This window comes from Ascaphus truei, chromosome 2 (genome assembly GCF_040206685.1).
Source record: "Ascaphus truei isolate aAscTru1 chromosome 2, aAscTru1.hap1, whole genome shotgun sequence".
Classification (NCBI taxonomy): Eukaryota; Metazoa; Chordata; class Amphibia; order Anura; family Ascaphidae; genus Ascaphus; species Ascaphus truei.
In genome coordinates, this window is record NC_134484.1 from 260,042,645 (window position 1) to 260,114,733 (window position 72,089).

At 44.0% G+C, this 72,089-nt stretch overlaps 1 long non-coding RNA gene across 1 annotated transcript; it reads right to left on the reverse strand.

The window, feature by feature from the left end:
• Positions 1–28,056: 28,056 nt before the first annotated feature.
• LOC142488658 (uncharacterized) lies at positions 28,057–31,787 on the reverse strand. The gene is made up of 3 exons (XR_012799564.1): positions 31,622–31,787; positions 28,376–28,552; positions 28,057–28,288 (listed from the first exon to the last, which is right to left on the reverse strand). It is a non-coding gene; the product is annotated as an uncharacterized LOC142488658 (long non-coding RNA).
• Positions 31,788–72,089: the final 40,302 nt, after the last annotated feature.

Sequence of the window (72,089 nt, forward strand, 5' to 3'; positions counted from 1 at the left end):
GCACAACGCCAAATAGTGAAGCAAGTAATGCTATATATTAGTAATTACAGGGTAATAAATCTGCGTACATCAAAACAGTGGAATAGGTGCATTTAGTGTGTTTCACACAAGTTACCACTCAGCAACTATTGTCAGAAGAGTCTGCAGCTTGCTTCTCTCAGCGGGGGCACTACGTTGGTTCAGGAGCAGGATTAATGTCCAAAACCCCTCATCCCGCAGTACATCGCTCAAAAGGGGATTTCCCTTTACAGCAACCACGCTCCGTTGCAGGTATTGGTGCTTGGTGGGACCGCTCGCGCTTCCAAGCCGTCTGGTGCAGCTCGTGTGGCTCAGCGAGCAGATCCACTGTACGGGGGTAAGACCTCAGCTCTGCAAGGGTACACTCGGCGTGCCACGTTGTCGCTCCGTCACGGGATACTGCATGATGACGTCACAGTCTCCGCAGCAGCGAGGGAACCGGCAGGGAGGCAGTCAAAGTCTCTCAAAGTCTCTCAAAGTCTCTCATATGCCCAAAATTACCACCGGGAGTAACACTAACAGGGTGAAGCCAAAGGAGGCAATGGCAATATTAAGGCACTAGATAAAAATCATCCAACATGTTTCGTAGAATAAACTACTTCTTCAGGGAATAATTTAGCCATTACCCAGAGGTACTTAAGACCTCTGGGTAATGGCTAAATTATTCCCTGAAGAAGTAGTTTATTCTACAAAACATGTTGGATGATTTTTATCTAGTGCCTTAATACACTGGCGACACACTTTATTCGAGCTCGGCTAGTCCCACGAATTCGGGTATACCCGGGTGTATTGAGGTTTGTGACTGTTTTCAGCCCGAGTGCATTGAGGTATTTTCCAGGCAGGGATTGAAGCATTTTATTCCCGCTGGCTGCAATACTGCACAGTATATATTGTGACATAGTCCAAAGATGTTAGGCAGCTTTCTGCCCCATTTTAGAGCAGAAAGTGCAGGAATAGTTACAAATGATCCGTTCCACAGCTTCCCATTACCTCAGGCAGCTGGATGGAAAATCCAGACCACAGATTACAATGGCTCTAGTTCTCCCTCACCTGCTCTTCTAATCACATGCACAGGTATTTAGAGCAGAGAGGTTTTGCATTTCTCTCTCTCTCCTTGGAGCCTGGGGGCTGGGGGTGTCGATACTCTCCTGCATCCAGTATCGAGGTTGACGGCCTCTCCACGTATGACAGTACCAGAGGATTTGCCTGGACACCACGAACAGATAAGACAAAACAAATGGTTACTGCTGTTGCTAAAAGACTGTGCTGTATCTTGTGTCCCTAAATGAGAGAGCATTGTTTTAAGCTGGGGAACCAGTTTAGTTGGCCAGCAGCTGTTAGAGAGACTGATTCTGATGTGTAGTTAGATCCCTGAAAGGGATAGGATTTGCTTATATGATTTTGGTTTTATTTCTTGAAATAACAGTGTGGGAAATATTGTAACACTGAAATGTGTGAACTGCTGAATGAAAGTATCTGAGTACCTCTAACCTACACATGTTAAAGCTGCAGTACCTTACTTGGATGAAAATAAAGCAGGCAGAAGCCTGAGTTAAGCAGCATAATACTTTGCATGATCCTGTTTGTTGTATAATTAACCCTAGAAGACTGTGTCGGGAAGAACCCAGACAGACGTCAGCACTACAAAAGAGGGGCGTTTGTCACAATATATATATATACTGCATTACAATTCATGAATTTATGCCATCTGGTTGACACGCGAAGCATTGCAGCCTATTAAATCCTAATCATTATCATTTAACAGATCAGCCGCTCGTCAGCAAGGCATGAACCCAGGCTGGGAAGGCAAACGCAACGGGGCTTGTCAGAGGTGAGGAGCGGCGCATTCCAGGTATCTGCCAGGTACATACTGGGTATTTGCTCGAATAAAGTGTGTCGGTGCAGTATTGCCATTGCCTCCTTTGGCTTCACCCTGTTAGTGTTACTCCCGGTGGTAATTTTGGGCATACTGCATGAGAGACTTTGAGAGACTTTGAGAGACTTTGACTGCCTCCCTGCCGGTTTCCTTGCTGCTGCGGAGACTGTGACGTCATCACGCAGTATCCCGTGACGGAGCGACAACATGGCACGCCGAGTGTACCCTTGCAGAGCTGATGTCTTACCCCCGTACAGTGGATCTGCTCACTGGAAGCATGAGCGGTCCCACCAAGCTCCAATACCTGCAACGGAGCATGGTTGCTGTAAAGGGAAATCCCCTTGGGAGCGATGTACTGCAGGATGAGGGGTTTTGGACATTAATCCTGCTCCTGAACCAACGTAGCGCCCCCGCTGAGAGAAGCAAGCTGCAGACTCTTCTGACAACAGTTGCTGAGTGGTAACTTGTGTGAAACACACTAAATGCACCTATTCCACTGTTTTGATGTACGCAGATTTATTACCCTGTAATTACTAATATATAGCATTACTTGCTTCACTATTTGGCATTGTGTGCTGTTTCTTTTGTTTCCATTTCTTACAGGGGTGATCTCCCTACGGGGAGAGGGGATCCCACTCCATTGGGAGGGCGTACCTATCAAAGGGACAGCAAATCAATATGTGCGGCTGAGACAGCTGGCTGTGAAGGGCAGCTTGCCCATCCGAGATCAATAAAGATGCCTTGTTCAAAGATACCCCAACTGTGTGAGTGTGAAGTTACTGCACCGACACACTTTATTCGAGCAAATACCCAGTATGTACCTGGCAGATACCTGGAATGCGCCGCTCCTCACCTCTGACAAGCCCCGTTGCGTTTGCCTTCCCAGCCTGGGTTCATGCCTGGCTGATGGGCGGCTGATCTGTTAAATGATAATGATTAGGATTTAATAGGCTGCAATGCTTCGCGTGTCTACCAGATGGCATAAATTCATGAATTGTAATGCAGTATATATATATATATACTGTGCAGTATTGCAGCCAGCGGGAATAAAATGCTTCAATCCCTGCCTGGAAAATACCTCAATGCACTCGGGCAGAAAACAGTCACAAACCTCAATACACCCGGGTATACCCGAATTCGTGGGACTAGCCGAGCTCGAATAAAGTGTGTCGCCAGTGTACTCTCCAGTGGATGGCACCATCAAGAAGGAGTTCTTCATCAGGACCATCTCCCTGCAGACACATAGACCCTGATGAGGTGGAGGCGCTGCACGTGATATAGGTAGGACTCGCACACACTACCTCAGCTGCCTGTCTGGAGTGACAATCCCCGAATACCATCATGCGGGAGACTCAGGAGTCCTGTTGCCTACAGGTGCACCACCAGACACGACCATGTAATGGGGGCTGGTTAGACCACACGGGCCAATATGAGATTGGGTGGGTCAGACCAGAGGGAATACCCGTTACAGTTGGAGCCACTGCTGAGATACCTGTCAACAGGACAGGCTTTTGCTAGGCACACTGGGAAACAGGGAGAGTGTCTGCTGCCACTTTGTGCTGCGTGGGAAGGAGCCAGGGGTAGTCAGGGGAGCTGCTGGAGCTGCAGGCCGCACGGATGCCCTTGGATTCTGCAAGGTGTTAGTAGGGCTGGAGCCAAGCTATAGCTGTCCTAGTCCCTTGAGGCAGTGCTAGTGGTAGGACGCCTAAAGGGATAAACTGGTAACTTTATGCAGGAATCCTGGAGAGGGTCTGCGCTAGACTAGCCGACAGAAGGTAGACGCCCATAGAACTGCATGGAAGAGCCAGAGTACTCTAGTCCATTCCAGTCCACTTACCGAAGGGAGTACAGACTGGGAGGAAGGAGATACAGCAGACACAGAGAGATTGAGCCTAGCCTGAGGTAGTGCAAACACGGGTCAGATCTACATTAGGTACACAAGGTGGTGCACAAGGCATTTGTATTGTATCGGTGTGGCAGCTACCCTGCAGAGAGGAGCTCCATGTACAATAACCCAATATATTGTGGCCGAATGGCGACCGCAAGAATGGAGGATCCGCGCGGTGCGGAAGGTCCAATATAGCGGACGGAGACCGAAGGAGAGAGCGCACATGGCATGTGTGCGGGAGAAGAGCAGGCTACAGAGGAGACTGTTGTGAGCCTGCTGGAAGAACAAGCTACAGAAGAGAATTTTGTGAGCCTGTTGTGGAGTGGTGCGAAAGCTGTGATTGCAACGTGTTGGTCCTGCCTAGGACCTTGGGGTAGTAACCCTGAGGACAGTGAAGAGGACATTGTCGTGAGTTATGAGGAACATAATGGACTGGATTGTTATTCAACGTACAAACAGTTAAAAGCTACCTCATTCGATAACCAGATTGACATTTCAAAATAAGATGTCGGTTCCCGCTTCCCTGGGAGACCACGTGGGCCAGTTGCAGAAAATATTGCAAATTATCAACTTGCAGAGAGTTGGCCAGTGGTGGCGCCAACGGGAAAACTCCACCCTGATGGGGAGGATGGCGCGAAAGCTGGAGCCGCGCCCACATGGACTATGACTAACTCAGCCCTTGGGCTGGGTCATCAGACTAAATTAAGGGACCTCCCTCCAATTTCCGCCAGGGGGAGTGGTTTCCGGTTGTGGCGGATGCGGATGGAGTTAGCTGGAGGAGGGGTTGGCAAACCAGCCCCTGCACTTCAGTTGCGAGGAGCTAGCGAGCTGAATAGACCACTAGTGAGAGTGCCTCCTCTAGTAACTATGGCCTGCAAATCCGAAGAACGGTCACCGATATCTACCCATCCCTACTCGGCCCCAGGAGGCTTCCTGATACTACGAGTGGTGGGTATAGAGACAGTGGCATGCCTGTGCCTGCAGTGTCGACTGCCGGGCGGTGCTGTGAGCTCTACGGCGTGATGCGCACAATGTGGCCTGCAGTACCTGTGGCCAATGCCGACATTCGTGCCGGTGCAGGCAGTAGAGGCCGCGGGGGATATAGCCATGCTGCCCGTGGAACTCCCCGGTGCGCTCTGGAGGGAGCCTACTGATCCCGGAGAAAGGGGATCGGGCACGACTATCAAACCCGAGCCAGACGAGAAAACCGACCACCGACGCGGTGATAAAAGGGGGGCTCACCGTCGATCACCGAGCGGAATGCCTCGCCCTAATGCGAAGTTGGAGTCCTCGGACGGGGAAACAGTCAGACCTACTGCATTGACGGCCCGACCACCGGTGAACCACAGCAGCAGTATGATTAAGCAAGTGCCACTCACCTCTGTCGGAAGTGAGCGGAGCAGAGTGTCGCCCGTGCAGCGGCAGCCCGAGAGGCGAAGTCCCACGGCCGTGGTGACCAGTGGTTCCGATGGCGGCAGATCCACCCCAACGCCACGGAATGGTAAGCAAAGTCCCTGCTATTACCAGGTTCCGAGGGTGGCAACGGCGGAGGAGGGACGGTGTAAGGCCCAAGCAGTGCCACAGCGGATTAAGGCATTGACGGATGTCGTGGTGGAGGAAGAGGTTTCGCTTGGGGACTCAACCCAAGATGGCGGCGAGACACGTGCATGTCAGGACGTCGTTTCCGGTGGGCAGAGCGGAACTCATTGGGAGATGACGGCACCTCTTCGTTCGAGCAGTGTCAGCCAATCGCCTAGGTTGAAAAGGAGCGGGCGATCGACGCGGAAGCTGCAGAGCAGTGAGACCAAAGAAGCGGAGAGCCCATGCGGTGGCACCGGACCAGGTAGCGGTGAAGAGCGGGTCGTAGCCCTGCGGATACCAACTGTTCGGCCCCATGCCCAACCCCCGGCCCTAGTTAGACCCAAGGCCCAAGATAAAGCCCCAGCCACCTTTACTTTTGGTTCCACTTCGAGCTTAGGGATGTCAGGAGGTTCCCGGGTCACTTCAGATGAATGGACTGAAGGGGGCTTGGACTGTGGTACATCCGATGATGGTACGGTGGGGGGAAGGTATTCGCAACAAGTGTCCGCGTCTAGTGACGGCCTCAGTGTCGTAAGTGTCACCCTGGAGAGTAGGCCCAAGAGGGTAGGATCTCAGTCCCGGTCTACTGGGACATCCTCCTGGGGGGAGCTAGAAGAGGGGGAGTCAGTGGAGTCCACTCCAGAGGAGGTTAAGGAGACCCGGTGGTGGGCCCCCTTATTTGAGGGATATGAAGCCTGGCTAGATAGGACCCGGTTCATCTTGGAGCGAGATGGGGTGGTAGACTATTGGTGGGCCAAGGGAGAATTTACAGAGGAGGATCGGTTGAAAGCCATGCAGGACCGGTGGTACAATATTAGTCGAGGGCTAATAGAGCCATTGGGTCCCAGTAAACTTAAGGATCCGGCAGAACCGGAAGAACCCCTGTCATGGGTGCTGCCAGGGAGAGCGGGTAACACCAAATTGATTCGGACCAGCCGCGCAGAAAGGGCCATTGTAGCAAAGTACAAAAGCTCACATGGATTAGAGTACCCCTATGTCCCCGAACCCCTCATGCAGGAGATAGAGGATCAGAGGGATGGGTGGCTAAGAGACACCATAGAAATGTATATGGTGAATAAAGTGGGTTCGATTACTGGTCGCAAAGCAGAAGAGAGGATCTCTCAGCTAATGCGAGTGTGGAGCGTCGGGCGCGGTATATACATGCACAAGGCTGTATATAGACCTGAGAGTGGCTTGCCAAAGAGTACAGTATCACTGTAACCGACATAGCAGGGAGGGAGGTGAAGAAACCCGATCATTGGCACTATTATTAGGTAGACAGAATAGTGAGGTCTGTTTCTAAGATAAGCGCCCCCTGCTGGTCAGTAAGCGCTACACTGTTAATAATTATGAAAACAGTAATGTTGTTTTGATTAATTATGTGTTCCATTTTACAGTGCTTCCAGGAAAAAGGTACACCAAATTTATGTCCCAGCCGGGGCGGTGGGGATTCACCAGGGGGAGATTGTAGCCATGCATGTAAAATGGTCTGCAGTTGTCTCCCCTGCTGGCAGTAAACCTGGTAAGTTACAGGGATGCCAGCAGCAATCATGGAGGTTTACCCTCACACCCTGGTGAGGTGCCCTATGTATGGGTGGGAGTGGCTACATTCTCTGAGTCCACAGTTAGTGACATCAGAGCTGTGACCGTTCCTGAAGTATATAAGGCACAGCACTGCCCAAAGTTAGAGGGTTGTTATTGCTGAGTTGTTGGAGTGCATTGGGAAGGAAGGATCCACTAGTGCAGTAACTAGTGGTCCATTTCTACATCAGACTTTATAAGAGCCACACTGTGTCCAGGGACATGGAACAGGGGTGATCTCCCTACGGGGAGAGGGGATCCCACTCCATTGGGAGAGCGTACCTATCAAAGGGACAGCAAATCAATATGTGCGGCTGAGACAGCTGGCTGTGATGGGCAGCTTGCCCATCCGAGATCAATAAAGATGCCCTGTTCAAAGATACCCCCACTGTGTGAGTGTGAAGTTACTCTCCAGTGGATTGCACCATTAAGAAGGTGTTCTTCATCAGGACCATCTCCCTGTGGACGCATAGACCCTGATGAGGTTGAGGTGCTGCACGTGATATAGGTAGGACTCGCACACACTACCTCAGCTGCCTTTCTGGATTGACAATCCCCGAATACCATCATGCGGGAGACTCAGGAGTCCTGTTGCCTACAGGTGCACCACCAGACACGACCATGTAATGGGGGCTGGTTAGACCACACGGGCCAATATGAGATTGGGTGGTCAGACCAGAGGGAATACCCGTTACATACATATTCTACTCAAAACTCTCAAATTGCACAACACATTAAGGGCCATATTTTCTAAGTGGTAAGTGGTGCTATTACATAATGCACCTTCCAGTGCTGAAAGAAACCTTAAGAGAGTTTATTTACTAAAGTCTCCTAACTGAAAAAAAGTGGACAAACCAGAACAAAAAACAGCCTCCTATTTATCAAATAAAGGATTCTCATTGAAAGCAATGGTATTTTTTATTTATCATTGATAATTCTGCACTGATTTTATCCAAGTTTAGCAGCCATTAGACTTCAGTAAATATCTTGGTAAATTCCCTTTTGGGCACAGGTGTCTCACCACATGTTGTCTAAAGGTAGGTTGCGAGAGGTATATAGTACTTGGGACTCTTGTAAAATAACTATGAGTAACTAAAATAAGAAAAAATTCTCTCTCCCTCTCCTTCTCCCCCTTATATATTGGATTTCAGAGAGTTAAGGTACTTTTTAGACTTTTATGCATTCTGTTTTGGAAGTTTATGCATCAATAAATGTGCGTTACACTATTTTAGATTTAATACTTTACTAACCTTGCCCTTTTGTTGTTCAGGCTCCATCTACTTGTTACAGTGAAGGCAGGCACAATTAAAGTGACAGTACCTAACTAGCATGCAAAATCATATGCAAACTACAAGGTGATTTGTTTGCATATGAAATACCAATAAGAAGAATGTTCTTTAAAATCTTAAGTAGGAGGCCGACTTCTTAGTATGTACTGTATACTACTCACCATATGAATACCATTTCAGCATAAATTCCAAAGATTAGACATGCAAATGTATTCTAGTCTGACCTTGATTCTATTAGATGAGTGTGAGAAAATGTCCATGTTTGTTAAACTGCTATCTGAAATTATCTTTTTCTGACACAAGTAAAGCAACAAATATATAGTGAAGATGGAGTATGAAATATTACTGTGTGTCAGGTCCCACAGCATTACCATATAATATTACTTTCTTCTTTTTCAATTTGTCTGAAAAGTAATCCAACTAGGTAAAAGTCCTAGGGGCATATTCTAGGGACTGCGCGTTTTGCAAATATGTGTGTGGAAAGAGCCCTTTCTGATCAGATTTGCAGGTATTGGTATTCTGTAAGCCCTTCTCGCATGTCCAAACCAGGCTTTTTTTATGAGCCGTTTCATTCCGGCTCTGCAAATCTGACCAGAATGACCAAAAAGGCTAAAACACACATTTTTTTTACCAATTAGCTGAAATCCTAGTATCTTTGTTAAAGGCAAAGGCTAAAGTGCTTCAAGCAACTCACATTTTTCTTCTCACCTCCTTGAGGTACAGATGCAGCGACTGTTATTCGAACATATCATGGAGCCGTTTTCGTGTGCTCTGCTGTACTCCCCACGGCCAATCACGCGATTGATTTGTTTGAATTTCATGGATTCCGATTTCTTTGGGTGCAATTCTTAGCATTTCCGTGGCAGAAATGAATGAATTGTAATGTGTACAGTATAGCACTGTGTCAATTTGCAGGTGTTTAAAAACAAGACCACTAAAATGCCATTTTCAGCACTTGATAAAACACAAGCCAACACGCGGTAATGATGCGCCATGACCTGGGTATTCCGAGGTATACAACATGAGATATGTTAGAATAACGGCCTCTGCATCTGTAGGAAGATTGGTAGTGTGTGTTTCATTGAGAGCCTGATACTGTAGGTTTTGGAGGAAGGGAGAGAGAGAGAAACATGCTGAAAGCTCTACTGATTTAGCATAAATTTGAGCTCTACTACTCACCCTTTTAGCCCCCGTACCCTGGTTTACCTATAAAAGCAGACCACTTCCACTTCTTGGTTGTCTGTTCAATGAGCCTTGTACACAAATAGGATCACACCATAGATACCTGGGAGATAAGTTACAGTAGGGGTTCTCAGCATCTGGTTTAGTTCAATAATGCCCAAAATAACAGAGGCTGTGAGTTTGGATCCTGTTAGGCCTCAAACAAGTACCCCCTTCATCACAATAGGTCTTACACTTATCAGTATTGGTCTTATGGAAATATTTTATGAGGAATGTGGTGAGACTCATTAAAATATACTTTGTATATCTCATTAGAATATCTCCCAGGAAAATTCAGATGTGCTCCTTTTTTTTTAGCACAGGTGTCCTTCCCACCGAATAAGCAAAACCCCTATTTTAGACTCTGGAGGGATCCGCTTAAAAAGTAAGTACAATCCAGGTGGATTGGCTGTTTAATCATGCAGTTTGTCACTTTTTATAGACCAAGTTTAAATGATGCAATCTGTAATATATAAAATATGACTGGTTGTCAAATTTTATTCAGTGACGTAGGACCATGTCAAACCATGCGTTTTTTCAAGGACAAACTCGCAGCTACTAGCTACTAGAATATGCCCCATAGAGTCTTTACGGTGAGAATATACATACTTATGAATGTGTAATTCAATCCTGTTTTCAACGTAATGTATAAGAAACATTCTGTAATACATACAGGAATCTATGTATGTGTGCGTATATGTATACATAAATAAATATATAGGATAACAAACTACTGTACTGCAAAAAATATATATACTGTAAACAGAAATGCTCAGAAAAGTTCCTCTGGGAACCGAAATGTCAGTGTAAAACATTTTTTTGCAGTACAGGAGTACATATACATGCTTTGTTAACTTGAATTCTGCCCAGCAACATGAATAGATTTAGTATAGGAGCAACATATCTTTAGACTTATTTTATATTTAGTTATTAGTGCCTCAGAACCACATCTACATAGAGTCATGTGAAAAAGAAAGTACACCCTCTTTGAATTCCATGGTTTTACATATCAGGACATAACAACAATCATCTGTTCCTTAGCAGGTCTAAAAATTAGGTAAATACAGTGGCGGCCGATCTGAGTTTAAGTCGGCTAGATCCACGGCTCTCAGATTATCCCGGTTAGGTGCGTTTTTTTGTCGTTTTTGCCCGGAGTGAACTGCGTTATTTTCGCGCTCGTGATATTAGCATTTTATTCTCGCTGTCTGCAATACTGCAATGCCGTGTAAATACTCAGGGGGCGTTTGCAAGCTGTTGTCTTGGAAGTCTAATACCTTCGCGGTTCAACCTACGTCAGTACACAGTCTGTGTGTGCACGCGCAGTAATTGTAAATTTGCATATTTAAAGTATACATGCATTTGCAGTGCTGTGCTGCTGTACAGTATGTCTCATTTGAAAGTTGTTGAAACGCATAGGCGTGTACAGTACTGTAACAGTGTCACATTTCGCCATATACAGCGCTCTCCCCTTGCTCAGGATAATTAACTGCACTGCAGGGTATTTCAACTTCTTATCTTCTGTGCAATGCAGTACATCTCTCCCACACCATTCCTTTGACTGTGTCTGGTTTCAATCACATTCCTGCTTGACAGCAGGAATTTACTGCGCATGTGCCTGTAACTTCACCCACCACTGCTTGCTTGCCTGAGTGAGTGACCACAAATAAATTAAAAATTAAAAAAAAACTTTTATTGTAATTTTTTTTTCTCCACAAGCCTGCAAAAACCATATTACTGTATTACGATATTCAATCTGTGCTGTAGCTTTTGACTGCGACCCTTTGCGTTTGACTGCACATGGTTGATTTGTGTGCTTTTTACGTACTGTATTTGGGGGTGTATTATTATGATGAACTGCCTTTTGAAATTAAAGTATGTCTTTATGCAGCTGTACCCTGTAGCCCCCTCCCCCACGAATGCTAGCTCAAGGATTTGAAATTCCACAGAGTCGTTAATTTTCTGAATCTTGCCATTGTGTTCTTATTCCGTCCATAGCCAAGCTACAAAGCCTCACTGCGCCTGTGTGTAATCCTTTTAGAGATGGGAGCTTGCTGCTTACTGCGCATGAGTCACCCAACCCCCCCCTCTCCACAGTGTCGTTAATTTACTGAATCTTGCCATTGTGTTCTAAATCCGTCCATAGCCGAGCTACAAAGCCTCACTGTGCCTGCGTGTAATTCTCTTTGAGATGGGAGCTGCTTATGCGCATGAGTTACCCAACCCCCCCTCTCCAGAGTCGTTAATTTACTGAATCTTGCCATTGTGTTCTGAATCCGTCCATAGCCGAGCTACAAAGCCTCACTGCGCCTGAGTGTAATTCTCTTTGAGATGGGAATTTGGAGGCTTTTTTTATGGCAACGCTTTGGAAAATCCCTTCTTGAATTTGATTTGCACAGAGCATCACGTCTCTGTGCACCTGTGTGTAATCCTCTTTCGGATGGGAGCTAGTTGATTCCTGCTCATGCGCCTGTAACTTCACCCACCTCTGCTTGCTTGAGTGCCCCCCAAATGTTTTTAATTATGATTTTTTAACTGTTATTTTATCCACAAGCCTGCAAAAACCATCTTGAAATTACTATATTAAATCTGTGCTTTGCCTGCACATGGTTGATTTGTGTTCTTTTTATGTACTGTATTTGGGGGGTGTAGGGATCAAATTACAGTATTATGATGATCTGCCTTTTGAAATTACTGTACTCTACAGTACAGTATGTTATTTCTTTGTACTGCTGCAGAACTAATCATTCATCTCTCCCCCACGCACACACAAACTTTTATCGACAGACACCTCCACAGAGTCATTCATTTTCTGAAGTTAGTTAGTCATTGTGTTTTTAATCCGTCCCTAGCCGAGCGTCAATCGCCTCACTGCACCTGCGTGTACTCTAATCCTTTTAGAGATGGGAGCTTGCTGCTTACTGCGCATGAGTCAACCAACCCCCTCTCTCCACAGAGTCGTTAATTTTCTGAATATTGCCATTGTGTTCTTAATCCATCCATAGCCGAGCTACAAAGCCTTAGTGTGCCTGCGTGTAATCACCCCACCCCCCACCTCCCCCCAACCCTTTGAGGCTTTGTTTACGGTAACGCTTTGGAAAATCCCTTCTCGATTTTGAAATGTAAATCCGATTTGCACAGCATTGTGAGAATTGAGAGTTAAAAAAACCATTAAATGATTCATGTTGTTTTGTCATTCATTCTTATTCATTGGTGTACTGTAGGGGTGGGGGGGGGTCGAGGTTGTTGTCAATGATTATGACTAGCAGGAATGTGAATAAATATTTATTTTATTTTATCAGTAACCAAAAAATACAAATATAAAAATAATCATGAATAATACATAATGCAGTCTTTATTAAGTTCTTTTGGAGATTGAAATTGGATAAACATTTAGAAAACATTTGTAAACCATGGGGAAACATGAATAATGCACATTTAAAAGACTATTATTAAATACAGCACCGACATTGTTTATTGCACTAAATCACGACGGCACGCCGAGATCTAAACCAGCTGCCGCCAGTAACAACCGCGCGCCGCCGCGTTTCCCCCACGCACCCCCCCCTCCACTTCGCGCGCAATTTACCCCCCTTCCCGACCCCGTACCCGGCTCCTGCTCTGCCCCTCTGCTTCCCCGCACCCCCGCTTACCTTCATTTGATCTCCAGGGGTGTCGGGGAAGACGGGGAAGCCGGGCGCGCATGTTACTGTGACGTCACAGTGCGCCGCCACGCGCCGCGGCTACCCGCTTCCCAGACGCATGTAGCCGGCGGCTTTTGCTGCAATAAACAATGTCGCTACTGTAATATATATACTGTAATGTATAATATATATATATATATAGTAATATTATTTTCTCCGTCTTTATCTTGTTCCTCATTCTGTGTACAGTACAGTAGTTCATTGAGAGAGGAGAGGTTTTGTGTACATCATTACTGCTGTTTATATCCTGTACATTTTACTGTACAAACAGATTAGACTGGCACAACACCCCACCTCACCCCAGGCCACCCTTTTTTCCTGAAACGACAAGAAAACAAAAATTAGTGCAGTTATGTGCGTACTGTATTATGGCATTGTGTGATGTGTAGTACTACTGTAGATGGCTGGTGCTGCTTTCCCTAGAAAGAAAAAAAATGAGCAGTTATTAGGCAGTTACTGTACTACTGTCAAACTAGTCTATACTTGAACTACTCTATACTCTGACTACTGTTAAATACTATGTAACCAGATGGCTGGTGCTGCTCTCTCTGTAAATAAAAAACTGTACCTACTGTACCGTATACTCTGACTATTAGGAACGAAAAAATGTGTGCCATACTTACCTGTATCATACTGTACTTACAATACTAAAACACAGTACTACTTTCCTGATGCTTGCCCATTATGCACGATCACAATGGGCAACACAGTGGCTGTACTGTCCAGTACTAACCTCACACGTCCATATTTCCATCCAATGCTGCGTCTCATCTTCTTTATGCTGGTTTCGGATACAGTGATATTGTGATTTTCCTGCAGAGTGTATTTGACCCTTAATGTACTCTTCTCATCATTCTCCTCACTTATTTTGTCCACCAGAAGAGTTGTCTCCCTACAATGTAAAGAAAAACAATCTGGTAAGTAAAAATATTAGAGACTGTTGTAATATAAATATAAATATACAAAATATATATACTGTTGTAATATAAATATAAATATACAACATATATACTGTTGTAATATAAATATAAATATACAAAATATATATACTGTTGTAATATAAATTAAATATACAAAATATATATACTGTTGTAATATAAATATAAATATACAAAATATTTATACTGTGTAATATAAATATAAATATACAAAATATATATACTGTTGTAATATAAATATAAATATACAAAATATATATACTGTTGTAATATAAATATAAATATTCAAAATATATATACTGTTGTAATATAAATCAACAGAAATAACAAAAAATTTAGATACAGTACTGTAGATATACAGTACATTTTTGGATCAATTTTTTTTTTAAAGTTGTATAAATATACTTACGCGTTAGTTACCCTTGGTGCCCTTTTGCGTTCTCTGTTTTTTCCGTGTGCATGATAGCTCACGGTGGTTGCTGGCACAATGAGGCCAGAAGTAGCTAACCAGCATTGGATAGCAGCAATTCGGTGTCCGCTCGTGTACATCTATTTAATTCGCATGCTGAGATCCTTGGAAATCTTTTTAATAACCATTGCTGCGAGTAGAAAGAAATACAAACACAAGAATGTATATTCGATATTTAGTCGATGTGTATTCAATGTGCAGTGAATCCACATAATGGATGGTGTATTTATACGGTAATGACTCACATTAGAGTACGCCCACTTTCAACACCTGTACCTCGCCGCCATGCATAAAAGGTTACACACTTTGCATAGCCCACCACTCGATGATCTTTATCTGAACTTGCCCTTGTTCAGATACTGCATTGTGCCACCTGCTTCCATTGGGTAACCCTGATTCTATGGACGCAGGAACTCACTCGCCTCTGCCGTGCCTGTCATGCAGAAAAAGCGAAAGGCGGTTGCCGTTTCCACGCCAAGGCAAAAGTGACAGGCTAAGGCCAATAAAGAAAACCTTCTGCTGACCCCAAAGGCTAAGGGTTTTCATAGACGTCAAGGCAGTGTAGGAAGGTTGGAGCACAACTAAACACAGGAAAGGAAGAACAATCTGCGAGAGAGTGTGTGTCCCATAAAAAATATTTAATGGATCAAGCCATAAACATACAGTGAGCCCACGGGCCCCCACCAACGCGTTTCGAGCAGAACGCTCTTTATCAAGGTGCATATCGACCCCCTCTTACCTGGTCTCTGATATACACTCAGTTTCCTGCCAAAACGTCCCTGTCCGCTCGGCGCTAAGCCGCGTCACAAGTGGCGCGTCATGCGCGTCGCGCAACGGTGACGTCAGTGCGTACTGCGTGTATGCAGATAAGACAAACTTTATTAACAAGTGACAATTTCGTAATAATAAACTCAAATAAGACTGTAAACATACAGGACCTGGCTATACAATGCCTTTATAACATGTTAAAACCTATCTAATAAAACGTAAGGGGAAAAACGATATCCTTCCACAACCTACGAATATAAACACATACAAAAAAATAATGCGAAGTAAACACTCATAAAAACTCAAAAATCGTAAATCATACATATACATAATGTATATATATCATGATTAACACCTGAAAAAACTTAAAAAAAACATCGTATAATGACTCTGCTCTCTAGGGATACACATTTGAGTTGTTTCCCCTACGGAGCAGATTCAACAATCTCGACAAGTCAGAAAAGGATGCCCTACACAAATTACAAATGAATAAATCTATTATTATCAAAGGGGCGGATAAGGGAGGGGCCATCGTAGTTCAGAGTACACTACAGTACAAAGAGGAGGCTATTCGCCAATTAACTGACAAATTATCCTACTCTGTTCTGCGTGATGACCCTACTCCCGTATTCTTGAAACAACTTAGGTCACTCCTGGAAGAAGGATCCCTCCTAGGGGTTCTTGGACATAAGGAATGTGAATTTCTTTTTGAGGCCTATCCGGTCATTCCTGTGTTTCACCATCTCCCAAAGGTCCATAAGACGTTGGTCTCCCCTCCAGGAAGACCAATATTTGCTAGCATTGGATCTTTGGGAGATGGTGTCTCAAGATATGTAGACCATTATTTGCAATCATTTGTACGGTCCATGCCCTCCTATATCAGGGATAGTGGTGACCTCTTGGAGCTACTTAAGTCGGTGGATTGGAAAGGGGGCTGCATCTGGGTCACACTAGATGTAACCTCCTTATATACAATTATTGCACATCACCATGGGATGGCAGCTGTCAGGTCCTATTTAGATCACTCCTCACTTTCACTTGTTCAAAGTAGTTTTATTATGGATTGTATTCACTTTTTACTTAATCACAATTATTTTTTGTTTGATGGGACTTTTTATCTCCAAACACGTGGAACCGCAATGGGTACCAGCTTCGCTCCATCATACGCCAACCTCTTTTTAGGGTGGTGGGAGTCGATCCACGTGTTTGGAGATAATAACCCCTATCGACAATTTATCACTTTTTACCGGCGTTAAATAGATGATTTGATTTTTATATGGGAAACAGGGGTTGACTCACTATTATTGTTTATAGATTATCTCAACACTAATGATTTAAATTTAAAATTCACTCACACTTATGATTTTCACCATATTCAATATTTAGACTTATTATTATTTATCGATATGGATATGAAAATCAGTTCGGATGTATATAGGAAACACAATTCACGGAACACTTATTTGAGAGCTGACAGCTGTCATCCCCGGTCCTTACTCAAATCCATTCCAAAAGGACAATTCATACGACTTAAGCGTATCTGTACGAACAATGAGGATTTTGTAAAACAATCTCAGGAACTGTTATTGAGATTTGTAGAAAGAGGTTATCTACATTCCGATTTGCAAATATCACTTAAAGAGGTAGCAAGCATGAACAGGGATGACCTTTTGATAAAATCAAGGAAAACAAGAGAGAGCTGGGATGAGGTAAATCCAGTGTTTGTAACTCAGTACAGTACACAGGCTAACTGTATAAAGAATATTGTTAGGAAGCACTGGTCTACCCTATCCGCAGATCCATTACTTCAAAAGGTATACTTGGGAGGGCCACGGTTTGTGTTCAAGAGAGCTAAGACAATAGCCAATTATGTGTCGAGGAGTCATTTTTCATCAGTGCCAGTTCAGGATCGGAATCTTCCTAAAGGTTGCTTCAAGTGTCTGAAATGTGTGTCTTGTATACACATGGAGTCGTGTGGAGAATTTGTATCAAACAGTACAGGGCAACGATTCCCCATAACATCATTCATCAATTGTGATACCACATTCACAGTCTATCTCTTGGACTGTGGATGTGGTAAACAATACGTAGGACGTACCACCAGAGCCCTGAAGGCTAGGATGAGAGAGCATATAAGACTCATAAAATCAGGAGACCTGACCCATCCTGTCGCCCAACACTTCACCAATTGTAAATTGGGGAATATAAAAAATCTGAAATACAGGGGTATCGAACATGTTCCTAAACCTATTACGGGAGGAAATAGAACAGATTCACTAGATAAGAAAGAACTTTATTGGATCTTCACCCTAAACACAAAAATACCAAATGGTCTAAATTCAGACTGGGATCTCAGTCCATTCTTGCATTAATATGTGTGGCTAGAAAAATATATTTTTGCCAAACCTATTGTCTGCTATTACGTGATGCTTGTCAGAGTAATCTTGTATTTCATCCTGAGTGTGTTTAATTAGGATGATGATTATATTATTGTAGAGAATTCTCCATCATTCAATATTTGAATGTACATAACAATATGTGGGATGGCAGATGAGAGTATAACGGTGCTTAAATATTATACAGATGTGCAATTGTACATATATATGTGTATATCCAAATTTATGCACTGGTTTGTATTAATTGTTTACCATTCCATGGTTATGCTCATCAGTCTATGTTTTGATTAAACCCCTAGGACTTTCTTCTCGGTTTCTTTCAACCGTTCAATACAGGCTTTTTGATCAGCACCTCTGGATCACATCCTCCCTTTTGTATGTAAAATAAATTAAAATAAAACAACTAGATACTTTATTTTGATATTATCACTCTTGAAGTATTTGTTTATGCATTATGGGAGAATGTGCTCCATGGTTCATTATACGATGTTTTTTTAAGTTTTTTCAGGTGTTAATCATGATATATATACATTATGTATATGTATGATTTACGATTTTTGAGTTTTTATGAGTGTTTACTTCGCATTATTTTTTTGTATGTGTTTATGTGTTGTGGAAGGATATCGTTTTTCCCCTTACGTTTTATTAGATAGGTTTTAACATGTTATAAAGGCATTGTATAGCCAGGTCCTGTATGTTTACAGTCTTATTTGAGTTTATTATTACGAAATTGTCACTTGTTAATAAAGTTTGTCTTATCTGCATACACGCAGTACGCACTTACGTCACCGTTGCGCGACGCGCATGACGCACCACTTGTGACACGGCTTAGCGCCGAGCGGACAGGGACGTTTTGGCGGGAAACTGAGTGTATATCAGAGACCAGGTAAGAGGGGGTCGATATGCACCTTGACAAAGAGCGTTCTGCTCGAAACGCGTTGGTGGGGGCCCGTGGGCTCACTGTATGTTTATGGCTTGATCCATTAAATATTTTTTATGGGACACACACTCTCTCGCAGATTGTTCTTCCTTTCCTGTGTTTAGTTGTGCTCCAACCTTCCTACACTGCCTTGCTGTCACCCTTGGAAGAACGGATGCACCTACCAGAGGAGGTATATCATGAAGACCATCCAGATGTGAGTAATACTACTCTTTTACACCTTTTTACTGCTCCACAGCGATATATCTGACTGGACACTAGCTAGTGGGAGTTGTTACTTATCTTAGTGGAACTCCATCCAGGCCATCGTGTCATAGTGGAAGTAGGTGTCATATCTATTAAGGATTATTGGTCTATCATTTTCTTGATACTCCTAGGATCTTCACAGGTGGAGAAATTATGCTAAGGACTTTTTATTGTTTTGCTCTGTGTTTTTGAGCACCATACAGCATTTTTTTACGTTTCATAGACGTCAGCCTTATTATGTCAAGAAGATATACGGTGATGTACTGTCGACGCAAAATTATTGGCAGCCAACCCATCGAATCCGCAGACCACTTCCTCACACACGCTTCGACGACTCTGCTGTCGCTGTCACGAAAATCTTCAGCCCGTATTCTCCACCCCTCGTCCTGGACGCTATCGCCGCCCACCTACAGGCCATCTTCTCCGATTCCATCCGACGACGCTGCCGCCTCTGAAATCCATGGGTCACTTTCTCCTTTGCTCTTAGACGACTCTGCTTCTCGCCCGGAATCCAAAGGTCACTTTCTCCATCCCTTTTTCGACGACGCTGCCACTTCTCCTCTACCAGATATCCACAGGTCACCTCCTCCACCCTTCTTCGATGTCGCTGCCGCTTCTCTCCACGGAACCCCCATCTCATCGTCCGTTGCACCCATCCACCCAGATGTCCACACGCCATGCATAAGAAGCAGCTCGTTAGACCGGATGCTGAATGGGATAAGTGTGGATCTCCCCGGGAACTCTATTGTGCTAGCAAAGATAGATCTGCTTCTGGAGACCATGTTAAATGTGGAGCAATGGATGCTACATATGGATCAACGGATGATACATATGGATCAACGGATGCTAGATATGGATCAGCGGATGGATCGACGGAAGGAGAAGATAGAGGCTGACATAGCGGGTATACATCATTTGCTCGGTGTTAATGCCCCAGTTTCCCCGACGCCGGAGCAGGGGGGTGACATGGATGTGATGAATGGGAGCATCGACCCACTTCCATCACCAAGTGCACCCCCCTCACCAGAAGATGTAGTGTACATGTATGCCATTGAAGAGGACATGACAACCCCGTCAAGACCACGACAGGAGACAACACGGCGACCAAGACCGGAGGAAAGCTTCCTCCCAGACAACCTACCATCGCCCATCGCCTCAAGCAAACCCGCTCCCAAAAGACCTACTGTCGTTCGCATTGATACGGTGCCAGACATCACCCTGTGTGATCTGCCACCGGCGCTCAGGGAGAAGAATAGGGTGATGAGTGCTTGTGCACCCCACAAGTATGCCTTGTTACTTTTTAAGCACCATGTTCCCTACTCGTTGTACTGCGACTGGGCCTTCAAAGTGAACTACGACGGAAATCGCGTAAAAAAGGCGCTTCCTGCCAATTTAAGAAAGAACATTCTGGATGAAATGCGGCGCTTTTATCCAATTACAGATACTGTAATGAAAGGCGTTCGAGACTGCATTAATGGTGTTTTGCGCCATGCAAGGAATCGGCCATGGACGGACAATGTGGTGGACTTTCTGGTTTAACCACGGGAACTGTAAGACCATACTGTTGTGCTGAACTGTGCTGTACTGTACATATTTTGACCTGCTGAACTTAAATAAAGGAGATGTTTTGACCTGCTGAACTTACTGTAAATAAAGGAGATGTTTTGACCTGCTGTACTGTATTTAACTTACTGTTTTAACTTGCTGTACACACACACAGGACCTGCACAATTCCAGTCACTGAGGGCACAAACAGGCACGGTTTTCAAGGTTGTCCTGAAAACCGGGCCTGTCTGATGCCCTCGAGGACTGTAGTGGTGCAGGCCTGACTGACTGTTTTGCACACCATCCCACTGTACTGTATACTGTATGTTTCTTTAATAAAGGAGATGTTGCGTTTTGTATACTGTATTTTATGAATAAAGAATTGTTTTAATCACATTTAAGACCATACTGTTGTGCTGAACTGTATTGTACATGTTTTGACCTGCTGTACATTAATAAAGAAGATGTTGTTGTGTGTTTTTAGCTTGTATTTATACAGAAATGTTTTAACTTGCTGTACACACACACAGGACCTGCAAAATTCCAGTCCCTGAGGGCCGCAAACAGGCACGGTTTTCAAGGTTGTCCTGAAAACCGGGCCTGTCTGCTGGCCTCGAGGACTGTACTGGTGCAGACTGTTTTGCACACCATCCCACTGTATATGTTTTGACTTGCCGTTCTTTGATAAAGGAGATGTTGCGTTTTGTATATTTTATGAATAAAGAATTTGTTTTTAAAACATGTGACTCTAAACCATACTGACTGACTGTAAATGTTTTTACTTTCTATACATAAATGTTTTCACAACTGTAGCAGTAAACCATACACTTGTTGATGTTTTGAATTGCTGTGCAATTAAAATGTTTCTACATTGTACATTATTTGTAAATAAATGTTTTTCTACTTACTCCACCAATAAAAGAACATGTTGATTTGTTTTACATTGTTCCATTGGCTCCTTTGCTACTGTAACAAAATACAGTGTTTCTAGAATGTACACTACTGTCCAGGAACACTGTAGGCAGGCTCAGTACAAGATTATTAAAAAAATTAGAAGACACATACAGTACTGTACTGTATCTACTGGCACAGTATAGAAGACACATACTGTATGTACAGTACTGTAATAAATGTAGAATAAATGCATTGTTTTTATTTTTTCGCGTTTATTACACAGTAGTATACTGTTTATAAAAAAGTATTGTATACTGTACGGCCGGAAAACATCAGCATAGTGTACATCAGCCACTAAACTGTAGACTCCGGTACGTGGGTTTTTAAATCCGATTCAGCAATGTGCAGGCATTGTTACACAAAGTGATATTATCCATCGAAATCCCTCCATTAGCCGTTTTCTTTTCTGAGGAAAAACAAAAAGAAAAGTTTTACTGTAATGGTCTAAAGAAGTTCCCAGCCAGTCCCACCAATAATTTTCTCAGGGGGCGTCTCCTGTTCACATGCGCATGCGCCTACCGTCGATGTAATGACACGCATACTGTATGCGTTTCAAGAAGGTTCCAATGCGCATGCGCCTAGCGTTCCACCAATAGTTCAGTATCTGCAGTACAGTACTGTAGAAGCCGCTCAGCCAATAATATTGCTTACAGGAGAATCGCTTGACTTTTGAATCGCACCGATATTGATACTGTATTGTCAAAATAAAAAAAACACAGAAAATAATACGGCAACAATACTCACCATAGAATTTCCCATTCAGCTGGCGCCGGCGCCGGTCCACTGCCAGTCCAGCGTTCTTGATCATCCACGTCAATAGTTTGCAGCGGGACTAGTCCACTTGTAGTCAGCTGATGAGGCTGGAAATTGCTTAGGTACATGCAAGCTTGATCGAAACTGCACGCGAAATCCGGCTCAGGCTCAGGGTTGTCACTGACGGTGGGACCGTTATTGGAAGCCGGTGCTGGTGCATTGCTTGGCAGCGACTGTCGTTTCTTAGTTGGTTTTAACACGACCCTTTGCCTTCTGCCGTCTGCATGATCATAGACACAGGAAAAAAACGGTGATACACACCAATACCCTCCAACAAATTGTGGCTCAATACGATAAAAACAGGGATCGCTACATAACCTTTTCCTTATTGCACTCTTCCACGTATGAGGAGCTGGCGAAAATTTGTAAAAGTCATAGTTTTCGATAAAATACTGATAAATTTTAACAACTGTTGCCATCTTATCATCTGTTGCATTAATTGCGGCCCATATCAAATACGCGTAACTTCTGTGGGGTTTTTGGAAAACGGGCTGCACTTGAACACTCATGGCGGGCGGGTCTCTGGAGAATACTGTAACCGAAACTGGTCTTTGTCTTTCTTTAATATGAAAAGCCTAAATTGATACATTTTTGCAACCTCTTCCTTCAGTCTCAAGGCCAAGTTACAATAGCACATGGTGGTATCTTTTTTAAACGAAACACCTGCAAGTCGACACATTACTGAAGCGAATGCGCATTACAATTCATGAATATCTGCCATCTGACGGATACGTGAAGAATTGCAACCTATTAAATACGAACCATTCTCAATAAACGCATCAACCGCGCGTCAACCGCACATGACCCGTGGCTGAGAACGCAAAATGAATGCGGCATGCTCCAGGTGAAGTGCGTCGCATTCCAGGAAAAAGCCAGGGAAAAACCGGCGATGTGTTAGACTCAGATGCGCTGCAGCAGTACAACCTCAGATGAACAACAACACATGACATATTACACCGTGTCATGATTTATTTAACAAAAATAAAGCCAAAATGGAGAAGCTATGTGTGAAAAACTAAGTACACCCTTACTGCTTCCGTAGGAATTAAGATGCTAAGTAGCATACAGGTGCTGCTAATTAAATGCCCTTGATTAATTGACCATCAGCAAGTGTGACCACCTCTATAAAAGCCGAAGTTTTAGCAGTTTGCTTGTCTGGAGCATTCAGGTGTGTGTTAACACAATGCCAAGGTGGAAAGACATCAGCAATGATCTTAGAGAAGCAATTGTTGCTCCCCATCAATGTGGGAAGGGTTATAAGGCAATTTTCAAACAATTTATAGTCCATCATTCCACAGTGAGAAAGATTATTCAAAAGTGGAAAACATTCAAGACAGTTGCCAATCTTCCCAGGAGTGGAGATCCCAGAAAATCACCCCAGGGTCACACCGTGCAATGCTCAGAGAAATTGCAAAATACCCAAGAGTTACATCTCAGACTCTACAGGCCCCAGTTAGCATGTTAAATGTTAAAGTTCATGACAGTACAATTAGAAAAAGACTGAACAAGTATGGTTTGTTTGAAAGGGTTGCCAGGAGAAAGCCCCTTCTCTCTAAAAAGAACATGGCAGCACGGCTTAGGTTTGCAAAGTTGCATCTGAACAAACCACAAGACTTCTGGAACAATGGGCCTCATGCAGTAAGCGACGAATATGTGAAATCGGCAAGCTTACCGATTAGTCATGTTATTGGCGATTTTCCCTCTCCGTATGCAGTAAGTGCCGAATACATTCAAAATCAAGACGAAAACAAATCCGCCCACTCTCACGATGATTTGCCGATCACACACAGGTGTATCGGCGTGCGTGGCGGGGTGCTGTTAGGTTGGCCAATCAAAAATCTTGCTGAATCAGGCGAAGCAAGCATGTATTGGATAGCGCGCCATATTTAAAGGCAACGTGAACTGTTAATCATTCTCTGTGTTGTTGGGAGTGAGAGAGAGAGAGACGCACAGAGCTGGGCGATTTAATATTTGCATATTGACTGAGAAACTTGTTGTGTATTGTGAGAGCTTTGTCCTTTGTTGTTTTGTTTACATCTTTGTCTTGTTTTATATGTGGAAGTGTTTCGTGTGATTGGCTGTACATTTCTTTTCTGTTTTTTGTGAGTGCTGTCAGTATGCCCGCAAAGCGTGGGAAGAGTGATGCTGGTGGGAGTGGTAGTGCTACTCGTGCGAGTACGCGTCAGAGTGAACGTACTGTTCAGCGGAGTGCTGTTGCTAGGAGTGCGAGTGCTGTTGCTGGGAGTGGGAGTGCTGTTGCTGGGAGTGGAAGTGCTGTTGCTGGGAGTGGGAGTGCTGTTGCTGGGAGTGGGAGTGCTGTTGCTTGGAGTGGGAGTGCTGTTGCTGGGAGTGGGAGTGCTGTTGCTGGGAGTGGGAGTGCTGTTGCTGGGAGTGGGAGTGCTGTTGCTTGGAGTGGGAGTGCTGTTGCTGGGAGTGGGAGTGCTGTTGCTGGGAGTGGGAGTGCTGTTGCTGGGAGTGGGAGTGCTGTTGCTGGGAGTGGGAGTGCTGTTGCTGGGAGTGGGAGTGGGAGTGCTGCTGTTGGCTCAGTTGCTGATGGGGTGTCTGGTGGTGGCGTGCTTGCTGGTGGCCAGCTTTTGGAGTCTCTTCCATTGGAAGAAGGAGAGTCCAGTCAGCACCAGCCAAGCTCTGAGCCTAAACCTGGTTGGAAGAAACGTGTGGAGAAGCCACGTAATCCTCGCTTCAATGACCAAGAAAATAGGGCTCTTGTCACTGGGATTCTGGAGCACTATGACAGTCTCTATGGACATTTAGTAGGTAAGTGTACCTTTCCATTTATTCTTCAAATACATGTGATCCTAGGTCATGTGAGTTTTGTTCATATGCAAATATGGGTACAGAATATCTTTCTATGTTAATTAGTGTGGAAACACAGCTTTTTATCATGCGTTACAAGGACAACAAAACTCAGGCGTACAATTTGCGATAACTGCATACAATATTAAAGCAACCATGCTTACATGTATAGGTTTAGTAGTGAATTCTCATGTGCTTCACATATTACACCTAAAACAGCATGTTTGCTTTCTCTTGGAACAGCTAGCAGTGTAGGAAACTGGTAGTTGTATTATTATTAATTAACGTCATATATTTTGTATGTTTTTCAAGCGCGGACAAGTTCATCAAGCAAAAAAGAAATGTGGGACACAATAGTCATTGGTGTCAATGCGTGTGGGAATCGTGTCAGGATCAAGGAGAATTGTCGCAAGAGATTTGACGATATTAGGTCAAAATTAAAAAAGAAAATACAAGACCAACGCGTGCATGCTACTGGCACTGGAGGTGGGCCGCCACCACAGCGTCTGATATTAACTCCATTGGAGGAGCTGCTTCGGGGAAAATTACTTCCCGTTGTTGTGGAGGGTTTGCCCGGTGACAGGGACATCGGAATTTATCACTCACAATTTCCACCAGGTGAGAAATATTACTGTACTAGGCGTGTCGTTGCTTACAGTTATTTTAAACATTTCCGCTGCTTTTTATAGTGTCTTCCCAATATAAGCATACCTACATCTATATATGTATATGTCTGTTTCTCTCTCTCTCTCTCTCTCTCTCTCTCTCTCTCTCTCTCTCTCTCTCTCTCTCTCTCTCTCTCTCTCTCTCTCTCTCTCTCTATATATATATATATATATATATATATATATATATATATATGTGTGTGTGTCAAATTAGACATATATGTTGTAGTCCTACTAAAAGCAGTAACTAATATACCACATTGCATTGCGTGCTCATTTGCATGTGAATTCCCACAATGCTTTGCTGCAGTGGAAGCAATTTATGGTGGGCGAAGATGGGGAACAACAGGGTAGCACACATGTGTAACACATGCTAATGAGAAACTATTACTAGCTACTGTTACAGAACATAAATATGTATAATATTAATGTGTATATTATTTATTTCACTCATACAAACACGACATTACTGGCTATTCTAATCATGCATCGAATATATTGCATGCAACGGCCTACAAACATCACTAGCACAAACAAATGTCTACTTGTTTATTAAAAGGTCCATTTTTGCTTTATGTCATATACAGACAGCATAATGAGGCACACGTAGCATATGTTATGTCATTGTGTTCATAACTTGCACACTTCAGACGACTATTTTGCTCCTCTACCATTGTGTTAAAGCAGCTGCAATGAATATGTCATCACAGCATACACGTCAACAGAGGGGGTGGGGTTCAGCACACACCCAAATTACAGGGTCATCTTACCGTCAACTTAGTTCACACCATTTTCACCTGTTTGAAGTAATTGTAAGGTCTGCCTGATTAGGGTTTTTGGGGAAGGGAATACCGTTCTTACAACCTGCCTAGCAAAACTGAAGGTAATCACACTCATTTGAAAGCTTAACTCTAGGTACTAAATCCCCCAACAAGTCATTACTTATCAAACCGTACGTCACACATTCGTTCACTCATATCTATAGTTCAACTGATATCAACAACACATTATCACACACTGCATGTGTTGTGTTGTTGAGTGACAGCCACATTCAGGTGTGCCACAGCTTCTATTAATGTACCACACATATCCTCTACCAAAAACGAAGCTTTTTGCTATATGACCACCTTCATGATAACCATTGTGAATGTTCATCTCATGATACTTATGTACATTATGATACTGATATGACTACACAACATATGATTTTTATCTACAAATGTAATCAATTTATCTTAACGCATTACTGCAGAAACATAGTATGTTGTATGTTAGGGAACTCAAAAGTTCTAAGTACACAGCCATGTACATTGTTAGTACAACTATTTATGTTCACTTTCACACACACATTTTCGCATAAGGAAATGATGCTGTTACACTGGCGACACACTTTATTCGAGCTCGGCTAGTCCCACGAATTCGGGTATACCCGGGTGTATTGAGGTTTGTGACTGTTTTCTGCCCGAGTGCATTGAGGTATTTTCTGAGGCAGGGATTAAAGCATTTTATTCCCGCTGGCTGCAATACTGCACAGTATATATATATATACTGCATTACAATTCATGAATTTATGCCATCTGGTAGACACGAGAAGCATTGCAGCCTATTAAATCCTAATCATTATCATTTAACAGATCAGCCGCCCGTCAGCCAGGCATGAACCCAGGCTGGGAAGGCAAACGCAAGGGGGCTTGTCAGAGGTGAGGAGCGGCGCATTCCAGGTATCTGTCAGGTACATACTGGGTATTTGCTCGAATAAAGTGTGTCGGTGCAGTAGTTAGTCATAAATACAGAACATACAATAACTGTATGTTCAATATTTACACATGTAAATTTACAACTTATGTTATTGTTATATAGTTGCCCCTGGAGGACATGTGTCACCTGAGGCGGAACAAGTGTCTTCACCTGGGTCATGCAGCTCAACACACCTGGAAGAGAAGTGTATGAGGTGGTGGACATATAATATGTTCACTTCTAAATGTTATGTTGTCATGTTCATTATTTGTTTTGCACATGTTCTTTAAATAGGATTACTTAGTGTCAGTGAAAATGAAGTTTTTAAACACAACATGTATTGTGTTTGTGAAGTTAAGTATCATGTAGGAGTTGAGAGTTTTGAGCAACTTTTCATTCATTCTTATTTCATACTGAGTCCAAACAGTATTCGTAAGTCAAGGTAGTTTTTAATGTGACGTTATTAAACGTATGAAAACATGTTAGGTGTTACTTATCACACAGTAGAATTACATAGTAAAACAGCAGAGATTAACATGCCATTTCATAATGTGTACATTTATTTATAGCACATGATGATGATGATAATGATGATGATGATGATGCCACCGCCATAGACACAGAAATACATTCAAGTGACCATGACGAGGTTCCCATTGAAAGAGTTACACAGCCAATTCGTCCATCAAGTAACACATACGATGCAATAGTAGCTTCAGAGGGAAAAATTGTGGAAGCTGAAAATCGTCGCCATTCTGATCTGATGACAGTGCTCCAAAGGATGATTTCACTGCAGGAACAAACGATATCACAATTGGCACATCTCCACAGAGTCTTCATTGAAGTGCCTAAACAGATGCAAAAAATAAACACTTCATTAGAAGCAATGGTTGTGCAGCAAATACAAGCTAATTACTTGAGAATGACTACTGTACCCAATTTCAACTTCAACACCTCACAGGCAGGATCTTTACATGCTGGTAATTTTTCACCACATGCATCTGATCTTCATTCCCCAGGTCCGAATGTTACCGGTCAAGTAGCAGACATTTCTGTGCAGGTTCCTGACGACATCCTACCGCTGCCATCTGTAGAAAATCAGGAGCTGACACCTACAAAGGAGGCGACAAAAACAAAACAGCACAAGCAGTTACTACTGACCAGGAAAGATGAAACGGACCAACCATGTGTTGTGCACGGTGTACCAACTTGCTCACATGTGTCACTACCCACAAGCCCTGTCGGTGAACAGTCACTGCCCAAAAGCCCTGTCGGTGAGTCACTGCCCACAAGCCCTGTCGGTGAATAGTCACTGCCCAAAAGCCCTGTAGGTGAGTCACTGCCCACAAGCCCTGTCGGTGAACAGTCACTGCCCAAAAGCCCTGTAGGTGAGTCACTGCCCAAAAGCCCTGTCGGTGAACAGTCACTGGCCAAAAGCCCTGTAGGTGAGTCACTGGCCACAAGCCCTGCCCGTGAATTGCCAGAGGCCACTCAAAGTGGCTCTGTTGTGGCTAAAGTTGTTGCAAAACGAAAAAGGAAAATCCAAGAGACAACAAGCAGGCCTGTTACTCGCTCTCAAAAGGAAAAAAATAAATAAATGTTATAATTCACTAAATATGTCTTTGGCCTTGTTTTCTTGACTTCAGATTATCTAATTAATATTGTATGTATGCTGAAGACTGTGTTGTTTCCAAACTTTCAAGTATGTTCTTGTACACGTGAAGTTTTGGAAATGTTAACAGTCCTAATTAATGAATAGTGTTATTAATATTGATGTATTAATCGTGTGTTCAGTAATGGTCCACCAGGAGCCAGTTGCTATGTTTAGAGAAGCTGCCATTGACTTACCTGCAAAACATTGTATTTGGGTGTGTTACTTGATGTAATCATTGCATGTGCATATTATTCACATGCAATTAAAAACACACATCTATTTAACTGCAAACATCTTTCTTTTCCGTGTACAGCAGGATTATGTGTAAAATATTACTTACCTTCGCCTTGCTTGGCCATTGTAATGTTGTCCTTTAATCATTTATGTGTTCTTGTTTCAAGAACATATCTGTGAATGTATACTAATATATATGTAGTATGTATGGATATATGTACACACACACACACACACACACACACACACACAGTGTGTGTGTGTGTATGTATGTATGTATATATATATATATATATATATATTTTGGACTATCTAAACTGGTATAGATGTATTTACAAAAAACATACACTTCATGCTTCCTTGTGAAAACACAGTATTTTACTAATACAGGCCTAATGTTTGTGAACTATACTAACTGTGAGCCTATAACAGTATTGGCCTAAAACAAATGTTTATTACTTAATTCACTCATGTTTATCACCATTTAAATAGGTTTCATACAAGGCCTACTTACTGCCATCAATATGTTGTGTGTACTCCTGCATTATATATATATTATTGGTTTTAACACTACAGCCCTTCTAAATTAAAAAAAAACCTTTTTTGATGGTAAATCACATTTACCAGACAGGTCAATGCAATAGGCCATAAAAGTTTAAGCCTCTATTATGTTAACCTTTAAATAAATCACACCAATATAAAAATCCCTCTTTACATATAAGCCCTTAAAAGTTGTAATATACACACACAGACATGTAAAGTTTGGTTTTACAGACATATTGTAATATATATAACTATATATATATATATATATATATATATATATATATATATATATATAACTATATATATATATATATATATATATAACTATATATATATATATATATACATATATATATACTACAATATACATATACATATACTTCAATATACATATACACATTATATATATATATATATATATATTTATGAAAGAGATATATATATATCTACATATACACACGTACTTAAACTGATGCAGACAGGGAGTTAAGCAGACTTTCAAATACACACAGAAATTTATGAGGAAAAAAACCATTTACTTTTGCAGGTGTGTGTGTATTTCATTATATGGCTGTGTAAGCACTATTTTCAGACAGTGGTCAATGTTATTTTTCCTCAACCCACAATGTTTCTTAATTAAAAGTCTACCAATGTTTTGAGAAAGTAGATAACATTTGCTACATGTTGGTCAGAAAAATGGCTATCACAAACCACAAATGTGAAACTAATTATTTCTACACATCCAATTGGTGCTTCAAACAAGGAGTACAAGTTGAAACTTTTTATGACCTTGAAAAGGAAAGACAGCAAATAGTTATCATTTGAACCGTTTCATTCTTATGAGCAAAGAACAGAGAACTGCAGACATCTTTTCTGTTAATCTGCAATGGCTGATGAATTATTAAAAAATATGCATCCGCACAGAGGCTATAAATTCATGATAGCAGAAGCGATTTTGTCCGCTTCCGGACACAAAGCCAACACCGGACAAATCTATGATTTGATTAGAGCCAAGAATCCTTATTAGCAAGAACCTGGGCATGCGCGAAATTTTAAATCATCAGTAAGATTCACTTTATCAACTAATGACTGTTTTGAACGTGTGCAGGACAAGCTACAAGACAGGTATGGTTTTTGGAAGATTGCTAAGGAAAAACATTTCATCGTGGAAGAGGGCACACATACACTACCGACACACTTTATTGAAGTGTGGTCGGTACCGCAAGCCGGGAAATCTCCCGGCTTGCTAGTGGCCGCCCCTCAGCGTGCCGCACGTCATAGACGCGCGGTCACGCGTCATCGGGAGCGTGCGCCCCCTGCACGCGTGTCCAGGGGCTCCCCGAGGGAGCCCTGGTGTCCCGCGATCGCGGGACAGCGGCAGGGGGTTCCGGGGGACCCGGCGGACCCGGCAGCGGTAGGGAGAGCGCCCCGATCGGAGGGCGCTCTTCCGCTGCTTCGGCGTGCGCCCGTCACACTCGGGCGCGCGCCAGGCTACTGCTGCGGCACAGAACGGGCAAATGCTCGAATAAACTGTGCCGCAGCAGTATTGTGCTAAATGGCATATTTATTCCTAATGCCAATAGCAATGGATCCGCTACTACTGTTCCGTGTGAATCGATACCTGCTGCAATATCTGCACCCTCCATTCCTGAAACCCACATTGTACAAGAACATAACTACTATGATTATGTACCAAGCCTTTCAGCTGAAAATGCATTGGAATGGGTACCCGAAGAAATGAACCTACCTCCGGACCAATTGTTTGAAGAAAGCTGTGGCGATTCCTATGAGCGCTTCATGGAGGAGATGTGTGTCATACAGGATTCAGCGTTTGGGTCAAGCGTGGATGCAAATGCCTTGGTTTTCTGGAGCGACCAGTTGCAGGCAGACGAAGTGTTAATTCTACAAGAATGGTAAATATAACAATCGTTATGCGCTGACTCAGCGTTTAAATTTTTTTTTTTTTTGTAACCACCATTTTCACTTTAAATGCGTGGATACAGCGTAACATTGCAGACTGCATAACATGTAGCGATCACAAACAAATTGTTTCCTATTACAATATAGTAGAACCTGAAAGAGTAGTACACATTGCTGACGGAATAAATATACGTACTTTCCTATCCCTTTAAACATATTAGCAACATGTTACCATAACTCTAACACATACCTGTTTTGTTATCATGCAACATCTACAAAATAAAAAACCGGGTCCACCACGTATGACGTGGGACCCTTGTCATGGGCCAAGGCGTCCTTAAAAAGGATTACGGATGTAAGTACCGCCCCCAAGCGACGTGCGCGCGTCAAAGCCTATTGGCTGTGTTGTTTTGTTATAGTTACGGTAACTGCACTGTGTCATGCGTGCGGCTCAGTGTTTGTGGGCGTATACTGGGCGTTAGCCGAATGTTAATTGAGTGGGAGGAGTGTTTGCGTGCGCTTCACGCTGGCTTAACATGACATCACACGTATTGCATTTGCGCATTGTGTTATCGGCCGTGCTTTCTGTCCACACACGTCTGTTTAAAAAGAATACAGATGTACTCGTTTAGAACGAATGTAGTTTCGCCTTCATTGTATTTGAAAAAAATATTTTATGGTTAATGGTATTTTCAACATGTATTGAACGCACAACGTACGCATTGTTTTGCGCATGCGCTAACAGTTAGTCGACCCAAGCGTGAAGTGCGTGCGCACACTAAGATGTGCGCGCACATTTTTCAGTATACAGGCAACGTTAACTTCATATACATAGTTATGCCTGCTACTAATTTAATGAACGATTACATAATGATGTACACTTGTACTTCTAACATATAAGTGACTGACGTGTGTATCTACACAATCATATAGAGCTGTGTAACGCATTGTCACGGATACATATATAGTAAGGTGCCATCTTTGACCATCATGTGTTTGCTGTATTTCAGAGATGTCGGGGAACATACAATCGGATCAATGTATGATATCAGAAGAGTCTACCTTTATATGAGATGATTGTGAGGAGGAGCCACCGACTACTATACTACATATGGAACTAATTTTATATTGCTTGCAGCGCTTATTAACAAACAATTAAAAATGTGATACCCTTATGCCTATATTGCATAAGCACTTAATTAACATAAGGATGTTGCAAAAGAGTGCCTCATAAATTTTTCTTGAGTGTTCTTTAATTACTACTAACATTTTATGGCATGGTGTGTTTTATATATAACAACCATTCCCACTCTGCTAAAACATTTGTGTATTCTATTGTGTAATGGAATGTATGACTGTCGAAACTATGTAACAATAATAATAATAATAATATGAGCATGTTCATGTATAGCGCTGCTAGTTGTACGCAGCGCTTTACAGACACATTTTTCAGCCTCAGGTCCCTGGCCCGTGGAGCTTACAATTTATTTTTTGCCGCCTGAGGCACAGGGAGATAAAGTGACTTGCCCAAGGTCACAAGGAGCCGACACCGGGAATTGAACCAGACTCCCCTGCTTCAAACTCTCAGTGCCAGTGTGTGTCTTTACTCACTGAGCCACTCCTTCTCCCAATGTAAAGGACACTTACAACCAACTAGCCATTTCTTGTTAAAAATCTCTTGTTACATGGGTATGTTGATAAAATGGTTTGGGACTGTAGCAAATAATGTTATTGCCTAGATGTTGTGGTCCCCTACAATGCATGATGTTCTGAATATTACATCAACATCATGTAATGAAGTACGTTTCTGTGTATATTTCATTTACCTAACTAACTATAGTTTACTGTGTTTATTAAACGTTCTAAAAATAAATAGTACAGTCAATATGATGATATAAGCTAACATAATAAACCTGCTGTTATCATTTGTTGATGTTATACATGGATCCTACACAAATTGATACAGACACAAACAGTTGTCTTAAAAAGTGTGCCTATGCTAATGTGCACGTGATTGACGTTTATATTTTGAGAATACTTGATAATTATCATCATGATAATGATGAAGTGACGTGAATGACATTCCAAATATATTACCAACATTGTCATAGTGGGAAATTAGAAATGCAAAATTACAGTAACATTTGCGACAAAATTGTGGTTTTGTTTACACTTTGACACTTGTTACATGTAGGTCACATCCACACACGTGTGACTTATACTGCTGCAGCCAAGTTTATTCGAGCATTTGCCCGTTCTTGGCCGCAGCAGTATCCTGGCGCGCGCCGGAGGGTGACGGGCGCGCGCCGAAGCAGCGGAAGAGCGCCCTCCGATCGGGGCGCTCGCCCTACCGCTGCCGGGTCCGCCGGGTCCCCCGGAACCCCCTGGGGAGCCCTGGACGCGCGTGCAGGGGGCGCAGGCTCCCGATGACGCGTGACCGTGTGTCGGTGACGCGCGGCACGCTGAGGGGCGGCCACTAGCAAGCCGGGAAATCTCCCGGCTTGCGGATCTGGCCGATGAGCAATAAAGTGTGTCGGTAGTGTACATACACATGTCACAAATTTTAATTAATGTTGACTATTAATTTCTAGCATTAATAATCACCTACATTGCTAAATATAAGATGTACTACGCATTGTTGTGATTACAGGCATTCATGCATGGAGTGTTATGATCAGTCAATTGCATCCGTGATGAATGAGCTCCCGTAAGTAAACAAATAAGTACAGTTATCCCCTTTTCTCCAAACACCTCTATATTACATTAATGGAATTTATAAGGGAACATACATAAAATGTGATGAAATGGGAGTAATCATTTTCTAATACAATGCACATGAAACCTCAATAGTAGCTAAATGCATGTACATGATACAGAAAGTACATGTATGTAACATTTTTCTTTAAACCAATATGTTGGGTTTTTACTTCAAATAATTATAGGAAGATTGAGGTAGGCACATCTTATGACAGATGTCAGCAAATATACATACCATGATCAGTCATACTGGAGATATACCTATAATGCAATGGAACAATATATAAATTGCAAACATTGACATGCCATCTTCAATACCGTAAGCAACACAGCAAAGTGTGTATTTGGTGTTAAATGTGCAACACCATGTATATTTCATGACATTCAAAATGTAAAGCAGCCTGGTGTACACATCATATGGATGTACATGTTATACTGCAACAATAACATTGTATGTAAGCATACTAGAAGAATGAATGACTATGGCCATACTATGTGTATTGTGTTTGCATAAGGAACAACACAATGCTAAAATATTACTGCTTTGTTACCCCAGTTATATTCACATACACACAACTAATGTACAATGGAAGAGGGATTATATAACCTGTGCAACAATAACATACCGGTGCCACATCCCTTTGTGCACACAGCAGAGAAAAGAAAGGTGTGCAACCCATATTCATCTGTGTCCTAACTGAAGGTTATATAAAAAAAACATTATTGTTAATATAACATAATTTAACTATAAAAGTAGTACTAGGAACATATATGTTTTTACTTACAAGAAAAAAATGAATTGATGAGATTCTGGCGTGTCTGGCCATCACTGGCTGTTTGTTCATTTTCAGCAGCTACATGGGTGGGATGCTCGTCTACCAAAGGCTCAGCTAGGTCTGATTGTACATTGTGCCTGAGTGCAACATTGTGCAAAATGCAACAGGCAAGGATAATATCAGACACTTTTTGAGGCTTGTATAGAAGAGCCCCACCAGTTCTGTCCAGACACCTAAATCTGGTCTTGAGTAGGCCAAATGTCCTCTCTATAACAGATCTTGTAGATATATGGGCTGCATTGTACCTCTCCTCTGCTTCAGTTTGAGGGTTTAGCACCGGAGTCAAGAGCCACGGCCTAATTCCGTATCCTGAGTCACCTATAATGAATGGAGCACACATAAGCTTACATTAGTGATCAAATTCTACAATGCCAACATTCCTAAAGAAAAATGTGTTTTGTGTTAGAACATCTTAATCTGTACTCACCCAGCAGCCAACCATGTTCAAAATGTCCCTCTTCGAACGCATGGAAGACTGAAGAGTTCCTCAGGATAGAGGAATCGTGACTGGAACCAGGGAATTTGGGTACCACATGCATTATCCTCATCGTGGCATCACATACCACCTGTACATTGAGTGAATGGTAGTGCTTACGATTGCAGTACACATGCTCAGTCTGACTAGGTGCAATCAAAGCAACATGTGTGCAATCGATTGCACCCAGCACACATGGTATCCCTGCTATATTATAAAAGCCATTCCTGACTTCCAGCCACTCTGTCGCCTCTGTAGGAAAATGAATATAATTCCTAGCACGTCTATTGAGTGCATAGAGAAACTGGGTAAAGGCCCGCGAGAATGTAGATTGCGAGACCCCGCCCACTATGCCCACAGTTGTCTGGAATGACGCGGAAGCAAGATAATGTAATGAGCACAGCATTTTAACAAGCCCAGGGACTGCACGACCTCTGGCTGTCAAAAAATCTAAATCTCCCCTTATCTCCTCATAAAGAGATAAGATTGCTGCTGAACTCAAATGCTAGCGACTTACTATCTCCTCCTCACTCATCCCATCTAACAGGGTTCTCTCCCTGTACACACGCGGATGAGGCACAACTTGTCTCCTCTGTCTTCTCCTCTGATCTCCTGTCCCTCTACCTCTCCCTCGGCCTGTCCCTCTCCCTGTCCCTGTCGTATCCGCGTGCCTGTCCCTGTCACTGTCCCTCGGTCTGTCCCTCCCTTGCCCTATATCATTCTCTTGATCAGCAAGCATGTCATGAAAAAGAATGTTCCTCCGTCTCCTAAACAATCGCAACATTTTGAAATGAGTAGCTGTGAATGAGCAGGTAATGGGCGTCCTTTAAATAGGTATGTGATGATGTCAGGTGACATAGTAAAATGCAAGGTGTTACATTAACATAATAAAGTACTTCTGTGCCAAGCTGTGTGCAGTTGATCTTAGAAGTATTTGTTGTGTGTATTCTGCAGGGAATGATGATATTTGACAATGATGTCACGTGAAGCTTTGTACAAACATTGCTTGAAAATAAATAGTTTAATGTGCAATGCATGTAACACTTCTGAACGCAACAGTCAGTCATGTAATTAGACAAAAAGGCTGAGATTGACGTGGGAAAAGTTTGCTGTAACATGTGTAATTAGCCATGTTATTGTCACATGTTGACAACAATGAATTGTCGTGTGCATATGCATGCATTTCTGTAATGAGGATAGTTGCTATAGAATGAGTTTGCAAGGTGTCACAATGATTACACTGGCGACACACTTTATTCGAGCTTGGCTAGTCCCACGAATTCGGGTATACCCGGGTGTATTGAGGTTTGTGACTGTTTTCTGCCCGAGTGCATTGAGTTATTTTCCAAGCAGGGATTGAAGCATTTTATTCCCGCTGGCTGCAATACTGCACAGTATATATATATATATACTGCATTACAATTCATGAATTTATGCCATCTGGTAGACACGCGAAGCATTGCAGCCTATTAAATCCTAATCATTATCATTTAACAGATCAGCCGCCCATCAGCCAGGCATGAACCCAGGCTGGGAAGGCAAATGCAACGGGGCTTGTCAGAGGTGAGGAGTGGCGCATTCCAGGTATCTGCCAGGTACATACCGGGTATTTGCTCGAATAAAGTGTGTCGGTGCAGTAATTACTGTACATGTGTGTAGAAGTTAGGTTGAAGTGCTTGTAATGCAACGTTTACAATGTAAACATGCAATGTGATTGAGTGTCCAATAAGTGACGTCATGAAAATAGGGAGGACCCAAACTAGATGTAAACATGAGAAGAAAGATGTACATGAACGTTTAAAGATGCGTCACACATTACAAGCATTGTGTAATGTAAATGAACATGAATAAACGGTGTATGTGTGACATGTGTGACATGTGTAACATCATGTAAATAATTGTCGCTCAGTTCAGTAAAATGTGTGATATGATGTGAGGTTCTCCTTTAAGAGTTGAGTATAGGATTTTCCCTTGACACATCATCACATGATGAGTAATGTGACACGCAAACGATGAAAACATGTAAAAGTACAATGTTATGCAAATAATACACGTCAGCTGTGACACAATGCAGGGAATGCCCCCCACACTGTAATGCAAATCACGTTTGTATTGTGAGCAATGAAACGTAAACAGTACTATACTGTAATACGTCCCCGCTCCATTGACTCCATTGATGTACAGAAGAGTTTTTTTTTCTAAGTGCCGTTCCGGCATCCTTAGCGATCGTTCTCCCCTCCAACCTGACAACTTTAGTTGGCGGGAGAAATTGGCCATAACATCTCAATTTCGTAGTGCCGATCAGCCCCGATAAGCTGATTTTGGTACTTGAATCCAGCCGATTTAAAAAAGTGGCGATCAGTGGCGAAAACAGGCTTATCGGCAGCCGACTGGCCATAACAAAATTATCGGCTACGAAAACTGCCGAAATCAAGCACTTATCGGCGCTTACTGAATCTCAAACCCAATTTTGGCTATAAAATGCCGAAAAAATCCTTATCAACTCTTACTGCATGAGGCCCAATGTCTGTTAGGACCAGTAGGTCAGGCCAGAATCTGCACTTGTGTTAAGCATCCATGTTGTCTGTTCATAACTAGTTAAGATTCTGTAGTCAGCCTTTTGCTGAAATATAATTCCTAATGCACTCAGTTTCTGCCAAATTACATTTCCTTTCTTCCTGCTCAGGATATTGTTAAGATACTTTTTGTATTGTCAGTTTCCTGCTCTTTTAGTTAAAATACAAAAGACTGGTTCTCTGAAAGAGGCAAAATAAGTCAAACTTAGTTGCTAGAGATTCATGGTCTCTTTTGATAACAGACAATGAATAAGCTATGTATTCAGACATTGCTTGTATTGGGAGAAACACGTCCCAAAATCATGCCACTAATATGTCCTGCCCCTAAATCACGCCTCTAATCAAAGCTACGCCCAAGACACGCCTATGTTACACCTATGTTACGCCTATGTTACGCCTCTAACCAATATCTTCTTTTTCTGATATAAAAGTCATTACCCTATGTGTAATAAATTGAGACAAAGGATTTGAAACCTGGCTTGCGTTACGTTTCATTTCTTTCGTTTACCGGGCCTGTAAGTTCAACAAAAATTGGAGATAACAAGTGGCAGTGTGTGAAAGCTTCCTGGGGAGTCTGCTGCAAAATGGAGCAGAATGTGTATCCAGTCACAAGGCCTTCAGATTTCTTGGCAGAGGAAAGGTTCCTCTCAGTTCTGAAGCCTAGCCAAGGAAGAGTTTTTTCCTTCAGTTTTGGTGTCTAGAAGTGGGATTGGGTCTCACTGGGATAGGTACGAGATATACATTTTATCCGTATTATTTTTCAGTGTCACCCGATCCAATATGAGACCCTTGGCTTCCAGAAGTGGGGATTTCCACAGGTGGTAAGTACATATGAGATTTTTTTTCTGTCTCACCACCTCTGGGGATTCAAACCCTAAATTAGTAGATTTTTTTTATTTCTGTCTTACCCCTTTTTGGGAATTCATTCCCTAATGAAGTGTAATTCACTAAGGCGGCAAGTGAGTATATGTGATTTTTACATTGTTTCACTCCCCCTCTGGGAATTCAGTACCTAAATTATGCTGGTTAAAATCCAGATAATTTCTGAATTGTGACTGTGGATTGGGTTAGAGTCCCTTGAGAAATTTTTTGGTTAAAGTCCAGTAAATGTTGTGCACGACTGGACTGTTATCTCTGATCTAGGTGAACGACCATTGAATATTGTGTAAAGTATAAGAATTGTATTATTATTTGTCTGCAATTATTTGTCATAATTAAGCTGTTTTTCTATAAGCTACTAATGGTTTATGCTGGTCCCAGAAATCAATCAGGAAGAATAGCTCAGAATAATGGTGTCTGTTTTAATTGTGGTGGTTTTGGTCATTGGCAGAGAGTGTGCCACTATCAGAGTCAGAAGCAGGAAAGTGTTGCTTCGCCCGTGGGGGCTCAGAGTGCAAGTCTCTGTAAAAAAAAAAAAAAAACACGCTACCATATGTAAAAGAGTTTGTTTGTAACCCTGATTAATTTTTTCCTGAATGATTTCTTGTGTGAAAGATACTGTGGGTCATGCTGATTATCATATGTGTGTAGGTCGCCATCCATGCATTTGCAGATAATTACAAAAAAAATATGAATTTTAGTTGCTCATGATGAAATCTAAATTTTTAAAAGGTTTTAAAAAGGTGTACACCGAATATAGGAGAGAAATACCTCACAACAAAAAGGGAGTATATTCAGCTCTGTCCCTGGTTAAAGTTTGAAAGGTTTATTCGTCCTGGCCAGGCGGATACTTTTTAAACCGGACACATTTCTTTTCGTTTGCAGTATTTCTATCTTAATGAAAAGAGGGGTACAGCCTCTCCCTTACAGTTTAAATAATGTGAAGCATTCACATTAAAATTAACTAGCTATGTGCTTAAGCAGCTTATTTATGAGAACAAGGTAATGTAGAACTGTTTTCTCATCTGTTTATTTCTGTGAAGCTGGCTGTGTATGAGAGACGTTTTTGTGTTGTGTGTCCTGTAATGTGTGTAACCAGTAAGATAACACATTTCAATTTTATATCTACAGGATTAAGATATGTTTGGGAATGTTTTTGTTTAAAAATGCTGGTAAAAGCTCACAAGCACTGTTTAATTAATATATTGTATTATATATGTAAATAACGCCATTAATGTGCATAGCGCTTCAAAGGAGGGTGTCCGTGGTGGCAAATGCTGCAGAGAGGTTTAGTAATATGAACAGAGTGTAATGATATCTGTCTTTAGCAGCATGGAGGTCATCAGTTATTTTAGTGAGAATTGTCTCCGTTAAATAAGCAGTATAGAAGACATATAAGACAGGTAGGGTCAAGCTTGCTGTTTTTTTAATCATGGTATAACTGTTGCATGTTTGAAGATATTTTGTTTAGTTTAAGAGAGGGCAGAGTTGAAACGGGATAGCATAAATTTGTATTGATGGAAGTTTGCAGGAATATGAGATTTCTTTCAGAAGGCATTCAGGGGAATGAGTGGAAGAATATTGCATGCTCTTGTTGACATAGACTTGGTGTTTATAAGTAATTTGAAATATTCCCGTTATTTAATTTTTGAAAGCCCATACAAAATGCCGTTTTAGGAGAGCGTGGAAAGCTTCATATTTAACATTAAACTAATGTTACAATCCCCTGCGCGAGGATTAATGCAGCAGTTAATATGAATTAAACAGCAAAAACCCGTTATCTGCTATCCGTACTTTGAGGTTTCTGGTAAAATGCCTGGAACAACTGGCTGTTTGCCCAGAAAGAAAAAAAGCGCTTTGAAATGTTTTTTTTATTTTTATTCAGTGTCTTTAAAAGTTAATGCTGGCCGTGTGCTCAGCACTTTGCAAAGAGTTCAAAATTATTTGTCTATTTTAAAATGAAATCTTTTGTTCAGGATTTCAGGATTTCAGGATTTTTCTTATATTTACAGGTGCCCTATTGTTAATGCCACAGTTGTTAAAAGACCTACTGCAGGCTTATTCTTTTAACACAAGCAGTAAATATTTTTATAGTCACTACACATACAAATCTATTTACCAGTTTAATTTTGCTATATATCAAGCAATCTGTTTTCATAACTATTTTTGTATTTTTGTTCACATAATTATATAGATAATATATGAACAAAAGAGGGGAGATACATAGGTTATTGACGGACTCTCTGAGATCCATATAGAGGTTCCAGAACTTGATATGTTGTAAATAATACACAGTGCACAGCAGGTTCAGAATTTATTTGAAGCAATGTTAACTCCAAGGGCTCTTGCAGTAATAAAGGTTGCTGCCATACTAACAGGGCTTACAGGCCTCTGATAAAAAAAATAATACCTTTGCAGATGTCACAGCAAAGCAGGTAGCAAGCCTTCCCTATGTTGAGGGATATATCATATCTGCCAAATTTATAATTTTGTAACCATTTATTCGTTTTTGGGTATGTCCTTGACATAGAGTTAAAGGACAGGGGATATATAATTGCAAGTGCAGTTGCATAAGTGAACAGGGTATACATTATATACAGGGCATTTCACATTTTTTTTTTAGCAGAATTGTTACAGTGGAGTGTTTGAGGTGAAAGCCAGGAGTGACTGTGGGTGTGGGACAATAGCCATGAGTGCAGGCTGTTGGGATGCTTGATTTGTGGGGCGAGTTTTAAGGTTAGTTAGTATTAAATGACTAAAAGGTTGACACCATTTGCATCAGAGTAAATGGCAGATGGCAGTTAGGTATGAATGAGAGCAAGTCTGTATTGAGAGAAGAGAGATTGATCTGTAGTTCGAGACAGTGTTTTTGTCCTCATTTTTGAAGATTGGGACAACTCTGGCAGTTTTCCAGGTCTTAGGGATATGGCCTGCAGACAGGATAGAGTTGATTATGGAAGCAATTGGTTTGGCATAGGCTGAGGTACCAAGTTTTAGGAACTTGGATTGTAGCAAAGTCAAGTCCACATTGGTTGCTTAGTTTAAAATTTGAGTAGCGTTAATAGGGGATATCTCTGTTTATATGTGGATGCTAATAATAGTAGTAACCATATTAATACAAGAATTTATTTCTAGGTATAAATTCTCTCCCTATGAGACACTTATGGGATGAGTTATGACCATCAGTAGTTCAAAGTAACGAATTAAGGACCATGTTATTGGTAATAAAACATTGAATAAGTATTGCATGCAACTAATATATATTTTTGAGTCTTTCTAGGCACAGGTTAAAGCTGAAAGTGCACCTACGCAAGACGGGTTAATGGTCAAGCATTTTCTACTCAAGCACGCTCTTCATCCCAGATGAAAAGGCCATTTAAATAATACTCATCACCAGCATTGCAGTAGAAAAAAATTCTTATCATCATGGATACACATCACGCATGTCAAAATAGTGCCAGCCTAGGCACAAACAGCTAATAAAGACAAAGACATAGTGCCTGCAAATTAGTGTTTTGATGGACACAATACTCTCTGACCACTAATCATCAAGGGAGAAATGTCATAGGCAAAAAAGTCCAGGCCTCAACACACAAACTTTTTATTTTGACAGGTTTTTATTATGTTTCAGTTACAATGTATGCTCCATTATGTTTGTGTAAGTGGCATCCCATAAGGATGACAAAATAGTATAAGGTATTATTTGTTTAACTCTGTTTATTTTGTTTGAATTTATAGGTTAATAGAATCTCCCTGCAGAATGATATCCCGGTGGGAGAATGCTTTATCAGTCAAACACACGGTTATGTTAATTGTTTACAGGTAGAGTTAGAAACAAAAGAGAGACACCCAATACACAAGTGCTAAAAAGTAGTCTATGGGAAGAATAAGTTTCTGGGAATTTATTCCCAAATGTAGGAGTTGGGTTACTGTATGACAGGCTTACAGGGATATCCTCAATCATATAACCACAGACATTTACTCACTTAACCAAGAATAGGTTTAGTTTAAATTAATGGCTCTGCAGAATAGAATAGCTCTAGACAATATTTTAGCCTCAAAGGGAGGGGCATGTATGCGCCCTAGTTAAAGCGCAATGTTGTGTATTTATCCAGGATTCATGGACCATGGGGACTTGGTGGTTGGATTGATTTGCTTTGAGCGAAGCTAGCGAATGTTTTTGTATGTGTGTGTTTGTCCTACTCATTGCTCTCTATGTGTTAAGTACAGAAAAACTCTGATCCAGAAGTGCGTTGCAACCCCCACCGACGCTATGCCTCTTTGCGGTGATGATGTCGCCAGTCTCCCAGAAGAAGAGACCGAAGAAGAAATCAACTGGGCTGATATAATGGCCGGAAAATAAAGGAATGAAGTTATGCACAACTTGGACATCTTGGTCCAGCAGTACTATGAAATGGTTAACTGTTCTGTTCTTTAAATAGACTGTCTCTTAAGGATATGGGGGGACTGAGAAGAGTGGAAATGAGGAAGGTGGGAGGTCACCAAGGGCCATGAGTCAACAACAAGGAAAGGATCACAAATCAGCCTTTTTGACCATAGCAGCCATCTTGGTCCATTTTGCCATTCTGAGTAAATGCAGTATGAAAGATGCGTGCAAGAAGAATGTTTGTGCAGTCGCTCTTAGCAGAAATTAGCCCCCACCAATTCTTACAAATAGATGACCCTTAAATTATGTGACATATTGAGATGTAAGCCATTTTCTAATCTATAGAAATATTTAATGTTATATATATATATATGTCTCTATTGGTCACTACAAGGCCATAGTCATAGAGAAGAGTACCAAGTAAGGGTATTTGTTCTTTTAGAGAACAAAAAGTAGGGAATTGTTAGGACCAGTACCAGAATCTGCACTTGTGTTAAGCATCCATGTTGTCTGTTCATAACTAGTTAAGATTCTGTAGTCAGCCTTTTGCTGAAATATAATTCCTAATGCACTCAGTTTCTGCCAAATTACATTTCCTTTCTCCCTGCTCAGGATATTGTTAAGATACTTTTTGTATTGTCAGTTTCCTGCTCTTTTAGTTAAAATACAAAAAAATTGGTTCTCTGAAAGAGGCAAAATAAGTAAAACTTAGTTGCTAGAGATTCAAGGTCTCTTTTGATAACAGACAATGAATAAGCTATGTATTCAGACATTGCTTGTATTGGGAGAAGCACATCCCAAAATCATGCCACTAATATGTCCTGCCCCTAAATCACGCCTCTAAACAAAGCTACGCCCAAGACACGCCTATGTTACGCCTATGTTATGCCTATGTTACGCCTATGTTACGCCTCTAACCAATATCTTCTTTTTCTGGTATACAAGTCTTTACCCTATGAGTAATAAATTGAGACAAAGGATTTGAAACCTGGCTTGTGTTATATTTCATTTCTTTCATTTACCGGGCCTGTCAGTTCAACAAAAATCGGAGATAACAAGTGGCAGTGTGTGAAAACTTCCTGGGGAGTCTGCTGCAATATGGTGCAGAATATGTATCCAGTCACAAGGCCTTCAGCTTTCATGGCAGAGGAAAGGTTCCTCTCAGTTCTAGAGCCTAGCCAAGGAAGAGGTTTTCCTTCAATGTCCTATGGACAGACGAGCCCAAATTGGAGATGTTTGGCTATAATGCACAGTGCCACGTTTGGCTAAAACCAAACACAGCATATCAGCACAAACAGATCATATCAACTGTCAAGCACTGTGGTGGAGGGGTGATGATTGAAGCTTGTTTTTGCAGCCACAGGACCTTGGAACCTTGCAGTCATTGAGTCGACCATGAACTCCTCTGTTTACCAAAGTATTCTAGAGTCAAATGTGAGGCCATTTGTCCGACAGCTAAAGCGTGGCTGAAATTGGGTCATGCAACAGGACAATGATCCCCAGCACACCAGCAAATCTACAACATAATGGCTGAAAAAGAAAAGAATCAAGTTGTTGCAATGGACCAGTCAAAGTTCAGACCTTAACCAGATTGAAATGCTGTGGCTGGACCTTAAGAGAGCTGTGCATAAGCAAATGCCCACAACCCTCAATGAACCGAAGCAACATTGTAAAGAAGAGTGGGCCAAAATTCCTCCACAACGATGTGAAAGACTGATAGTCATACAGAAAACGATTACTTCAAGTTATTGCTGCTAAAGGTTGATCTACAAGCTATTGAATTATAAAGTGTACTTAGTTTTTCACACATGGCTTCTCCATTTTGGCTTTATTTTTGTTAAATAAATTATGACACGTAGTAAAATGTCATGTGTTGTTGTTCATGTGTTGTTGTTCATCTGTGGTTGTATTTACCTAATTTTAAGACCTGCTAAGGAACAGATGATTGTTATTATGTCCTGATATGTAAAACCATGGAATTCAACGAGGGTGTACTTTCTTTTTCAAATGACTGTATATACCATGTGTTTGTGTGTGTGTGTCTGTGTGTGTGTGTGTGTGTGTGTGTGTGTGTGTGTGTGTGTGTGTGTGTGTGTGTGTGTGTGTGTATACAGTGGGTTGAAAATGTTTTTTAACTTCTTAGGATTTTTACATATTTCAAACCTAAAATGGTATTAGAGCTTAATCTAAGTCCTAATAATAGATAAAGATAACCTGATAAAACAAATGACATAAAAAGATGATACTGTTACATTTTTTTATCCACAAATGATTAAACATTCAGTATCCATACTGTAGTGACCACGGTTATTCTAACATAAACCAGTGTCAATCGCCAAAAAGACCCAGGTACACCCAGGTACATTCTGGATACATGCTTTAAACTTGCCTTAAACTAGACCCAGCATTTCTGCATTGATTAATGGCCCATCAGATTAACAGTGGGTGTCCCTGGCAGTCCCATTCAAACTGAATGGGACTGCCAGGGATCCCTGCTGTGTTAATCCTATGGGTCATTAGTCAATGCATAAATGCCTTAAACTCGCCTTAAACTAGCCAGGTTACGGCAGAGGCGCATGCGCGACGGGTACAGGAATGGCGGCTTTGAAAAAGCTCCGCTAACTCCAGGCACAATAGTATACTATAATCAATAAAATACCCACAATATCACAGCAAAAACACACACACAGATAGAAGAAGTGGCGGCGATGCCAACGATGCGTGCAGTTACACAGAAAACAAAGAGGAAATCTATCAATCTACGCTCCTACTTCTGGAACTCAGACCAGGTTAAAAACAGAGAGGAGGCTGCAATGTTGCCGAGCGGGAGTTCCGACACGGACTCCACGCAAGACCAGGTGGAACAGACAGAGGACGCAGAACTACAGCCTGTGTTACGAAAGGACATGAAAAAATTCCTAATGGATATTAAAGAATTTTTCCGTACTGAGGTGGAGGGATTGAGAAAGGACCTCCAAAACATTGGAGAACGAACACTGAATTGGAGCAAAGAATGCCACAAAATCACAGCGCAGGAGATCACACAAATTAAAAAACGTTTGGTTGAATTGGAGGATAAACAAGAGGATGGGGAAAACAGGGACAGGAGAAATAACCTGCGAATCAGGGGCATACCTGAGGAAGTCCTGGATGTGGAGGAGTTCGTGGGCAGATGGATGGAGTCCCTGCTTCCAGATAAAACAACAGCGGAGCTTCAGCTGGATCAGTGCCATCGTGCCCTGCAGTCCAAGCCCCTTCCAAACAACCCCCCGGGAGATGTTATCCTGCGGATGCATTATTTCAAAATTAAAGATGAACTCTGTAAAATCACGCGGGCTTCTCCCACTGTTCAGTTTGAAGGCATACAAATGTCAGTGTTCCAAGACATCTCCCCCACCACACTTAATTAAAGACGGTCCCTCCAGCCTCTGACTAAAATACTGCGAGAGAAAGGAATAAAATATCGATGGGTCTTCCCGTTTGATCTCTTAGTGATAAGAGAAGGAAGGGCTCATACACTGAGACACATGGACGAGGGAGCTGAGTTCCTGCTGAAGCTAGGAGTGTAAGAAACTCTGTCTAACCAGGCAGAGAAGCGACCCGCAATGGAGGCTGTCTGGAAGAAAGTGAGCAGTGCAGCTGAAAAGAAAAAAGACAAAAATAAAACATGAGTGCAGAAAAGATACATATCTGCCAATCATCATTACCCCATTAAAAGACTTACCACAACATTAAAACGATTAATGGCGAGCCCTTAAAGGGGAAGTTACAGTGACTGTGCAGAGGTTCAACAGTTATAAAAGAACCAGAAGTATTTAAAGTTAACGTTGGTATAAGTTGATCTACATTTGAATTTACATGCTTAAGTTGACTGGGGCTGTTTCCATACAAAAATGCGGATTATACAGAACCTGCCATGATGCTGCTCAAGAAGAGGGAAGATGGCATCCAGGTAGAAGAATCGACGAGGAACCAGGAGCAGGAGAAGAAGCGGGAGAAAAGCGCAGCCAAAAGATGGCGGAGAGGAAAAAGGCGCGAAAGATCTGAGGCTGAGCTCCGAATGAGGAGAGAGAGAGAGGAGAGGCGGAGCTAAGTGCGGGGAGGAGGAGGGAGGAGGATCAGCTCACCAAATGAGGTGCTGACGGGAGATGATGTCAGTAAAGGTGGCTGGGAGCCCAGTGATGACGTGGTGGGAAGGAGAAGCCGGAAGTAAAGAGGTGCAATGGAAGCAGGGTCTCTCGGTGGGGGTACGCGAACTCCGCTGCCGGGATCCCTGATACGAGGAGATTGGGGGGAGGGGGCGAGGAAGGGCATAGAGGGGGGGTGCTGAGACGGACACGGACAAAAGGAAGGGAGGATGGGGTGGTTCATGGGGGGGTGAGTGGCAGGGTAGAGAGAGGGAAATAGGGAAAGTTAGATAAGGGAAGTGACAGCTAAAATAGGACGAGGTATAGAATGGGAGAAATAAGAAGAGAATAGGATTTGAACAGAGGATGAGGAGTGGTGGATGCTAAAGTTGCAGAGCATCAATATCTGGAGCTCTGGGTAGGGGTGGAAATAAATATATGGGAAATTAAAGATGCAGGCGGACAGCAGCAACCCTCGGCTTGCACATGGCAGAACAACTAGAAAACGGGTAAAGGGAGAGGGATATAGGTGAATACAAAGTTATATAGTTAATACGTTTAGATAGTTGGGTGTTACAAAAAATAGAGACTTTATAAATTACTTAAGATACTGTTAAGAAAATGGAAGAGAGCGCCGGGAGAATGGCGGAGGCTCTGCCACCCTGGCAGTAGGCATGTGCCGTGGCCCCACTGGGGATATAACATCAGGGCCAGTGGGGGAAGACCCGGGGAAGAGAGACTCTTAGAGAGTCGTGCCTTCGGTCCCTAGCAGGAGGGAATAGGGAGAAGGCATGTTGCCCTGGGCGCAAGAGCTTGGGTCTGGTAGGATCAGTTATAGCTCAATGCAGATGTTTAATTTGTCAATTATGTTTGATGTTGTCTTGTTTTCCCTGTTTGTTCCTGTGAGTGTTCCCTTCCCCTTCACCCTGAACCCCCTCACATACCATACACTGGATCGGTCTGGTGAAGGCAGGGTAGAAGAATGTCAGCCACAAATCTGGCCCCCAGCTATGCCAACTTATTCATGGGGACCTGGGAGGAGGACCATGTTTGGGTGGGTGGCGGGCTGGGGGCGGGTCTGGTCCAATGGCACGCTACATAGATGATGGGATTTTAATTTGTCAGGGCACACAAATAGATGCTCTAATTTTTATTGATAATTTGAATTGTAAACATTGGAATCTCAATTTCACCCATACTATAAGTAGAGACAACATACACTTTTTAGATTTGCATATGTATGTTGGAAAGGTACAATGCAAAACTTATTTTAAGTCTATAGACTGTAACACGTCTGTGGATCGAACTAGCTGTCACCATAGGGACTGGTTAAATAACATTCCCTATGGACAGCTAAGACGTGTTAAGAGGAATTGTACCTCTGCTCAAGTCTATTAGGCAGAGTAGAAAAAAGAGTATAAAAAATAAATGGTCACTACTCCCTTGTACCGACACAAGCTTTTTAGATTAAAAGATACATTTTATTACAAAAAGTACAAGTCTATGAGGAACAAACCTCTGTGTTAATCGATAGATTTCTAGAGAAGGGGTACAACTCAGAACACCTTAATTGCGTTGTAGAAAGCTTCAGCAACTTGAAAAGAGAAGATATACTTACTACTAATAACGAATTTAAATCAAAAAGAAATTAGAAATTTAAAGATAATTGGGTCCCGTTTATAACAAAATATGGAACATATTCTGGGAAAATAAAAAATATTCTAAATAAACATTGGAATATTTTAAAGCAAGATCCTCTATTAGAGGAATTCCTACCCTCAAAACCACAATTAAGTTTTTTAAGAGCTTTGAATTTAAAAGAAAAGTTAGCCTCCAGTGTCCTTAAATCCAATCAAGTTAGTAATACTACCACTGGGACAAAATAAATGTGGTTAGATTCTAATCCGAAAGGTTTGTTTACATGCTTACATTGTAAAGCATGTGCCAATGAGATGAATAAGGCAAAGGATTTCTGCTCTAATATAACTAAGGAGACAATTCCAATTAGACAATTGATAAATTGCAATTCTAATTTTATCATCTATCTATTGGAGTGTTCGTGCGGCCTACAACAAGTAGGCCGTACTACTAGACAATTGAAAATCAGGATGTTAGAACATTTACGTAATATTAGATCAGGCCTTGAAATACACAATATCTCTTTACATTTTAAGATACATCACCGGTCCAATCCTGGGGGTATGCTATTTAAAGGCATAGACTCAGTCTCCAAAAGATTGGAGAGGGGGCGATAGGGAAAAAGACCTATTGAAGAGAGAGACCCTATGGATATATAGATTGAAAACTTTTAAACCATTGGGGTTAAATGTAGACTTTGAACTTAGTTCCTTTTTAGACTAAAATAAATCTCATTGTGATTTAAGTACCCCTTTTTAATTTTTATTTTAATTTAAAATCTTATTCCTGTATTATGGGAGCAGTATCATCTGCTATTCCCATATAGATCATATACATCCATTGGTTCCTTGTCTTTTTCTGGTAGTCTAATTCCTTATGTATTTTGAATATTTGTCTGTTTTTTAACACCTGTCTCTTTATTATTTTTTCGTTATTCACTATCCAAGTCGCGTTGTTAAATATTGTCATTAATTTTAGGATTTTAATAATATTTGTTTAAAATTGTTTTATTTAAAAAAATTTGGTTAGTAATTTATAAATAAACTATTAAAATTATTTGTTTTTAGATATGTTATTACTACTAATAGAATTTGAATATTATTTGTATAAAATTGTATATTTAATAAGTGTTCATTAATTTAAACTATTTAGGATAATTAGTTTATATTAAGTGTTTGAAATAGTTTATATATTAAAAGTGCAATAATCAGTTAATCTATTCCCCTGTGAAGTCGTATACCTTATTTTGCTTGTCAATGTTAACATAAATTGAGAATCAATTAGTAGTATATAGGATAATACCTCCAAACTCCCACTTTGATTGGTTGAGTTAAGATTAGTATGTGTATATATATTAGCTAAGGGCAGATCTACAATAGCCACAACCCCTGAGGAAGCCGAACTGGATAGTAGGCAAAACGCGTAGGGCTTTTGGCCATCTGGAGATTCCTTAGCTGGTGGGGAAGAAGTCCAAGTCCCTTGCGAGCCACCATATCTTGCTGTGCGCGCAGACGCGGAAGTGCCGACGGCCGCCCGAAACAACGAGGATCGTAGTATCCAGGCGGCGAGCAGGGACTTACAACGTGACTCCTCAATTTCCAGTGGCGGTACCAGAGTGTCGAGAGTGTGCCCTTAAAGCACTCACTTTGATTCCATTTTCGGGAGAATGTGTGTTTTCCCCCTGAATTCAATCTTTATTGTGCATTAAAACTGTATTATACCATGTACTCCTTTCTATTTTCTAAGAGGGAGTTATGTCTGACCAGACCACTACTCTACAGATCCTGTGAGTGATTTTTTTCACTTAATCACATCACCAGCACTTGGTTACATTTTTTAGTTAGAGTTTATTCAGGTTTCCAGCACTCTTTTGCGCTTTATAATTTTCACACTAAAGCTTCCACACGATATTCTAGATATCGTTTTTTTTAAAGCTGCACAGAGGAGCTTATATATTCATTTGTATTTAAATCTGCGCCTCTCTTTTTTCAATCTGGGTACACACGCTGCACGCAAGGAACTTGTGAAGTGGGTGGAAACACCTACAAGTGAATTGAAATTCAGGAGAGGAAGCGATCCACAAAGGAATCAGCTGATGTGAAATCAGGGTTCCCTTCCCCCCCTCCCTCTCTCCTAATGTGTCACCCCCCCCCCGAGTCTTTGTTCAGTGTGTTTACAGTATATGTGAATTTGTTTGGTCACATAAAAGTGTGCGGACATATTACAGAACAGATTGAACATGTTATAATATGTATCACAACTGCTGTACCTTTGAAAAAATGAATAAAATATAAAGTTGAAAGAAAAAAAAACTAGCCAAGTTACACCCAGCACATACCCAGAATGTAACCGGGCTAGTTTAAGGCAAGCTTTAGAATAGTCATGGTCTGTATGTGAAAAAGTATGTGAACCTTTAGATTCAGTACCCATTGAGCAGCAATGACTTCAACTTAGTGTTTCCTGTAACTTGTGGTCAGTCTCTCACATCGGTTTTGAAAATGTTTGACTCATTACTCCTTACAGTACTGCTTCAACTCAGTGACATTTGGAAGGCTTCCTTGCATGGACAGCTCACTTCAGGTCCTGCCTTAACATCCGGACTTTGACTAGGCCATTCTAAAACTTTTTGCTTCTGCAGCCACTCTTTTGTAGATCTGCATCTATGTTTAGGAACATTGTCTTGCTGCATGACCCAATTTCGCTTCAGCTTTAGCTCACGGACGGATGGTCTGCCATTCACCTCTAGAATTTTCTGCAACAATGCAGAAATCCTGATTGTGCCAATGACTGCAAGCCATCAACCAAGATTCATACAGCGCAACTTCAAACAATAATCCAACACAGTCATTACTATAAAAACTGTACCTGGCCAATTATAAAATAAATGAGAGGTATTAACCCTTAATAAACTAACTGACCCTAATCAATCTGCTGCCACTAAGGTCCACTTCTCCACAGTAGCCCCTGACGAAGCCACATTGGAGAAACGCGTAGGGCAGATCATTAGCAGAGAGAGAGACAAGCTGACAAGCTGATCTTCATCACGGAGCCGAAGAGCTGAGTTCCAGCAGCAGAGAGGAGATCTTGCGAGACCGGAGGTCACGTGACGCGGAAGTGACTGCGTGAGTTTGCTGGACTCGGAGCCGGAACCAATTCATCACAGAGTGTGAGAGACTCATATACAAAGCTCTGAACTGCTTTTATACAATTCACAAAGTGTGAGTTGATTACTTATTTAGGTTTTTTTACCATTGTTTTAATAAAAGGTTTTATGCTATGCTGTTCCTTTTCCCTGTATGGGTTCCGTCTGTAAGACGGAATCTATACACCCAGGCACACTGCAACCACTGTGAAGCACTGCGAAGACAGCTGCTTGGAAATACAGAGAGTCCCTGGCAGAAAGACAAGAAATCTTTAAGCTGAGTAAATCCACTCACAAGGGTAAGTTAAAATCAAGCAGTGTGTGATATATATCACCGCCAACTCTGGTCACTCAGCATCCGGACCCTGCAGTCCAACTCTCACTTGAAGCTGCTGGAAGATGTTCTCGGCAACCCTTTGAGAAAGTCACACCACGTGATGAAACACGTCAGGGAACGGAACTGCGTCATCACGCAAGCGCATGACGGGCCGCATCGAGCGCTGATTCACATTGCGGCCGGCTGACATTGGAGTTAGTACCCAGACTCAAAGACTGCACCATTGATTTTAAGGAGCTTTTGGACTCACGCACCGGAGAACATCTACTAGCAGCTTCAAGTGAGAGTTGGACTGCAGGGTCCGGATGCTGAGTGACCAGAGTTGGCGGTGATATATATCACACACTGCTTGATTTTAACTTACCCTTGTGAGTGGATTTTCTTCCCCCCCCTCCCCTTGTCCCTTTCCCAAATAAATGTATTGTATTACGCTATGGGGCGTGCGCTCTCTCTTCTTTTTCTCCAATATATATATATATATATATATATATATATATATATATATATATATATATATATATTGATGCCCACACCACGTTGCAGTCTCTTTTGTCCCAAATTAAGGCCGGAAACACTGTATCTTCTAAGCAGGGGTTTATTTACAGGGATTACATAAACAACGGGCCCACCGTCCCATTATGAAAAAACAAATAATAAAATCAAATCCTATTTCCATTAGGAAAGCTAACTACACATTCACCTCCAACACTTACTAACCCGGATGGATAGCTAAGCTCATTCCACCCCAAACAGATATTATTATTGCTGAGCATATATAGTCTCTGTATACAGCAAATAAGGGTTTGGCTTATCTGTAAGTCTAGGTGTTGGCAGAGACGTCCCTGCTTCACCACAGCTCTCTCTCGGCAGTGTCTCTCACTCTTTACCAGCTTCTTTTAACCAGCTTCTGTTAGCTGGGGAGCTCCTCTGTCTCCCCCCCCCCCATTCTCTGGGGAAAAACAATCTCACTGTGCCTTGCAGCTTCCAGCCTTTTAAAGCACTTCCTGACTATTCAGAGCAGGCTGATTAGCTTCATTAGTTAGCACCTGAACAGCCATTACAAGGAGGACTAACTCTCTGTGCTGAAAAAGTCCTATAGCTGCCCTGTTCAGCCCCTAGAGGACAGCGATGACACCACAATATTATATATAACAAAAAGAAGACAGTGCGGCTCCCATAGCATAATATTGTACCGGTAATTTTAATAGACGTAAAAATAACGGATCACGTCCACTCACAATTTTAAAAATCAATATAAGCAAAGGGCTCAAATCTTTGAAACTTCACCCGACTCCTTTGTCTACTGTGCCGCAGCCTCGTGTAGATATGCCAACAGACTTCTATTCCGGGTTGTCTGGAGTGTGCGTCCACACTATAGTACTTCCCAGGTAAAGTCTTGCGATAGTAGTCTCTGGCAACAACAGTTCAATGAACCTCACACGGGCAGCAGATTCACCACCGAGGAGTTACCGGGTAAAATACATCAACATAAATGATATGGTGCCCTGGATACACACGCCCATAAGTTCAAAGAAAGTCCTTAATATTTAATTAATTATTATATAATGTGTTTGTGTATGCTTATTATTATGACAAATAATAGAGGTAAATATAGGTTTGGAAAAAAATGTAATTACAGAAGTATTAAAGATTCCTAAAAATTGCTTTATTAAACAAAAAGAGAAAACAAAAATTATATAATGTACATCATGAGTTAGCCAAACATGTGAAAGGGCAGAAATGACAATAAAATACTTAATTATGCATATTATTTAAGTAAGTGCATGCTCAACATAGCTGAATTAGGTTATGTAGCTTATAATTATGCAATTCTGTATCTATTGAAACGATCTCAGCATCTTTGGGTTGTTGAGACAAAATCTGTGAATTACTCAAAGCCGTTTGGACTTTTTGGGGCCTGAGCAGTAATGGTTAATAAAAAAATAGCCAGGCCATTGAAATCACTGTTTTCGTGAGTGTTGCTATCACGGTATTGAGAAAGTGTTAATTACCTGTGATAGCAAAATTCCCAAAACAGGCGAGTTGCCACCGGTGACAGGATCGCCTCTCTGAAAAGGCCTAAGCCGGCGATTAATTTCTGCTGCAGAGAGAGCCACCTCTCCCAACGCAAATTTCACAATTGATGTTTTTTTAATATACATTTTATGACTAGTGTAGATGAGCAGGGGGTCTCCGGAGCAGAACCGCATTGGTTTCAGGTCCGGGGAGCCCCTGCTTCCTGAGATACAGGCCCGGAAATGCGGTGCCGGTATCTCCTATGCATGGAAATGTCCCGATCACGTGACTGTGCATAGGAGATACCGGCACCCCATAACGGGGCCTGTATCTTGTGAAGTAGGGGGTCCCCGGACCTAAAACCAACACAATTCTGCTCCGGAGAAACCCCTGCTAATCTAAACTAGTCAAAAAAATTAAATGTAAAAATATTTAGTAAGCACCAATACACAACCCACCCACTGTGTCCCCCCATAAAACCATAATTTATTTACTTTACAAATAATTAATACCACAGGTCGGCGGGGGTCCCTGGGTGGTCCAGATGGGTGTCCACAGGCCCCACAGTGCACCCTAGGAGATATCCATGGATGTCTGGGGGCCTCTTGGTTGTCCCTGCTAGGCTCCATGGCCTCCAGGTGGTCCATGTGGGCCCAAATGGGGTCCACGGGTGCTTCCCACGGGTGTCGGGGGTTCCTGGGTGGTTCCCATGGGTGTCGGGTGGTTCCCATGGGTGTCTGGTGGGCTCTCGGGTTGTCCCTGCCGGCCCCCAGTTCTTCTACGCAGGTGTCCCCCATGGGTCCTCAGGTGGTACCCATGGGTCCCCACTTGCCTGCGGTACCAATCCTGTATGTACAAAAATAAAACATGGGGGGCGTGGCCTGGAGGCAAACGAAGATGGCTGTGTTAAGCTGAAGCGCCTCAGCAGAAGTGTGACTATCTATTTCATCCAGATGCAATTCTGATCCAAATTTAATAAAAGTTACAGATTACGATTCCCGTTATAGTGGGGAAGATGAAGAACCAAAAAAGGGCCAGATTGAATGTGATTTGGCTAAAAATCTAAAAGCCCAAGTTTTGAGGCCAAGTGGAGGGGGCCGCATGTTTAACCTGGGACACAGAGGCCTTGTTAATTCCTCCAGAAGCCGTTCTCTCCCTCTTCACCCAATACAACAAAAACGACAAATCTATCTGATCTGAGAGCAGCATAAGGGGGAGGAACAGGAGAATAAACCATATGAGAAGATTACGATGTGAGGTACGTGGATGCATTTAATAAATGCATAAAAGAAATTAAACACTAAGAATAAATAAAATCTAGGGGAAAAAACAAAAAACCTCGGACTTACTGTATAGAAGGAGTGGTGGAGGCAGGCGAGAGCAAGGGGCATTTATACAGAAACTGGGGAGCCCTGTGATCTTGGGAGAGGCCCCGGGAGCCTGGGAGCTCAACATAAATAAACAAATAAACATTGATCATAAATAAACAACCGCTTCCGTTGCCGCCCCCCCCTGGACACAGGCATCCACTCTCGCCCCCCCTTGTGCCGCTGAGCACCCACTCCCACTCCCTGAGCCGCCATGCAACCAAACCCACCCCCCGAGCACCCGCTCCCACCCCCCAAGCCGCCGAGCACCCGCTCCAACACCCTGAGCCGCCAAATACCCACTCCCACCTCCCGGCTGAGCCGCCGAGTACCCGCTCCCACCCCCCTTAAGCCGCCGAGCACCCATTCCCCCCTCCCGGCTGAGCCGCCGAGCACCCGCTTCCCGCATCCTGAGCCGCCGAGCACCCGCGCCCCCCCCTCCTTAGCTGCCGAGCACCCACTCCCCTCCCTTCTGAGCCGCTGAGCACCTGCTCCCCCCCCCCTCGAGCCACCGAGCACCCGCTCCCCCCCTCCTGAGCCGCCGAGCACCCGCACCTCCCCGCCTGAGCCGCGGAGGACCTGCTCCCCCCCGCCTGAGCCGCTGAGCACCCGCTCCCCCCCATTCTGAGCCACCGAGCACCCACTCCCCCCTCCTGAGCCACTGAGATCTCGCGCCCCCCCCCCCTCCTGAGCCGTCGAGCACCTGCTTCCCCCCTCTTGTGCCACCAAGCACCGTTCCCCCCCTCCTGAGCCGCCGAGCACCTGCTCCCCCCCTCCTGAGCTGCCAAGCCCCTGCGCTCCCCTTCTAAGCCGCCGAGCACCCACCCCCCCCCCCTGAGCCGCCGAGCACCCCCCACTGAGCCGCCGAGCACCCGCACTCAGTAGTAACCAGCAATATACTGTAAGTACTGACGTCTAAAAGAAAATACCCTACAATCATTAAAAAAACAGCACAACAAGCTTAGCTTCATTTTTCCTGGGCACGCTGCTGGAGAGCTGCTTGCGCAGTTGGGATTGCCTCAGATAATGGATGATGCTTCCCGCTTGGACAAATCCCCACCTGCGGAAAATGAAGCAATGACCTAGACATTATATTCCATTAAAAAATTCAAACAGTAGACATCCGGTGCCGTCGCCGGACATGGCCGTATGAGAGAGAGTAACTCCCGAGACCATCCGAACTTAAAGAAAGGAGTAAGATAGAGCCAACAATGGTAAACGTTATCACCAAAATAGGGGAATCAACCCACCTCAGTCAAGACATGACTGGAAAGTAGAGAAAGCTTCAAAACCAGTGTCTCAACGTACTTTACCTCAACCCAGTGCTCGATGGCCCACAACACTGACTCCCAAGATGGCGCTGCAGCATGTGCGCCAGGAGAACAAGCACGTGTCCCATCCCACGTACTACAGGGAGATCCATAAATGAATACAGGGACCAAGGAATACCTGGAGAAGCTGTTTGCCAAAATGAGGCAGGGATTTCAAGAGGACTTGACTTCCGCAATAAACGGCCTCAAGGCTGAAATGAACTCCCTTACATAACGCACAGAGGGTATAAAAAATAAAATGGAGGATATCTGCTTAGCCCAATCCTCAGCAGTGGACGAGATTAACAGGCTTGGCCACAAGGTCAATGACCTGAAAGAGCGCCGGATTATGAAAATCGAGACCGCAGGCAGAATCTGCGGATTCGAAATATACCAGAAACAGTCTCCACGGAAGCTTTGTGCCCATACCTCTGTGATTTGTTCCTTTTCTGGTCCCAGAGCTCCGAGCACAGGACATGGAAATCGATAGAGCCCATAGAGCACTGTGCCCCAGGTCCCAGTATCCCAAGAGGCGCAGAGACGTGATCATACGGTTCCATTAATATACAACAAAGGAACGAATCATGTTCGCGAGCAGGGTAAAGGGAAGTATTCATTTCCAAAATGAAGTATTTCAAATTTTCAGTGACTTGTCCAGAGTCACCATCATAAAGCGACGTGAAATGAGGCCCCTCACCCAAATGCTCACTGAACACAAGATTTGTTACAGATGAGGGTTCCCCTTCAAACTCGTGGGTCAACGGGAAATACAAATCAATCTCAAGAACAGAGGAAAAAATTATATTCCTTTAGTCGCTAGGCTTGCCAGCCCCGGATGAGAGAGAAGAAACAAATGAGGAACAGAGGATCCTCGGCCCCACAGGCCGCCCAAGGGCATCGGAGCACCATACCTTGAACGTTATACGGATGAGCTCGGGTAAACTTAATTCCCCTGAAAGAAGATTGAGAAAGAACAACACTGCGGGCAAAGTTTGTGTTTAATAAAAAAAAAAGTTACAAGTTTCAAGTTAAAAGTTGCTTAACCTTGAACTTTCTATAGATGAGCTCGGGTAAATGTGGTTCCAAGTTGAAGGTCCATCCCCCGGTTGCAAAAAGCTGGATGTGATTTACCTAGAACCAGAGGTGGGAAACCTGGATGCACCCATCGGTGGTGAATCAAAGTCGCAGTCAAGAAAAGGCTGGTCTAAACGACTGAAGAAACTACCGCAGCACCCGTCAGTTGCAGGAGAGGAGGAACGAGACATCTACCCTCTCCCGGTATCCATAGGAGAGGAAAAGTACTTCCAGATGGCGTGAGTCGTCAATCCAGAGTGGCGTTCCAGCTCCTGATGTTTCAGAACCACACTTGCACCCTTCTATTTTCTCTCAATATCCAATCTCTACCAGTTAAACAAGGCTTACCTACCCCCTCTTCCCTATCCCGCCTACCCCCTCCTCCTCCCTTGACACTCCCTCCTCCTCCCCCTCCCCTTCCCAGGGTTTTTCCCTGTCCCCCCTCCCCAATGGATCCCCGTATCATCCTCCTTCCTTCCCCTATTCCTGACCCTCCCTCCCCTCCTTCTACCACTTTTCCTACACCAACAGATTCATAAAGAAAAGAACAGGGGACATAGAGAGGAACACACTCCCCTTGGTGGGGAAAAAAGAATCATGCCTTTCTGGAGAAGAGTACCCGTGTTGATGGCTGGCGAGAGCTGGCTCAGCAGAGGAGATCAGGTTTGACTAAAATTAGTTCCTCGGAACTTTTCTACCTCCCAGCCAGGGATGTAGTCCTGATGCCTCCCTAAGGACATCATCAATGGCCCCCTCCATACTAAAATACAAGGTCGTCTACATGTGTATAAAGTATAACATTTAAAATATGAAAAATTCAAATGATATCTTATCTGCTCTCTCCCCCCCACACCCCCTCCCCCCGCTCCCTCTCCCCCCACTCCCCCACCTTCCCCACCTCCCCCTCGTCTCCCCCCTACTCCCACCCTCCCCCTCCCGCCTCATCCCCCCATTTCCACCCCCTCCCTCTCTCTCCCTCCCCCCTCCTGTCGCTGTATGAACTGCAAAACCCAATGTGAGGATAGATAGAAAGCTGTAAAGGATACTTTATCTGTTATCACTGTATCATCATTGGGTTTATAGGTGTTGAGGCTGAAACGATGCTGCTTCCACCCTTTGCTCCTTTTCCCCCCTCCTCCTCCCCTCACCATCCCCCTCACCCCACCTCATGCTTTCTCCCTATCCCCCCTCCCTCTCTGCTATACTGAAACTGATATAAAAGGATAAGGTGTAATCAATCTACCTCTTAGCTAAGGATCGCACGCTTAAACGCAAAGTAGCCTATATGTATATACTGCTGCGGCACAGTTTATTCGAGCATTTGCCCGTTCTGTGCCGCAGCAGTAGCCTGGCGCGCGCCCGAGTGTGACGGGCGCACGCCGAAGCAGCGGAAGAGCGCCCTCCGATCGGGGCGCTCTCCCTACCGCTGCCGGGTCCGCCGGAACCCCCTGCCGCTGTCCCGCGATCGCGGGACACCAGGGCTCCCTCGGGGAGCCCCTGGACACGCGTGCAGCGGGCGCACGCTCCCGATGACGCGTGACCGCGCGTCTATGACGCGCGGCACGCCGAGGGGCGGCCACTAGCAAGCCGGGAGATTTCCCGGCTTGCGGTACCGACCACACTTCAATAAAGTGTGTCGGTAGTGTACATTGGCGACACGCTTTATTCGAGCTCGGCTAGTCCCACGAATTCGTGTATACTCGGGTGTATTGAGGTTTGTGACTGTTTTCTGCCCGAGTGCATTGCGTTATTTTCCAGGCAGGGATTGAAGCATTTTATTCCCGCTGACTGCAATACTGCACAGTATATATATATATACTGCATTACAATTTATGAATTTATGCCATCTGGTAGACACGCGAAGCATTGCAGCCTATTAAATCCTAATCATTATCATTTAACAGATCAGCCGCCCGTCAGCCAGGCATGAACCATGGCTGGGAAGGCAAATGCAACGGAGCTTGTCAGAGGTGAGGAGCGGCGCATTCCAGGTATCTGCCAGTTACATACTGGGTATTTGCTCGAATAAAGTGTGTCGCAGCAGTAAAGTATACAATTTACGCTATGAAAAGTTCTAAATGATACCTTGCCTGCCAAGACTATAGCCTTACGATGTTAGGAATGTGAGCACACAGCACCACAGGCGGAGCTCACGGCTCTCTCCTTACACTGCTCAGACCCTTCTGCTACAACCACGCAAGCCCCCTTCAGTTGCATCACTTACACCTCGGCATGGTAGGACGCTCCACGAAGTACTTCCTCCACGCTCTACGCCGCAGCCGTTGGCACGGAATTGGTGCTCCGCATGCACGCGCGTACCCCACGGACTTACAGCACAAACACAACAGCCTCTGAACTTATCTCCGCTCAGGCTCCGCCCCCAAATACCACACGGTTACAATCTGGCTCTTGCTGAGTGTCACCTGGGCTCTAGGAACAGCAGCCAATGCGCTGAAGCTCCCTGGGCTCCTCCAAGCACGCCCCCTCTCCTGGTTGGCTGTTCCAGCTTTATATACCCTCTCTGTTCTGTGCTTCCTCGCTCGTCATAGTTTTTGTATGGGTGATTCACAGTGCTTGTTCTTTGATTCTCTCGGTTTTGACGCGGCTTGGCAGACTTCCCCCTTTGGCTCTCGATTTTGGATTGTTCCTGTTTACGTACCTTCTGACTCCCTTCTACCACAGCTCTCACCTCGATCCTGCCGTACTTCTCCTACCCCTGATCTCAGCAACGGCAAAGACCATTCTTCTGGAAATAACGGTACCGGCAAGTATTCACGCAATACTCCCCATCTGGCCTGGCACCATCTAATACCACAACCTGGACACATCCCTCGCTCTGTCGGTGTGTGTATTCTTACCTGCCACCTCAGTTCTAGGGACATGTCTGGTCTGCGAGCTACTCCGGCGTAACATTATGATGAGCCCACAAGACGCAGAACAGGCCGAACTGAGGCAAGCAATCTCTATGCTGATACAGCAAAACCAGGCCATGGCCGATCATATTGTGGCCCTAACACGCCAAATGGACAAACTTTCGGCTCAAGTACCAGAAGCGTCTGTACCTCTTTGTCCTCCACAGGCTGCGGAACCAGTCAGACCCAGCACTCTGGACGTGAAGGTACCACCTCCCAAGCCGTACGCTGGCAACCCGCAGGAGTGCAGAGGTTTCCTTAACCAGTGCGAGGTTCAATTTGAAATGGCACCCCTTCAGTACGACACAGGCCGGAAGAAGGTAGCCTACGTGTACAACCTACTGACAGGCAGCGCGCTGGCATGGATCTCGCCAGTCTGGGAGTTGCGTCCGGACCTGACACAAGACTACCTAGCCTTCAAGGGTGAGTTCCGACAAGTCTTTGATTCCCCTGCATGCTGGGAGATGGAGTCTGTTTCCCTCTTCCAGATAACTCAGGGGCGAAGATCGGTGACACAGTATACGGTGGAATTTTGCATGCTTGCCACCAAGATGAACTGGGGACAAGAGCCGCTCATCTCCATCTTCTGGCAAGGTCTCTCGAAGTCCATCAAGGACGAGCTTTCTCAGAAACCCAGGCCAGACCAACTGGAGGCGCTCATCAACTTGGCCGTATGCATTGTACAACGCATCCAGGTACGACGCTCGGAGCATCAGCATGCCCGGCCTCTAACCTTCCAAGCACCTTTCCCCAACTCTCCTCTGGTCACTAGACCATCTCCTTCGCAGCAGCTGGCACTGGAGTCTCGTGAGCCAATGCAATTAGTGGTGCAACAGATCCAGAATTCACTACGACAACTCCGCTACGCCGGCGGACTCTGCTTCTACTGTGGATCTCCTGAACATCTGGTCCGTGCATGCCTTTTGTGTCCGGGAAATGGGAACACTCAGTGAGTATGGAGGGGCTCTCACTGGGTGTTATCTCTTCTCATCCCCTCCCCAAGGAGGCACTGCCTAAGAAACTTACGATTCCTATTTCTCTCGCAGGTGCTGAGTTTCGCACATCTACTGCTGCGTTTATTGGCTACCGTGCTGGAGGAAACTTTGTAGACCACAATTTTGCCAAACAGAACCGGATACCTTTGGTGAAGAAGGCCCAACCTATCGCCTTGTTTGGGATTGATGGACGTTCGCTGTCTCCGGCCTTTATCTCGCTACAGACTGTACCTCTCCTCCTATCTACCTACTCCCACAGCGAGACCCTGGTCCTTGACGCCATCCAGGCCCCAGGTACACCGGTAACCCCCGGCCTACCTTGACTCCAATTGACTGGGTCTCACCTACCCCTATCACCTGGAAACCGAGGTCAGGGAAGTCACCCAAACTCTTGGCTAACACAATGACTCAGGATTCCATTCTTCCCCCCATGTACCACCCTTTCCGCGAGGTCTTTAACAAGGTCCACTCAGAACAATTGCCTCCTCATCGGTCCTATTATTGCCCCATCGATTTGGTCCCAGGATACACCTTGCCAAAGTCCAAGACTTACTGTAAGAGATCGGGGGACATGCGCCTCTCAGCGGGTCCCGTCACCCCGGGTCCCCGTCACCCCGGCTCCCAGCGCGGCTGCTCGTTCCGGACCCCCTCCCCGTCGGCTCCTTACCTCCTCCCATCAGACGCCATGCCGCTCCTTTGCGGCGCACGCCGCATCCTCCCACATGCGGCCGGTGCGCGCACACGGGAACCTTACAGGGCGCGCACCCGATCCTCTTAGCCGTCCTCCCGCACCGCTGGCTCCGCCCCCCATTGGCTGCAGGCTATCTCCACCACTCACCTGGATGACTCCCACTCCGCGCACCTGAACCTATCCCTGATCTTGCTCAGACAGGCCTCCACTCCACCTCTTGCAACTATTGGTCCTCCTGCACGTATAACCCCAGTCTGCCCTCTCCTTCCTCGCTCTGCATAGTTCTTCTGTGACTCCTGTGTGTGGTTGTCTATGCCTGGCTCTGTTCTGTGTTACAGCTCACATTCCTGTCCCTGCCCCTGTTTGATACCTTTGGATTTGATCTCGGCTCTCGTTTGACTTTGTGTACCACGCTACCCCTGGACTCAGCTTTGGACCTCACTATGCTGCTCTCTCCTGCCCCTGACCTACGGCTCTTGGATATTGATCCTCGGACTTCTGGCACCCCGGACACAGCAAGTATCAGGCTAACCCTTTCTCACCAGGCCCGGCAACGCATCTTACCACACTCCGGGCACGCCCTCACTGCTGTGGGTGCGTGTTATACCCTTGCCCACCTCAGTACTGGGGACTGGCCAGGTCTGCGGGCATTCAGGCATTACATTATGCAGAGCCCAACAAATGCAGACCCCCCTGAGGTGGGCCAAGGTGTGTCTATGGATCACTGGCAATTTTTGAGCGATCAAGTCACGGCCGTGTCGCAGCAGCTTTCTAAACTCTCCCTGTGGGAATCCCCAGCTGCACTGTCCCCTCCTGCCCCAGTACCTATGGGCATATCTGTGCCACGTATTCCACTTCCCAACCGGTATGCCGGAGACCCCCTTACTTGCCGGGGATTCTTGAACCAATGTGATGTCCAGTTCGAGATGTCCCCATCTCGGTTTCCCTCAGGTCGCTCTAAAGTGGCCTATGTCTATGCCCTGCTGACGGGCGATGTTCTCGCTAGGGCTTCTCCCCTCTGGGAGCACAAATCTGAGATAACTCAAGACTACCCCAGATTTCGGCGAGAGTTCCAGCAGGTCTTTGACACGCCAGCACGTAGGAAGACTGCCGCTTCTTCCTTGTTTCATCTCTCCCAGGCTCACAGGTCGGCTGCAAGATACGCGGTGGAGTGATGAGGCCCTTTCCGTGGCATACTAGCAGGGATTGTCCGAATTCCTCAAGGACGACCTGGTGGCACACGCTCATCCCTCATCTCTGGAGCATCTCATTGCCCTCAGCATCCAGATGGACCAGCGCATTCAAGAGCGATGACAGGAATGCCAGCGTCCTCATTTAATGCTGCCCTTGCCTGCTTCTCCTAGGTCTCCTCCCTTGGCTCTTCCTGCTTTGGATGCTCCCGAACCGATACAAATTGGTAACCAACAGCTTCGGAACGCTGAGAGAACACGCCGTCGAAATTAGGGCCTCTGCTACTACTGTGGATCCCCGGAACATCAACTACATCACTGTCGCCTGAAACTGGGAAATGAGAATGCCCAGTCAAGGTAGAGGGGCTTTTACTGGGTACCATTTCTCCTTGCCCCTTTTCCCCCAATGAACTACCGAAGAGAATTCTTCTCCCCATAACTCTTGAGGGTCCCAATCTTCGGGTAGAGGTTGAAGCCTTCATCGACTCCGGGTCTGGTGGTAACTTCATGGATCACGACTATGCCTGCAACAACCAAATTCCGTTAGTCAAGAAGAAGTTACCCATCGGCCTTGAGGCTATCGACGGTCGACTGCTCCAACCAGCCTTCATTATTTGGGAATCTGTTCCTCTCACCTTGACCACCGCGGATGGTCATACTGAGGTCATCATCTTCGATGTCTTCCACTCACCTACTGTCCAGGTCATTTTGGGATTGCCATGGCTCCAGCTTCACAACCCGAGTGTCGATTGGACAGACGAACTACCGATCCAGTGGTCCCCTACCTTGAAGAAGACGGTCAAACCTCCCGTTACAGTGCTCGCTGGTCTCGACACTTCTTCATCTCCTCTCTCTACCCTGCCTGTGGTATACCATGAATTTTTGGATGTCTTTAACAGGACTCAGGCTGAAGTCTTACCACCTCATCGTTCGTACGATTGCCCCATCGAATTAATTCCTAGAGCCACACTCCCCAAGTCTAAGTCGTATCCCCTTTCCGTGCCCGAGACCGAGGCTATGGCGACTTACATCCAGGAGAATCTCAAGAGAGGGTTTATTCGGAATTCCACTTCCCCGGCCGGGGCAGGTTTCTTCTTTGTGTAAAAGAAGGATGGCTCCCTAAGACCCTGTATGGACTTTCGTGGACTTAACAAAATTGCAGTTAAAAAACGGTACCCCCTTCCTCTCATTTCTGAACTCTTTGACCAGCTCCAAGGAGCCTCTATATTTTCCAAACTCGATCTGAGAGGAGCTTACAACCTAATCCGAATATGCGACGTGACGAATGGAAAACTGCATTCAACACACGTACGGGTCATTATGAATATCTAGTGATGCCGTTCGGCCTCTGCAATGCCCCAGCCGTCTTCCAAGAATTTATTAATGATATCTTCCGGGACATTTTGGGTATTTTCGTCATAGTATACCTAGATGATATCCTCATTTTCTCCAAGAACCTGGAAGAACACATTCGTCACACCAGGATGGTTCTCGCTCGGCTTCGTGCAAATAGCCTCTACGCGAAGATGGAGAAATGTCTCTTCCACCAATCTTTCACAGCCTTCCTTGGCAATATAATTTCCGATAAAGGCTTCACCATGGATCCTGAGAAATTGAAGGCTGTTCTAGATTGGCCGTTGCCGAATTCCCTAAAAGCCGTCCAGCGTTTCCTTGGCTTTTCTAACTACTATCGAAAATTAATCCGTAATTTCTCCACTATCGCTCTACCCATTACCGCTCTTACCAAAAAAAGGGGTGATGCTACAACATGGTCCTCAGAGGCCATCAAAGCCTTCGAGTTTCTAAAAAGAGCTTTCATCTCCGCTCCCATCCTCCAACACCCGTACACATCTCTTCCTTTCACCCTTGAGGTTGACCCTTCTGAAGTGGGAGCTGGGGCAGTACTCTCGCAAAGGTCTTCCCCCCAAGAAAGACTCTATCCTTGTGGATTCTTTTCTATGAAATTCTCTTCGGTCGAGAGAAATTATGATGTCGGGAACCGTGAACTTTTGGCTATCAAGATAGCCTTGCAAGAATGGAGACACCTCCTCAAGGGTACCAAAGAGCCAGTAGCAATTCTCACCGATCACAAAAACTTATTGTACATTGAGGGGGCCCGTCGCCTGGGATCTCATCAAGCACGTTGGGCACTTTTTTTCTCTCGTTTCAATTACACGATTTCCTATATTCCAGGTACCAAGAATATCAAGGCCGATGCACTTTCTCGCCAAATCTCAACGGAGGAAGGATCTAATGAATCTTCGGAGACTATTCTTCCGGCAAAATATATTATTTCTGTCAATACTTTTGATATCCTGGATGAGATCAATAAAGCCCAGGCTCATATCCCTAGGAGATTTAAGGTGCCAGAAGGACGTCTGTACGCTGCTCCACATTTTCGCCACAAGATCTTAGAGTGGGGGCATTCTTCCAGATCTGCTGGTCATCCAGGCTTCAAGAGGACAGAGGATCTTATTAAACGGACCTTTTGGCCAAAGTGTTGTAAGCCCCTGAGCATACCCCTATTTTTTCGGGTATGTAGGAGGTTAAAAGGGGCCACGGCTGTAGTTTAACTCTTTGGTCAAATTGTTGTAAGCCCTTGAGCCCCTACACGGCAGACCTAACACTAATATAAACTCTTAATAACCTGTACATTACCAGGAAGAATGATTTATAATAAATCTGTCAAAATTAGTTGCATAGTTCTAAGTCTGATTGAAGCTCTTATTAACCTGTACATTACCAGGAAAAATACAAAACTTTGGCCAAAGAGTTAAACTACCGGCCTTGTAGGTTCAAGGGGTTAATGTTAACCCCTTGCTCTACATACATTTTGTGCTTATAGGTTTTTTTCCCTTGCCTTGGGTATTAGGGGTCCATCAGTATCTTCATAGGGGATTTCCCCTGTCTGATACATATTCTATCACAGGAGGATGTCAGGGTTTGTTTTAATAATTTTTGTATTTTATGTTTGATTATTTGTGCTGTTAAATAAATCATAATTTTCCTTGATATTTGTTCTGAGTTTAATTGAGTGCTGAGTTGGGACGCTTTTCTTTCTCTTTTCATTGTTATATTACTTCTAGTCCCTAGCACCGTTAGTGGTTATTATATTACTAATTTAATTCTCATTATTTGCTTAGTCTGTTATATATATATATATATACTGTATATATATATATTTTTTTTATATTTTTTTGCAAAACAGAATGTGAATCCCTGCACTTCTCCCTTTGGGATAGCAATCAATGGGGAATATAAATAGAGTGGTAACATGTCCCTAACATGTCATGCTATTAACCCTTTATATTGATGTACGTGCAATACTCACCCCCACTTTATAAATAATATTTTTAAATATACTACACTATGGTTTTTTTGCGCTGTCTTTTCTTTGTTTCCATGTAGCCTGGTGTTTGAGCCATTCCAACTGACCAGCAGCACAAAACCTTACCTTATCAGGTTGTATCATATAACCTCTAATTAAGTCACTATCTTTCATCACAGATCACTTATGAGCGCAAGTTTTTTGTTTTCACATTTGGAGAGTGGCAATATATTCTATTTCGTACATGTAAAATAATAAATCAAGTATTTATGGGGGGGGGGGGCACAGGGGGTGGGTTATGTATTGTTTATTAAATATAGTGATGTTTATTGTGGTTAACGGGGTGGGGGAAGTGGGTATTGTCCCCAAGCCAGGGTGGGTAGGCCTCCCTGTGGGTAGTGGGTGAGGGTGGTTAGGCCTCATGGGGTGGGTAGTGGGGAGGGTGTTTATGCCTCCCGAGTTTGGGTGAGGGTGGGTTAACCCCTTAATGACTATAGCGGTTAATGACCGCTAAGGTGATTAAGGGGTTAGGGGACATTACATTGGCTATTTTGATTGTTTTGTATGTTTTGCAGCACCGAAGGGGACATGGGCAGGATGAGGATGAAGACGGCCTTCATCGTGGGTGCAAGGAAAAGGTAAGTGCAATATATATTTATTGTGATTCGTGTATTTAAAATGGGCAAAAGCACTGTTATCCATATGTGGATAATAGTAATTTTGCCCATTACTGTATTGTATGTGTTAGGGGGCAGGGGGAGGGGGGTGTATTTAGTTAGAAATATTGTTTATTTTTTTGAGGCACACCATTGGTACCACAGGCCCGCGGGGACCCCGGGACACCCACGGGGACCCCGGGAGGGCTGCGGGACCCCAAGACTCCTGCGCGGACACCCCGGACTCCCGCAGGTACCCATGGATGCCTGTGGGGACCTGCGCACGCCCGCGGGGATCACCCGTGGGGTCAGCCGGGGACACCCGCCGGCCTGTTGTATGGATGGTGTGCCTGCAAAAATGTAAACAAATACATTTTTCTAAGTCCTGATACATTTGCGCCTGCTTTGATCTGGCGTGGTTTTTCAAGCGCTTTTTTAAAGAACGATCTCTTATCGTAGCTTAGAGAAACGCGCAGACTGGCCAAAATCAGCGTATTTAGCTGATCGTACGTGTTTGGTGGGACTTAGATAAATTTCTGCAAAAAAGCCCATTTAAAAGCGTAAAGTACCTTTTAGCGCTGCTCTGTGAATCGCAATATCACGTTCTAAAAGCACTTTGCGCTCTTAAAGCCACTTTACGGAGCTTAGTGCATAGCCCCCTTAATATCAAAATAGCAGCGGACATGGTACAAAAGGGGAAGATATTGTCTTACCAGGCACTCAAAGACAGATACCTAACACAGGACCTGCAGCTTTTCAACTTCCTTCAAATTAGACATTTCCTCTCAACAATATCCAATAACGCAAATTTTCCAAAGTGATCAAAATTTGAAATGTACTGCAAAACTGATTTCGGGAGAGGCGCATGCGCGACGGCAGGGAGAATGGATGCGTGATTCCAGTGCTCTATGCCCCGCTCATAGAATAGTGTAATAAATCAACCTTAAATTCACGTTAAAACGCTGGAAAACAACTCCTAACAATTACACATCAAATCAGGATGTCGAAACGGCATGCCAAAACCCCGAAACCAAAGGGGCCCCCCAATATTTCGGCAGTACTAGAAACAGCACGGCTGAATCCACAATGGTGCCGAGTTTAAACCAGGGCTCCGACTCGGAGCGGGAAGGAGAGAGGGAGGACAGTGGAAACCCTGATTATCAGCCAGTTCGGCTTTGCGATTTTAATCGCCTCTATACCGATCTAAAAACTTTACTACAGGCGGAGATCAAAGAGCTGGGGAGGGAGCTCGGTAGCCTGGGGGAGCACACAGGATGAGTGGAGACACAACTCGATCTAACTACCACAGCTGCTAAGCGGAATGCTAGAAAAACGGCAGAGATGCAAATACAAATAAATGATCTCAAGGAAAAACAAGAAGATGCCGAAAACCGTGAGTGGCGCAACAATGTCAGGATCCGGGGGGTCCCCGAGGAGATAGGGGATTGTGAGGAGTACGTCCTGAGATGGCTGGGGGAACTGTTACCAGACACCCCCAAGGAGAAACTAGAGATGGATCGCTGCCACAGAGTTTTAAGATTGAGGCCTATACAAACTGAGCAACCACGCGACATCATAGTGCGTTTGCACTATTATAAAACCAGGGAGGCCATCCTCCACAAGACTCGTGCTACCCCGGCGGTCGAGTTTGAAGGAGCAAGATTGCTTATATTTCAGGACCTGTCCCCCTTGACATTGCTGCGACGCAGGGCACTTCTCCCAATAACAAAAATATTAAGGGATCACAATGTCCGCTACCATTGGACCTTTCCATTCGGGCTTTCAGTAAGCAAGAATGGCAGATCCTTCTTCATGAGGGAGATCGGAGAAGGGGAGGTATTTCTCCAGAAGCTGGGTCTTAAGGGGGCCCCGCAGGCCACTGAAGAGACGGAGGAGATCCCGGGTCCCAGCTGGGCAACAGTGGGACAAACTCCCCGGTCACCAAGAAATAAAAGTTGAGGACCAGCAAGGGAAGGACCCTTAAAATAAACTAAAATGTTTGGTCACAAAGTTATCTGGTTATAAGTTGAAGGTTAACAGTTATTTCGCTACGGCCTCGCGTCAGCTTACAGTACATTAGGGTGAGGAGGTAACATGCCCAGAGGAGATTAACTTAAACGACGATACAGGGCCCAAGAAAAGATTTCCTTCGGTGAGAAAATCCTCACATGATAACCTGTAAAAAACGATTCACCTACCTGAGCGATGGCAGCAGGAGGCCCAAAGATGGCTGCAGCCACGAGGATGGCAGAGAACCCAGCCTGGAACGCAGGAGCAGGAAGTCCCCACAAGCCGAGCAGAGAGCGCGAACACAACCGCCCAGGACGAACGACGCTCCCAAAATGGCGGCGACCGGATGTCCGGGCGCTAGTAGCGGAAGTGAGCGGGCGGCCATCTTGGAGGGGGCAGAGAGCTGATTTCCGGACGACACAAGATGGCGACACGCGTCACGCGAAAGGCCCACCGTAGCGGGAACTTTAAAGTTACAGGAGCAGAACTACATGGAGCGACCGAAGAGGCCAACAAAGCAGCGCCAGAGGGGCGAGGGCCCATTAGCACCATCTAAAGGGGCAGTTTAGCTGTAGAGTCCTAGGGGCGAGGGAGAGGGGGATACAGAGCTGGAAATAGGCTATGGTGCTAGGGAGCAGCTGCAGCGATCGGGGCGGAGGAAAGGTTATGCAGGTGAAGGTTAGAAGAAGGAGATAGTGCGAGGGAAGTACACAAGGTTGGGTGGTAAGGGGAATGTGACTGGAACAGTCCGGGTGACAACGAGAGAATGGAAGGTGAAGCAGGGAAAGGGTGGGTATGTAAGTTGAAGGCGGAAGGGACATGTTAGTGGTAGGAGTGTGGCAGAGGGAGTAAGCAAGGAGAGTAGCATTGGATAGGAGAAAAGGGGTGAAGGGGGAAGTGAGAGAGGAAGGTAAGAGTAGGTGTTGTAATAAGGATTGAGAGGGTATAGAAAGTGATTAGAGAGCAGCAGTAGGTAGACGAAAGGTTAGTAGGTTAGAGGGATGATTAGAAGAGAGATGTATGTCGGCAGTGGTATAGAGACGAGGGAGGCTTAGACAGAGAAAGGGGACGGAAGCGTCATAAGAGGGAGATACGCTATACAGAAGAGAGAGCCCCAGAGGAGGGGTTTGAGAAAGGGGCCAAGATACTAAGATAAGAGTTAGGGACGCGAGAGGTAGCACATTATACCAGGGTTAGCGTTAAATCTAGGAGTTGCAAGGTATAAAGGTTGTATTACAGTTATTAGATTAGGAGCGGGGCAGGAGCTGAGGGATCTCGGCCTGCTCTGCGGTCCACATGGGCCAGGGGCTGGGAAGGGGAAGACCCAGCAAAGTCCTTTGGGAGGGAGGGGGATCAGGGGGTGAGGTAACAATGGGGAGCGCCCCGTGGCGGGTCCCCAGACCCCAAAGGCATTGGACTTGGAGCCAGTTGGCGGGGCCACAGCTCTGAGGACATTAATTGTGTGTGGTTGTATATGTGTTTCCCCCCATGTTTCCCTTTTGTTTCCTCCCAGTCCACAGGACTCGCCAGCCATAGAACCTCGAGAGCACAGTGGTGCAGAGACTGCCCTACAACGGACAAGGTTAGCGGCG